This window comes from Gobius niger (genome assembly GCF_951799975.1).
Source record: "Gobius niger genome assembly, contig: SCAFFOLD_94, whole genome shotgun sequence".
Lineage (NCBI taxonomy): Eukaryota > Metazoa > Chordata > Actinopteri > Gobiiformes > Gobiidae > Gobius > Gobius niger.
The window spans coordinates 26,579-98,667 of record NW_027639274.1 but is presented as its reverse complement, the minus strand read 5'-3'; the positions used below and the strand labels follow the sequence as shown (position 1 = coordinate 98,667).

General features: G+C 41.9%; 1 protein-coding gene across 1 annotated transcript; it reads left to right on the top strand.

Annotated features, from left to right (window-relative positions):
* Positions 1-46,537: 46,537 nt before the first annotated feature.
* LOC306982650 (NACHT, LRR and PYD domains-containing protein 12-like) lies at positions 46,538-60,129 on the top strand. Its single transcript, XM_079583119.1, has 11 exons — positions 46,538-46,663; positions 48,783-48,849; positions 48,931-49,129; positions 49,196-51,281; positions 56,419-56,592; positions 57,391-57,558; positions 57,975-58,148; positions 58,512-58,679; positions 58,766-58,936; positions 59,378-59,424; positions 59,522-60,129. Exons 1-11 carry the CDS (start codon positions 46,566-46,568, stop codon positions 60,058-60,060), a joined length of 3,891 nt encoding a protein of 1,296 aa, XP_079439245.1. The 5' UTR covers positions 46,538-46,565; the 3' UTR covers positions 60,061-60,129.
* The last annotated feature ends 11,960 nt before the right edge of the window (positions 60,130-72,089 follow it).

Here is a 72,089-nt window from a genome sequence, read left to right as displayed (position 1 = left end):
AAAGCTGCAGACTCTCAGACTCACATTTGGCCCTCCAGCTTTTCAATGTCAAAAGAGCTGGATTCAAATTCAAAGCCCACCCACCACACCACACCCCCACCTGCCCTGCACCTATTTAATGTATCTGTAGTCTGTTCATCACTATTCACATGGTGTCTCCTGCCCCCCCGATGGAGAGAGTGCCTGTCTCGATCGAACGGAGGAACCTGCATTCTGGAATCTGAGGCCTGGACGGTCTGTGATCTTGACCCGTCTGCTGAGGGATCCTTCGGCCCTGGGTCTCTATAGCCTGTCCGTCCATGGGAGTGGATCTCTCCTTCTGTGGTTCTCCCCAAGGTTTCTCTTTTTTCTCCTGCCAGGTTTTTGAGTTTTTCCTTGCCGTGCTGGAGAGTCTAAGGACGGGGGACGCCCACGCCGCTCGTCGCTGCCTCCTATTGGACATTATATTTGCCTGGATTCACCTGAACTTTTAATTGTCATATTTATTGCTCTGTTTTATTGCCTTGATGTTCGGTGCAGCTGTGAGGCGACTTCTGTGGTGATATTGGGCTGTACAAAACCAATAAACTAAACTTAAACTGAAAGTGCAACTAAACGGGCGTGGCAGAGCCTTTCCCCACCCACAAACAAAAGTCAAAAATTGCTGAGAAAGGGGTGGTCTCGGAGGTCGGCCTAACGCGAAGTCACACACAGTCGCACATACGGTGGAAAACAGGAGACATGAGCTCCACAAAAGCGTTCTCTGGATCACAAGCTGCAAAACGCTGCTTGTTTTATTAAAAATCCAACGTATATTTATGCCAAAAACCTGCTGTAAAGACGACGGTGGAACCCGCAACCCGCGCATCACTAGTAGCAACTATCCTACGGAAAAAAAAAAAAAGATGGCCGCCGGTACACGACTCGCTCGCTGTCAGTGACTGCGAACAGAGAGAGAGCATCGCACAGTAGCTTTTCTAAGGGATTTATTCCTCTACACCACCTCGGCCGAAGTGTGAGCATCGCAGGGGCGCCATCTACTGGTTTGACTGCGCGACGCGTGTCCTGGTTGCTACGTGACGGAGGCGGAGGCGTGTGTGGGCGGGGCCACAGAGGCAGAACTGATGACGTTTTGTGGACGCCGTGGACACACTCTCCTCCAACCGCAAAATATCAAATGTAGTTGCTGCGTGAAACCAGTAGGGGCGCTAACCCTGCGGTTTTAGACACAAAAGTGAGATTTTGAACAAGTTTGCACCAAATGTCAACATATTGACTGGGACATGTAGCTAACTCTATTCAACAACCATTTAGACCGTTTATCAGCAAAAAAAAGTGGATTTGGTGTTTAGTTACTCTTTAATCACCACCGAGTCCAAGTTAAGCATTAGCAGCTAACACAGAGTTTTCCATTGATTTAACACTCAATGTGTCACAATCTCAGACTGAGTTGCTCCCTTTAAATCCAGTAACGTGTTATTAGACACAACGTAAATAGTGTCACAATAAAAACTTGTGTCCAATGACCTTCCTGCTACCACTGGGCCTTGTATAGCAAATAGCAATGACTTGTTTATGATCTTTTCAAGAGAGATGTTCATCTACATTAAAAGGTGAAATCCCAGCACCCTCCTCCTGCTGTAGCCCAGCCAAACCGCCCCACAAATCTGGACGGTGTTTAAGCCAGTGTCCTTGGATGACGTCGCTGCACTTACAGCTAACATGAGTCCCACCTGTGGCTTGTTCTCCCTTCTAAGCTCCTCCTGCTCTGCCTGCCTTCATCCAGTGGAGCGATGACGACTTTCTTGACTTAAATGTGACAAAAACTAAAGAGCTTGTTGTTGACTTTAGGAGGAATCCAGAGAGCCCCAAACCGAGCTTCATCCAGGGGGAGGAGGTGGAAAAGGTAGACTCTTTTAAGCACTTGGGGACTGTTTTTGATTCCTCTACGATTTGATAAAAACACAGAGCAAAGTGTCAAACGTGGACATCAGCGAGTTCACCTGACGAGGAAACTGAACTCTTTTAATGCATCAGCAAATATTTTAAGTAACTTTTATCATTGTTTTATTGAAAGTGTCTGAACCTTTTCCTTTATTTGCTGGTTTGACGCCGGTCTGTGGAAAACAAGAACCGTCTGAACCACATTGTCAAAGTGTCAGATTCCTGGTGTGCGTTTTGAAGACCTCGCCTCACTCTGGAAGAAAAGAGTCGTCCAAAAGACTCCATCGATTTTGGGTCAACAAAACCATGTCTTGCGGTCGCACTTTACTCTGATGCCTCCGGGGGGCGATATGTCGTCCCCCAACAGAAAAGAAACGCTATTCAAAATCCTTCATTCCGATGCTGTCAGAAACTTAAATGACAACATCTAGGAAGGCAGAGTTTATCTTGTTCTTTTTTCCCCTCATTTTTCCTGGTCCCTTTAAGTCCTGATGCTCTTGCAGTTCATGACGTCTGTATGTGGTCGTATGTGTCTCCATTTACTGTTTTTTTATGACCAGAGAGCACATTTTTGTTGAATTTGTGTCACATTTTTGTTGAATTTTTGCCACATTTTTGTCACATTTTTGCCACATTTTTGTTGAATTTTTGCCACATTTTTGGTTAATTTTTGTTGAATTTGTGTCACATTTTTGTTGAATTTTTGTCACATTTTTGTTGAATTTTTATCACATTTTTGTTGAATTTTTGCCACATTTTTGTTGAATTTTTGCCACATTTTTGTTGAATTTTTGTCACATTTTTGTTGAATTTTTGCCACATTTTTGTTGAATTTTTGTTGAATTTTTGCCACATTTTTGTTGAATTTTTGCCACATTTTTGTCACATTTTTGCCACATTTTTTTTCAATTTTTGCCACATTTTTGTCACATTTTTGTCGAATTTTGATCAGACTCACCTTTAGTCGTGCAGTAGGTGTTGGGCTCGATCAGACTCACCTTTAGTCGTACAGTAGATGTTGGGCTTGATCAGACTCACCAGAGAGCAGTGAACAGAACTGCCCATTGGGATGAATAAAGTCGTTTTGATTTGATTTGTAGACGTTTTAGATTTGGTTGGACAATGGGTCACTAAAATGTCTACAAGCTTTTTCTCTGGGTGCGTTTCCCAGCTCCTTCAAACATGCAGTGGCAAAACCAAGGCTAAAGAAGCCCGGTTTGGACAGCTCAGAACTTAAGGCCAATATCTAAGCTCCCTTTTTTGGCAAAAACTCTGGAGAACTGACATCCTTCCTTGAACAACACAACAACCATCTTTGTCCAGTCAGGGTTTCGGAGCCACCACTCACCTGTGCCTTATCACCTGTTTGCAGATGACATACAACTGTACAGCTCGTTAAAGACGTCTGAAGTCCACAAACTTCCCTCTTTAATACCCTGCCTGTACCATGTAAAGCTCTCTGGGATTCTGGATCTCTGGTATTCAACACCTGGGAGACCGTGTAAGTCAAGACTAGTTTACGAAACCTCTGAGTTATCTATGATGAAGGAGAGAGCAGGAGAGACTATTACTCATGCCTTTGCGTCGTCACAGTCGGACTATAGCAACAGCCTGTTCACCTGCCTAAATAAGGAGCTGACCCGCCCACAGCAGAGGCTCCTGACCCGACCCCACAGGAGAGCCCACACTACTCCTGTTCTGAAGTCTCTCCACTGGCTTCCTGTTGCCTTCAGGGTGAACTTTAACATTCTAGTTCTGACCTTCAGGCGCTTCGGGGACAGGCTCCGGTTGAAATCACTGACCCGGTCCTGGTGCACTTCAGCTCAGAGTCTGAGGTCTTCAAGGTCAAAACCTGCTTATGGTTCCTTGGACCTTTTACAAAGCCCCAGGAGACGGGTCTTTTAAAGAGGAGGTATTCTGCTTTAAAGAGGGGGTGTTCTGCTTTTGTCAGTCCCATAGCACCAGTCTATATCACACTGCACTGATGACAAACCTTCTGTTGGTCTGTAAATGCAGTAAATTAGAATAACTGCCTTGTATAAAATGAGACGAAAACAATGATGGAAATGTGACAAAAAAGTGACGAAAAATTGATGAAAAATGGAGGAAAAAATGACAAAATGTGAGAAAAATGTGACAAAAAATTAATGAAAAATGGACAAAAAATGGACGAACAAATTACAAAAAAATTGACAAAATTGACAAAAAATGACGAAAAATTGACAAAAAATGACAAAAACTGACAAAGAAAATGAAAAAAATTTGATAAAAAATTTGACAAAAAATTGATAAAAAATTTACGAAAAATTGAAAAAAATGGTGACAAAGAAAGTTACAAAAATGTGTTGAATACCCAACAAAAAATTATGAAAAAAAAAATATCTGATGACGTGAGGAAAAAGATCCTCTCGGTTCAGGTGGGAGTTAAGAGGTTAAAGAGGGGGTGTTCTGCTTTAAAGAGGGGGTGTTCTGCTTTAAAGAGGGGGTGTTCTGCTTTAAAGAGGGGGTGTTCTGCTTTAAAGAGGGGGTGTTCTGCTTTCTTCAGTCCCATAGCACCAGTCTATATCTCACTACAATGATGACAAACCTTCTGTTGGTCTGTAAATGCAGTAAATTAGAATAACTGCCTTGTATAAAATGTCTCTCTCAAAATGGCTGTAGTGAATGTCTTGAAATAGGCCTCTGTCTCTTTAAGAACCTCTGAGCCTTTAGACACGCCCCCTCCACACGCTGTCTGTGGCATCAGTGGGGAGGGGGTTCTGCTGAGGAGCAGTGGTTGGTTACTCGGCTCGGAGGCGTCTCCAGGAGGTGGGGGCGTTCCTAGGAGGACTCAGGCAAACCTATCCCTAAAATGGCCGCCATCAGAGTTTTTACAGATTACTCAGAAATACGTGAATGTGCCAAGGCAACACTTCAGCCATGTTTTTAATGAGGGAGTGACAGAATAACAGGATGGAAAGCTGGAAAAAGTACATTTTGCAGAATACCCCCTCTTTAAAGCCTCTGCGCCGCGTCTCTGGAATGAACTTCCTGTGTCCTTGTGCTGGAAAGATAACTTACATACATACAGGCTAACAGAGTTTAGCATTAACGCCTAACAGAGATTAGCATTAACGGCTAACACAGAGTTTAGCATTAGCAGCTAGCACAGAGTTTAGCATTAGCAGCTAACACAGAGTTTAGCATTAGCAGCTAACAATGAGTTTAGCATTAGCAGCTAACACAGAGTTTAGCATAAGCAGCTAACACAGAGTTTAACATTAACGCCTAACACAGAGATTAGCATAAGCAGCTAACACAGAGATTAGCATTAACAGCTAACACAGATAATAGCATTAACGGCTAACACAGAGATTAGCATTAACAGCTAACACAGAGATTAGCATAAGAAGCTAACACAGAGATTAGCATTAACGGCTAACACAGAGATTAGCATAAGCAGCTAACAGAGTTTAGCATTAACGGCTAACACAGAGTTTAGCATTAGCAGCTAACACAGAGTTTAGCATTAACAGCTAACAGAGAGATTAGCATTAGCAGCTAACACAATCAGAGTTTAGCATAGCAGCTAACACAATCAGAGTTTAGCATAGCAGCTAACACAATCAGAGTTTAGCATTAGCTGCTAACACAGAGTTTAACATGTATGACAGAAGTTGACAAACATGTGACCGACCTGCTCTGGTGCAGCTGAAATCCTCGAAAAAAACAAAGATCCGGAGGCTGTGAGGCGTTTAAGGGTCGCACGAAACAAAGCTTAAACCTCGCTCTTATGGAAGCACCGGCACATCTGCTGGTCTATGTCAAACAGTTTTTTATCATCGTTTAAATTTAATCTTCGTACGCATGCCCTTATAGTTTAAAGTCTTTACAGTTTAGTATTTATCTTAAGTTACGGTGAGGGAAACATGGAGAACATGTCCTGCATCTTCATGTTCCTGAACCTTCATTGTACAGAACACTCTTTGGAAGAACATGGCACAGTGAGTTCTTCCTTTTTGTGGCACAACAAGGCCAGGCTTTTACATGTAAAACTGCACCGTGATAAAGTAATGAGGCTTTCTGATTCCAGTTTGCTGGTTCATTCAGGTGAGTTTCTTTAGCCAGTCAAAGGTTTCTTGTATGTTTACCCGTGTAAGTGATGAAGGCTCCGGGTTTATCCAAAGAGCAGACAGAACCATTTTAATAAGACTGTGTGCTACCATTTATTCTCTAAATAAATCAAACTATGACACCGGCCCTAAAGTTCAACAACTTCAGGGGCAACACTTTCCCTCAACACCACAGCAAACATGAACACTAGCAACTCAACGCCACAATCAGCCAATTAACGCGAGCATCAGTCAATCATGGAGGAATGTCGGGCTGCACTATGTATTCCAAAAATCACATAATATCTCAAAAAGCCACACTCACTAAAGGACGACAGACGGACATTTACTTCCCCAGTGTCATTTCCTCATATTTGCCTCATCGATTTGCTGAAAAACGAATGACTAAGTGTTTAAATGACACATATTGTGCTACAACAGTTTAGTAAAATCTTTTTTCTCATATTGTGCAGCTCTACATAGACTGAAATGGAGGAGGTCAATGTGATGATGATGGATGTTGAAGAGAGAAGGAGCAAAGTGAGACAGAGACAAAGGTATATGGATGTGTAACACAGCTAGTTTTAAAGAGGGGGTGTTCTGCTTTAAAGAGGGGGTGTTCTGCTTTAAAGAGGGGGTGTTCTGCTTTAAAGAGGGGGTGTTCTGCTTTAAAGAGGGGGTGTTCTGCTTTTGTCAGTCCCATAGCACCAGTCTATATCACACTACAATGATGACAAACCTTCTGTTGGTCTGTAAATGCAGTAAATTAGAATAACTGCCTTGTATAAAATGTCTCTCTCAAAATGGCTGTAGTGAATGTCTTGAAATAGGCCTCTGTCTCTTTAAGAACCTCTGAGCCTTTAGACACGCCCCCTCCACACGCTGTCTGTGGCATCAGTGGGGAGGGGGTTCTGCTGAGGAGCAGTGGTTGGTTACTCGGCTGGTGACCAAAGCTCGGAGGCGTCTCCAGGAGGTGGGGGCGTTACTAGGAGGACTCAGGCAAACCTATCCCTAAAATGGCCGCCATCAGAGTTTTTACAGATTACTCAGAAATACGTGAATGTGCCAAGGCAACACTTCAGCCATGTTTTTAATGAGGGAGTGACAGAATAACAGGATGGAAAGCTGGAAAAAGTCCATTTTGCATAATACCCCCCCTTTAAGGAAAGCACTTGCATTATTTTCCATATCACAAGTGTTACAGATGTGTTTGCAGAGGATGTATAATATTAACGTAGTGACTCACCGGTGACGTCTTCATCAGACGCTCGTCCAGCACAGTTTATACATCCATGATGGGGGGGAGGAGAGGTTAAAGGGGGAGGGTGGAAAGTGACAGTGTGTTAGAGAGTATGGATGTGTGTAAGTCTGCAGAGCACGAGCGAACCCTGGCCCTGACCCTGAACCATCAGCAAAACCAGCAAAAAAAACAACAAAACCAGCAAAAAAAAAAACTAAACCAGCAAAAAAAACAACAAAACCAGCAAATCAACAACAAAACCCGCAGCCACTCACCGGTGACGTCTTCATCAGATGTTTACCTCCAGCAGAGTTTACTCACCCGTCCTCAGTCCCTGATCCAGCGCTGGATTCTCTGAAAGAAAATCATTTCAAATCACATGAGTCCAGACCTCACCGATGAAGACACAAATCTGGACGGTCAGTATTTCTCTACAGGTCAGATTAACCTCTTCACCTCCACCTGAGCCGAGCACATTTTCTCCACTTTGGCTTTACAGAAATCTAAAAACGTAACTTAAAAAAGGCTTCAAAATAATGGCCCTGGGGCGACTTTTAACCTCTTAACTCCCGCCTGAACCGAGAGGATCTTTTTCCTCACGTCATCAGATTTGTTTTCCATCATTTTTTTGTCGAGTATTCAGCTTATTTTTGTAACTTTTTTGTCACATTTTGTCATTTTTTTGGTCACATTTTTTGTCAATTTCATGTGACATTTTTGCCACTTTTTCATCAATTTTTCATCACTTTTTTGTCAATGTTTATCTCACATTTCCATCATTGTTTTCGTCTCAGTTTTGTTGCTATTTTCACAGCTTTTTTCCAGAAGCTTTTGGATTGGGGTAAAGCCAAACTGGAGAAAACGAGCTCGGTTCAGGTGGGAGTTAAGGGGTTAAACACGAGTGGCTTTCCCTGCAGTCAGAAAGATGAATCTAAAATCTGAGTTTGTGACAGTGGTTCCCCTGTCCTGCCCCGGCCCCCGTGGACTCGGATCCGCCCCTGCTCTGTGAAAACACATGAATCAGCTCCTCGTTCTTCTGGAGGCTGGCGTCTGCGCTGGAGTTCTCCTGTCCTTAATAAATGTCTCTGAATCGTCACCTCTTCACTCAAGGCTTTAAACTTTTAACCTGTGAAGGACCACCTCCTCTCGCCTGGCTAAACTAAACAGTCACCGCTCCATATTAAAACTACTGTCAAAACTACAGACTTTGTCCAAATTGCTGATGTGAACCATCATAGGAATCAGGACAAGAAGAGTGTGACGAAGGACTGGATGCATGCGGATCTTGTACTTTGATGGACAGTTCGCGTGGCCAATCACGGTTAGGATGTAGCATGTTTGGTTGTAAGCGCTACGTCTGCTGAGGTGTGGAGCGGACCTCGTGGTTGTGTCCGTGTGCGTTAATGACAAAACCGTGAGTATTGGTTATAAAACAAGAGCACACCCCCTGCAAGTTCGTCATATACTTATTTGATATTGTGTATATTGTGCTTGCCGGATAATACCTTGCTTTGGGCCAATTTAGCCCTGATCACAATACGAGGGCTAGCAGCTAACGAGGCTAAGGCGAGGGCTAGCAGCTAACGAGGCTAAGGCGAGGGCTAGCAGCTAACTATGCTAAGGCGAGTGCTAACAGCCTTGCGGCCCGTCTATAGTAGCCCGTCTATAGTCTATATTAGCATATGTTGGTAAATATATCTCGCTTGTTTGATTGTTATGTTTGTGTTTATATTTTCAGCTGAGAATTTATACATATATTTATCTGTGTTACAGAACCACACACAAAAGGACACCCTGTAAATAGTTAATAAAGAAAAACTCTGAATCATCTCCTTGCATTCTTGCTGATGCCCCCTGGCGGTCACAACATAATAAAACCAGCCGAAATTAGCTCTCCCCAAAACAAAGAGGGTTCTTTGTACATTTAGAAGGACATTGTGACAAAAACTAAAATATAGCTTTTTTTATATATCGAAAATTACACATAAACTGAAATGTCTTTACTGAAAATATACTTCATAGCACACACTCCAAACTGAGTACAGTGTTAACCCTACTGGTGCTCAGCATGTGTGCAAAATTTCAGAAGTCTAGGTCCAAGTATGTTGGATTTGTAAACTTTTCAGTGTTTTGGTGCTATATCTCATTAGCATCGTGCACAAACCAAAGTGCCAAATGTTATAAAAGCAAAAATATTTTCCCAAATGTGTCAAACAAAGTGAAGCAGCAACAACGAACCTCCCAAAAATGGACTAAATCACAGCAAAATGAAGTGTTTATCTCAGTGCACAAAGGTGAGTCAGTCACACCTTCCCCCAAAACAAAATGGCCGCCTTGTTTACTCAGAAAACAGCTTTTACACGTCTTCATTCACTGTGGATCTGGACTATGGACGTCTACACAGATGCACCACTGTCACCTGGGAAATCAACAGGTTTGTGCCTAAATGCTAATGTGGCTAACAGGTGGCAGACAGGTGGTAGACAGGGGGCTGACAGGTGGCAGACAGGGGGCTGACAGGGGGCTGACAGGGGGCTGACAGGGGGCTGACAGGGGGCTGACAGGGGGCTGACAGGGGGCTGACAGGGGGCTGACAGGTGGCTGACAGGTGGCTGACAGGTGGCTGACAGGGGGCTGACAGGTGGCTGACAGGGGGCTGACAGGTGGCTGAAAGGGGAGCTGACAGGGGGCTGACAGGTGGCTGACAGGGGGCTGACAGGTGGCAAACAGGTGGCAGACAGGTGGCTGACAGGGGGCTGACAGGGGGCTGACAGGTGGCTAACAGGTGGCAAACAGGTGGCTAACAGGTGGCAGACAGGGGGCTGACAGGTGGCTGACAGGGGGCTGACAGGGGGCTGACAGGTGGCTGACAGGTGGCTGACAGGGGGCTGACAGGTGGCTGACAGGTGGCTGACAGGGGGCTGACAGGGGGCTGACAGGTGGCTGACAGGTGGCTGACAGGGGGCTAACAGGTGGCTAACAGGGGGCTAACAGGTGGCTGACAGGTGGCTGACAGGTGGCTGACAGGGGGCTGACAGGTGGCTGACAGGGGGCTGACAGGTGGCTGACAGGTGGCTGACAGGGGGCTGACAGGTGGCTGACAGGTGGGTGACAGGTGGCTGACAGGGGGCTGACAGGGGGCTGACAGGTGGCTGACAGGTGGCTGACAGGTGGCTGACAGGTGGCTGACAGGTGGCTGACAGGGGGCTGACAGGGGGCTGACAGGTGGCTGACAGGTGGCTGACAGGGGGCTAACAGGTGGCTGACAGGTGGGTGACAGGTGGCTAACAGGTGGCTAACATGTGGCTGACAGGTGGCTGACAGGTGGCTGACAGGTGGCTGACAGGGGGCTAACAGGTGGCTAACAGGTGGCTAACAGGTGGCTGACAGGTGGCTGACAGGGGGCTGACAGGTGGCTAACAGGTGGGTGACAGGTGGCTAACAGGTGGCTAACATGTGGCTAGCATGTGCTTCTGGCCTGCACTGAGCACTGCCAGCACAAATATCAATGGATTTCTTTGGGAAATGGCTCATTTTGAAGAGAATAGTCATTAGGATTAAGGGAACAGAACTGGAATTACCTAAAAGTTTGTTCACAAGAAGATTTTCTCATGTGTGGAGTATTTTTTGGTAATTTCTGGCCGTGAAAATGGAAAATAATGAGCCAAATTTTCCAAAAAAAAAGAGTATTTTGTTGAAATTTTTGTTGAATTATATTTTACTTGAGTATTTTGGACCAAACACATCCATTCAACCTATGATTGGACCATAAATAATGTAATATGGATAAGAAATGCTTAATTTTAATGCTTGATTTTCATGTTTTTTTAATTTTTCTGTCCTTAATTAATGTTTTGATTGATGTGATGATGCTCCAGGACTGGAATAGATGTTTTGGGGAGAAGTGACTGTTTAAAAATCTGTGCCACATGTTTATATTGGTCGAAATATACTGTATGCAAGTCAATGGAACTGGAGTCCTGAACAGCATCCAGACAAACACACATGTGCTCCGGCCTTTTCAAATCACAGAGTCACGGAGAGTCACTGGCACAAGTCACAAACAGCAGGTCAGAAGTGTTTGTGGAGCTTTGGTCAGAAGTATCTTACCTGTGGTCATCTCCGAGGTCAGCTGCTGCAGCGCGCACAGGTGTCCTAATGAGCCTCACCTGTTTCCTTCAGCTCACCCCTGCCTTCAGAATAAAAGTCTGCTTCCTGTCTGACAAACTTTCACAACAAATGGCCAGTGTTGGGCAACTTCCTCTAAAGCCGGGGTGCCAAAAGTGGGGCAGAGAGTGACCTACTTTTGCGCTGTGTGTGGTTAATACTGACTCTCTCCCATTCGTTCTCAATGGTAAATATGGATGCAGTACACTGTTTGGCCACCAGCGTCAAAATGGGGGCGCTGTTTCACTCCTTTCTCAAAGCTAAGGAAACACTGTTGTGGAGTCTGGTTTTTGTCACAGAGCCTTGACGTCATCAAAGGTTCATGTTAAAAAGTGACTTATGAAAGAATGTGCTGAACTGACACTTTCAAAATGATCTAATGTCACATTTTCATCGAGTTCATGAATGAATGAGGTAAAGTCTCTGAAGCAGCTGCAGGTACAGATGTTGTTTTTTTATATTTTGCACTATATTGCTGTAATTGTTGATTTTGTTCAACTAAAATGTCCATAGTTAACATGAGTTTTAATAGAATCAAATGCCCCATAACAACACATCTTCACAATAACCTTAACCAAGCACATTGTCTTCAGTTCAGCTTTACCCAAATCTAGAAGCTTCTTGACTCGTTTGAAAGCTCAGACCTGCAAACCTGATCCAAACTGTTTTGTTGTTTTTTATTGTGTTATTGTTGCTTTTCCGGTGCATTTTCAGATCTAGTTTTGACGCTTTTTTAAAGAAGCTTTTAGATTTGGGTAAAGCCAGACTGGAGAGAAAGTGCTCGGTTCAGTCTGTCAATAGTTTACACTGTTGTTCGTGTAGCCGGGCTTCATTTTAGCATTTACCTCTGAATATAGCAACTCTTAATGATGTAGCATAGCATAGCATAGCATAGCATAGCATAGCATAGCATAGCATAGCATAGCATAGCATAGCATAGCATTTATTAAAATCAGTTTTGAAAGTTGAGTTTGAAAAGTCCGTATCTATATGTTTTTATTTTCCTTCGTTGTTACAGTCGTCGTGTTGCCGTGGCGACAGTAATGAAGGAAAGTCTTCCTTAAATCTTCTTCTTGTGTTTACTGAGTGTTTTAAAGCGGGGTATTCTGCAAAATGTACTTTTTCCAGCTTTCCATCATGTTATTCTGTCACTCCCTCATTAAAAACATGGCTGAAGTGTTGCCTTGGCACATTCACGTATTTCTGAGTAATCTGTAAAAACTCTGATGGCGGCCATTTTGAGTAATCTGTAAAAACTCTGATGGCGGCCATTTTGGGTAATCTGTAAAAACTCTGATGGCGGCCATTTTGGGTAATCTGTAAAAACTCTGATGGCGGCCATTTTGAGTAATCTGTAAAAACTCTGATGGCGGCCATTTTGAGTAATCTGTAAAAACTCTGATGGCGGCCATTTTGGGTAATCTGTAAAAACTCTGATGGCGGCCATTTTAGGGACAGGTTTGCCTGAGTCCTCCTAGGAACGCCCCCACCTCCTGGAGACGCCTCCGAGCTTTGGTCACCAGCCGAGTAACCAACCACTGCTCCTCAGCAGAACCCCCTCCCCACTGATGCCACAGACAGCGTGTGGAGGGGGCGTGTCTAAAGGCTCAGAGGTTCTTAAAGAGACAGAGGCCTATTTCAAGACATTCACTACAGCCATTTTGAGAGAGACATTTTATACAAGGCAGTTATTCTAATTTACTGCATTTACAGACCAACAGAAGGTTTGTCATTATTGTAGTGTGATATAGACTGGTGCTATGGGGCTGACAAAAGCAGAACACCCCCTCTTTAAAGCAGAACACCCCCTCTTTAAAGCAGAACACCCCCTCTTTAAAGCAGAACACCCCCTCTTTAAAGCAGAACACCCCCTCTTTAAAGCAGAACACCCCCTCTTTAAAGCAGAACACCCCCTCTTTAAAGCAGAACACCCCCTCTTTAACCTCTTAACTCCCGCCTGAACCGAGAGGATCTTTTTCCTCACGTCAGATTTTTTTTCCATCATTTTTTTGTTGGGTATTCAACTCATTATTGTAACTTTCTTGTCATTTTTTTGCCACATTTTTGTCATTTTTTTGTCAATTTTTGTCAAATTTTTTGTCATTTTTTCGTAAATTTTTTGTCCATTTTTCATCAATTTTTCGTCACTTTTTTGTCACATTTCCATCATTGTTTTCGTCTCATTTTATACAAGGCAGTTTTTCTAATTTACTGCATTTACAGACCAACAGAAGGTTTGTCATCATTGTAGTGAGATATAGACTGGTGCTGTGGGGCTGACAAAAGCAGAACACCCCCTCTTTAAAGCAGAACACCCCCTCTTTAAAGCAGAACACCCCCTCTTTAAAGCAGAACACCCCCTCTTTAAAGCAGAACCCCCCCTCTTTAAAGCAGAACACCCCCTCTTTAAAGCAGAACACCCCCTCTTTAAAGCAGAACACCCCCTCTTTAATGCAGAACACCCCCTCTTTAAAGCAGAACACCCCCTCTTTAAAGCAGAACACCCCCTCTTTAAAGCAGAACACCCCCTCTTTAAAGCAGAACACCCCCTCTTTAAAGCAGAACACCCCCTCTTTAAAGCAGAACACCCCCTCTTTAAAGCAGAACACCCCCTCTTTAAAGCAGAACACCCCCTCTTTAAGGTGATCTGTTTCCTGGTTTCCTTTATTAGTAACAAGAGTGCGGTCCCCGTACCCCTGGTTGGGACACACTGTTATAACTGCACTGGTTTGAAACAGACGGAGACGGAACGACAGCTTTAAAGGAATCTTTATTTTGCAGGTGTAACAGTCACATGATGTCCACCACCTCCTCGCCGCAGAGCCACCTCCTCGCCACCTCCTCGCCGCAGAGCCACCTCCTCGCCGCCTCCTCGCCGCCACAGAGCCACCTCCTCGCCGCCTCCTCGCCGCCACAGAGCCACCTCCTCGCCGCCTCCTCGCCGCCACAGAGCCACCTCCTCGCCACCTCCTCGCCACCACAGAGCCACCTCCTCGCCGCCACAGAGCCGCCTCCTCGCCGCCACAGAGCCACCTCCTCGCCGCCTCCTCGCCGCCACAGAGCCACCTCCTCGCCACCTCCTCGCCGCCACAGAGCCACCTCCTCGCCACCACAGAGCCACCTCCTCGCCGCCACAGAGCCGCCTCCTCGCCGCCACAGACCTGAAGCTCAGCTGAAGGGCCTGGTCACCCGGGGCGAATGAGTGAGTGTGAGTGGTGGCAGGGGCCGATGGCGCAGACTGGTCGCCTCGCTTCCGTCAGTCTACCCCAGGGCAGCTGTGGCTACAATAGCTTACCACCACCGAGTATGGAGTGAACGAATAGTGCAATGTAAAGTATCTTTGAGTGTCCAGAAAAAAACACACACACACACACACACACACACACACACACACACACACACACACACACACACACACACACACACACACACACACACACACACACACACACACACACACACACACACACACACACACACACACACACACACAGCATTATGTGTGTGTGACTCTGAGGCTCTAAACCAGGGGGAGGCTCTGGCCCTCGCGATGATTTTGAGAAACATAATCACACAAATCAAGAGTACTTTTAACATTATTAGAGTTAAATGGGAGAAAAAAAGGCAGAAATACTGTCGAATGAGGTCATATATTATGAACAACACTGACATTTGAAAGAAATGCACTGGAAAAAGAATAATCGTTATAAGGAGTAAATGACATAAATCTACTTGAATTCAGAGATTAAATCTAAGGTTTGAGTATTTGTTCTGGTTTTAGACGAGACAAAACCTCTAGTATTAGTTATTCTCTTAATTCAGATAATTTTGTGTCATTTCAAGTGAAAAAACAATTATTTGTCTGATTACAAGTGGGTTTTATTCTTGTTCCGTCGGCGCTACAGCGTTTGTATCTTGGATTAGTTCAAACCGACTCAAATTCAACAGAAGAAATAGAAGAACTTTAATCCAAGCAAGCATTTATCTCCTTTAAGATGGTAGTTTTTCCAGTGTTGGTCTCCCTGATGTTGATGCTGTTCCTCCGAGTCACCACTAGATGGGGATGGCGCTCCTGTAAAGACACGGCTCAAATGTGTGACTGAAGTGTCTTTATAAGAAACAGAGAAACATCCAGGCACGTCCCCTTCCTCCAGCTCCACCTCCGCTGCGTTTCATCCACGATTAAACCCGAATAAACCCGAATAAACCTGAATAAACCAGAGTAAACCAGAGTAAACCAGAGTAAACCTGCACAAACCTGACCCCGTTTCCCGGAGCGTCTGTTTTCAGTTTCCTTCAGGCCTGAGTCACCGGCACAAATAAACCCGTACGTTTGTTGCTAAATGTTGACAGGAACGTAATGAAAATTATGTAAATGAGGAGAAACGGGGGTTTGTTTGTGCGAAGCGAGAGAAATGAAAGAGGCGTCTGGAGTTCGCTGAAGCAACGCCATAAAAGCAACGCCACAAACACAGGCCTGAATGTAAAACAATCAGAGGCAGAAGGTCAGGGAGTTTGGAGACGCACGAGCCTCGAAAGCGGAAAGAAAACAACGTTTGGAGAAAACGCATCGTCTCCGACAACAGGAAATGCCGATCGAAAAATCATCTTTAAGAAGGAAACTCTCGGTAGGTCAAAGGTTATTTATAAATCACATTTTAACCTCTTACCGCCCGCCTAAACCACATGCATTCTGTCCTCTTTGGCTGTTATATAGGGCTGTGTAACACCTCATTTGAAAGCTAAGACCCACAAAACTCTTTTTCCTCGCGTTGTTGCTGTGTTGTGCCACCGTTTATTTTTTCGTTTTTTTTCTCATTTTTGTCACATTTTTGTTGAATTTTTGTCATTTTTTTGTTGAATTTTTGTCATTTTTTTGTTGAATTTTTGTCATTTTTTTGTTGAATTTTTGTCATTTTTTTGTTGAATATTTGTCATTTTTTTGTTGAATCTTTGTCATTTTTTTGTCTTTTTTTTTTTTTGAATCTTCGTCATTTTTTTGTCTTTTTTTGTTGAATCTTTGTCATTTCTTTGTTGAATCTTTGTCATTTTTTTGTTGAATTTTTGTCATTTTTTTGTCATTTTTTTGTTGAATCTTTGTCATTTTTTTGTCATTTTTTTGTTGAATTTTTGTCATTTTTTTGTCATTTTTTTGTTGAATCTTTGTCATTTTTTTGTTGAATTTTTGTCATTTTTTTGTCATTTTTTTGTTGAATCTTTTTTTTGTTGAATTTTTGTCATTTTTTTTGTTGATTTTTTTTTTATTTTTTTTGTCATTTTTTTGTTGAATTTTTGTTGAATTTTTGTCTTCTTTTTTTTTGAGTTTTTGAGTTTTTGTCACATCTTTGTTGCGTTTACATCCTGGTTTTCTTCTCATTTTTGTGCCTGTTTTGGTGCTTTTTCCCAGAAGCTTTTGGATTGGGGTAAAGCCAAACTGGAGAAAATGTGCTCGGTTCAGGCGGGAGTTCAGGGGTTTTAAATGGTAAATGGTCTCAACTTATAAAGCGCTTTTCCACCTACATTAGGCCCTCAAAGCGCTTTACAGCAAGGATCCACTCACCCATTCATGCTCTCATTCATACACCAGTGTACGCAGACACTGGGGGCAATGTGGGTGAAGTGTCTTGCCCGAGGACACAACGACAGTGTGCACTTTCAGGAGGTGGGATTTTGAGATTCGTTTTCCGCCTGAACTTTAATTTATTTCAAACAGAGACTTATAAATAACGTCTTACTCGCGTTTCCGTCTCAGGAACTAAACGCTGGCCCCGTTTCTCCCGCGGCTTCATAAATAAAGCAGTGGCCTTTGCGTCTGGTGTCAGCGGCGCGTCAGCGTCATGGCGGCGGCGGCGGCGGCGGCGGCGGCGGCGCTGGCGCTGGCGCTCTGACTCTGACTGGTTCTGTCATTAGCGGAGCAGAAACAGCCGCGAGACACAGGAAAGGACACGGTAAAAATAGGCCAATTAGAGACGAGACGAGCGCGAAGAGCAGAGAGAGAGAGAGGACACAACATGTACAACAGGAGACACAACATGTACAACAGGAGACACAACATGTACAACAGGAGGCACAACATGTACAACAGGAGACTCAACATGTACAACAGGAGACACAACAGGAGACACAACATGTACAACAGGAGACACAACAGGAGACACAACATGTACAACAGGAGACACAACAGGAGACACAACAGGAGACACAACATGTACAACAGAAGACACAACAGGAGACACAACAGGAGACACAACATGTACAACAGGAGACACAACAGGAGACACAACATGTACAACAGGAGACACAACAGGAGACACAACATGTACAACAGAAGACACAACAGGAGACACAACAGGAGACACAACATGTACAACAGGAGACACAACAGGAGACACAACATGTACAACAGGAGACACAACATGTACAACAGGAGGCACAACATGTACAACAGGAGACACAACAGGAGACACAACATGTACAACAGGAGACACAACAGGAGACACAACATGTACAACAGGAGACACAACATGTACAACAGGAGACACAACATGTACAACAGGAGACACAACATGTACAACAGGAGACACAACATGTACAACAGGAGACACAACATGTACAACAGGAGACACAACATGTACAACAGGAGACACAACAGGAGACACAACATGTACAACAGGAGACACAACATGTACAACAGGAGACACAACATGTACAACAGGAGACACAACATGTACAACAGGAGACACAACATGTACAACAGGAGACACAACATGTACAACAGGAGACACAACAGGAGACACAACATGTACAACAGGAGACACAACATGTACAACAGGAGACACAACATGTACAACAGGAGACACAACATGTACAACAGGAGACACAACATGTACAACAGGAGACACAACATGTACAACAGGAGACACAACATGTACAACAGGAGACACAACATGTACAACAGGAGACACAACATGTACAACAGGAGGCACAACATGTACAACAGGAGGCACAACATGTACAACAGGAGACACAACATGTACAACAGGAGACACAACATGTACAACAGGAGGCACAACATGTACAACAGGAGACACAACATGTACAACAGGAGACACAACATGTACAACAGGAGACACAACATGTACAACAGGAGACACAACATGTACAACAGGAGACACAACATGTACAACAGGAGACACAACATATACAACAGGAGACACAACAGGAGACACAACATGTACAACAGGAGACACAACATGTACAACAGGAGACACAACAGGAGACACAACATGTACAACAGGAGACACAACATGTACAACAGGAGACACAACAGGAGACACAACATGTACAACAGGAGACACAACATGTACAACAGGAGACACAACATGTACAACAGGAGACACAACATGTACAACAGGAGACACAACATGTACAACAGGAGACACAACAGGTACAACAGGAGACACAACATGTACAACAGGAGACTCAACAGGAGACACAACAGGAGACACAACATGTACAACAGGAGACACAACATGTACAACAGGAGACACAACATGTACAACAGGAGACACAACATGTACAACAGGAGACACAACATGTACAACAGGAGACTCAACAGGAGACACAACATGCACAACAGGAGACACAACATGTACAACAGGAGACACAACATGTACAACAGGAGACACAACATGTACAACAGGAGACACAACATGTACAACAGGAGACACAACATGTACAACAGGAGACACAACATGTACAACAGGAGACACAACATGTACAACAGGAGACACAACAGGAGACACAACATGTACAACAGGAGACACAACATATACAACAGGAGACACAACAGGAGACACAACATGTACAACAGGAGACACAACATGTACAACAGGAGACACAACATGTACAACAGGAGACACAACATGTACAACAGGAGACACAACATGTACAACAGGAGACACAACATGTACAACAGGAGGCACAACATGTACAACAGGAGACACAACAGGTACAACAGGAGACACAACAGGAGACACAACATGTACAACAGGAGACACAACAGGTACAACAGGAGACACAACAGGAGACACAACATGTACAACAGGAGACACAACATGTACAACAGGAGGCACAACATGTACAACAGGAGACACAACATGTACAACAGGAGGCACAACATGTACAACAGGAGGCACAACATGTACAACATGAGACACAACATGTACAACAGGAGACACAACATGTACAACAGGAGACACAACAGGAGACACAACATATACAACAGGAGACAAAACATGTACAACAGGAGACACAACATGTACAACAGGAGACACAACATGTACAACAGGAGACACAACAGGTACAACAGGAGACACAACATGTACAACAGGAGACACAACATGTACAACAGGAGACACAACATGTACAACAGGAGACACAACATATACAACAGGAGACACAACATGTACAACAGGAGACACAACATGTACAACAGGAGACACAACATGTACAACAGGAGACACAACATATACAACAGGAGACACAACATGTACAACAGGAGACACAACATGTACAACAGGAGACACAACATGTACAACAGGAGACACAACAGGAGACACAACATGTACAACAGGAGACACAACATGTACAACAGGAGACACAACATGTACAACAGGAGACACAACATGTACAACAGGAGACACAACAGGAGACACAACATGTACAACAGGAGACACAACATGTACAACAGGAGACACAACATGTACAACAGGAGACACAACATGTACAACAGGAGACACAACATGTACAACAGGAGACACAACATATACAACAGGAGACACAACATGTACAACAGGAGACACAACATATACAACAGGAGACACAACATGTACAACAGGAGACACAACATGTACAACAGGAGACACAACATGTACAACAGGAGACACAACAGGAGACACAACATGTACAACAGGAGACACAACATGTACAACAGGAGACACAACATGTACAACAGGAGACACAACATGTACAACAGGAGACACAACATGTACAACAGGAGAAACAACAGGAGACACAACATGTACAACAGGAGACACAACATGTACAACAGGAGACACAACATGTACAACAGGAGACACAACAGGAGACACAACATGTACAACAGGAGACACAACATGTACAACAGGAGACACAACATGTACAACAGGAGACACAACATGTACAACAGGAGACACAACATGTACAACAGGAGACACAACAGGAGACACAACATGTACAACAGGAGGCACAACATGTACAACAGGAGACACAACATGTACAACAGGAGACACAACATGTACAACAGGAGACACAACATGTACAACAGGAGACACAACATGTACAACAGGAAACACAACATATACAACAGGAGGCACAACATGTACAACAGGAGACACAACATGTACAACAGGAGACACAACATGTACAACAGGAGACACAACATGTACAACAGGAGACACAACATGTACAACAGGAGACACAACATGTACAACAGGAGACACAACAGGAGACACAACATGTACAACAGGAGACACAACATGTACAACAGGAGACACAACAGGAGACACAACATGTACAACAGGAGGCACAACATGTACAACAGGAGACACAACATGTACAACAGGAGACACAACATGTACAACAGGAGACACAACATGTACAACAGGAGACACAACAGGAGACACAACATGAACAACAGGAGGCACAACATGTACAACAGGAGACACAACATGTACAACAGGAGACACAACATGTACAACAGGAGACACAACATGTACAACAGGAGGCACAACATGTACAACAGGAGACACAACATGTACAACAGGAGGCACAACATGTACAACAGGAGACACAACATGTACAACAGGAGGCACAACATGTACAACAGGAGACACAACATGTACAACAGGAGACACAACAGGAGACACAACAGGAGACACAACATGTACAACAGGAGACACAACATGTACAACAGGAGACAAAACAGGTACAACAGGAGACACAACAGGAGACACAACATGTACAACAGGAGACACAACAGGTACAACAGGAGACACAACATGTACAACAGGAGACACAACAGGAGACACAACATGTACAACAGGAGACACAACAGGTACAACAGGAGACACAACAGGTACAACAGGAGACACAACATGTACAACAGGAGACACAACATGTACAACAGGAGACACAACAGGAGACACAACATGTACAACAGGAGACACAACATGTACAACAGGAGACACAACAGGAGACACAACATGTACAACAGGAGACACAACATGTACAACAGGAGACACAACATGTACAACAGGAGACACAACATGTACAACAGGAGTCACAACATGTACAACAGGAGACACAACATGTACAACAGGAGGCACAACAGGTACAACAGGAGACACAACAGGAGACACAACATGTACAACAGGAGACACAACAGGTACAACAGGAGACACAACAGGAGACACAACATGTACAACAGGAGACACAACAGGAGACACAACATGTACAACAGGAGACACAACAGGTACAACAGGAGACACAACAGGAGACACAACATGTACAACAGGAGACACAACAGGTACAACAGGAGACACAACAGGAGACACAACATGTACAACAGGAGACACAACAGGTACAACAGGAGACACAACATGTACAACAGGAGACACAACAGGAGACACAACATGTACAACAGGAGACACAACATGTACAACAGGAGACACAACATGTACAACAGGAGACACAACATATACAACAGGAGACACAACATGTACAACAGGAGACACAACAGGAGACACAACATATACAACAGGAGACACAACAGGAGACACAACATATACAACAGGAGACACAACAGGAGACACAACATGTACAACAGGAGACACAACAGGAGACACAACATGTACAACAGGAGACACAACATGTACAACAGGAGACACAACAGGAGACACAACATGAACAACAGGAGGCACAACATGTACAACAGGAGACACAACATGTACAACAGGAGACACAACATGTACAACAGGAGACACAACATGTACAACAGGAGACACAACATGTACAACAGGAGACACAACATGTACAACAGGAGACACAACATGTACAACATGAGACACAACATGTACAACAGGAGGCACAACATGTACAACAGGAGACACAACATGTACAACAGGAGACACAACATGTACAACAGGAGACACAACATGTACAACAGGAGACACAACATGTACAACAGGAGGCACAACATGTACAACAGGAGGCACAACATGTACAACAGGAGGCACAACATGTACAACAGGAGACACAACATGTACAACAGGAGACACAACATGTACAACAGGAGACACAACATGTACAACAGGAGACACAACATGTACAACATGAGACACAACATGTACAACAGGAGGCACAACATGTACAACAGGAGACACAACAGGAGACACAACAGGAGGCACAACATGTACAACAGGAGACACAACATGTACAACAGGAGACACAACAGGAGACACAACAGGAGACACAACATGTACAACAGGAGACACAACATGTACAACAGGAGACAAAACAGGAGACACAACAGGAGACACAACATGTACAACAGGAGACACAACAGGTACAACAGGAGACACAACATGTACAACAGGAGGCACAACAGGAGACACAACAGGAGACACAACAGGAGACACAACATGTACAACAGGAGTCACAACATGTACAACAGGAGACACAACATGTACAACAGGAGACACAACATGTACAACAGGAGACACAACATGTACAACAGGAGACACAACATGTACAACAGGAGACACAACAGGAGACACAACATGTACAACAGGAGACACAACATGTACAACAGGAGACACAACATGTACAACAGGAGACACAACATGTACAACAGGAGACACAACATGTACAACAGGAGACACAACAGGAGACACAACAGGTACAACAGGAGACACAACAGGAGACACAACATGTACAACAGGAGTCACAACATGTACAACAGGAGACACAACATGTACAACAGGAGGCACAACAGGTACAACAGGAGACACAACAGGAGACACAACAGGTACAACAGGAGGCACAACATGTACAACAGGAGACACAACATGTACAACAGGAGGCACAACAGGTACAACAGGAGACACAACAGGAGACACAACAGGAGACACAACATGTACAACAGGAGACACAACAGGAGACACAACATGTACAACAGGAGACACAACAGGTACAACAGGAGACACAACAGGAGACACAACATGTACAACAGGAGACACAACAGGTACAACAGGAGACACAACAGGAGACACAACATGTACAACAGGAGACACAACATGTACAACAGGAGACACAACATGTACAACAGGAGACACAACATATACAACAGGAGACACAACATGTACAACAGGAGACACAACAGGAGACACAACATATACAACAGGAGACACAACAGGAGACACAACATATACAACAGGAGACACAACAGGAGACACAACATGTACAACAGGAGACACAACAGGAGACACAACATGTACAACAGGAGACACAACAGGAGACACAACATGTACAACAGGAGACACAACATGTACAACAGGAGACACAACAGGAGACACAACATGAACAACAGGAGGCACAACATGTACAACAGGAGACACAACATGTACAACAGGAGACACAACATGTACAACAGGAGACACAACATGTACAACAGGAGACACAACATGTACAACAGGAGACACAACATGTACAACAGGAGACACAACATGTACAACATGAGACACAACATGTACAACAGGAGGCACAACATGTACAACAGGAGACACAACATGTACAACAGGAGACACAACATGTACAACAGGAGACACAACATGTACAACAGGAGGCACAACATGTACAACAGGAGGCACAACATGTACAACAGGAGGCACAACATGTACAACAGGAGACACAACATGTACAACAGGAGACACAACATGTACAACAGGAGACACAACATGTACAACAGGAGACACAACATGTACAACATGAGACACAACATGTACAACAGGAGGCACAACATGTACAACAGGAGACACAACATGTACAACAGGAGGCACAACATGTACAACAGGAGGCACAACATGTACAACATGAGACACAACATGTACAACAGGAGGCACAACATGTACAACAGGAGGCACAACATGTACAACAGGAGACACAACATGTACAACAGGAGACACAACAGGAGACACAACATGTACAACAGGAGACACAACAGGAGACACAACAGGAGACACAACATGTACAACAGGAGACACAACAGGTACAACAGGAGACACAACAGGTACAACAGGAGACACAACATGTACAACAGGAGACACAACAGGAGACACAACATGTACAACAGGAGACACAACAGGAGACACAACATGTACAACAGGAGACACAACAGGAGACACAACATGTACAACAGGAGACACAACACATACAACAGGAGACACAACATGTACAACAGGAGACACAACAGGAGACACAACATGTACAACAGGAGACACAACATGTACAACAGGAGACACAACATGTACAACAGGAGACACAACATGTACAACAGGAGACACAACAGGAGACACAACATGTACAACAGGAGACACAACATGTACAACAGGAGACACAACATGTACAACAGGAGACACAACATGTACAACAGGAGACACAACAGGAGACACAACATGTACAACAGGAGACACAACATGTACAACAGGAGACACAACATGTACAACAGGAGACACAACAGGAGAAACAACATGTACAACAGGAGACACAACATGTACAACAGGAGACACAACATGTACAACAGGAGACACAACATGTACAACAGGAGACACAACAGGAGACACAACATGTACAACAGGAGACACAACATGTACAACAGGAGACACAACATGTACAACAGGAGACACAACATGTACAACAGGAGACACAACAGGAGACACAACATGTACAACAGGAGACACAACATGTACAACAGGAGTCACAACATGTACAACAGGAGACACAACATGTACAACAGGAGGCACAACAGGTACAACAGGAGACACAACAGGTACAACAGGAGACACAACAGGAGACACAACATGTACAACAGGAGACACAACAGGTACAACAGGAGACACAACAGGAGACACAACATGTACAACAGGAGACACAACAGGTACAACAGGAGACACAACAGGAGACACAACATGTACAACAGGAGACACAACATGTACAACAGGAGACACAACATGTACAACAGGAGACACAACATATACAACAGGAGACACAACATGTACAACAGGAGACACAACAGGAGACACAACATATACAACAGGAGACACAACAGGAGACACAACATATACAACAGGAGACACAACAGGAGACACAACATGTACAACAGGAGACACAACAGGAGACACAACATGTACAACAGGAGACACAACATGTACAACAGGAGACACAACAGGAGACACAACATGTACAACAGGAGACACAACATGTACAACAGGAGACACAACAGGAGACACAACATGAACAACAGGAGGCACAACATGTACAACAGGAGACACAACATGTACAACAGGAGACACAACATGTACAACAGGAGACACAACAGGAGACACAACATGTACAACAGGAGACACAACAGGAGACACAACATGTACAACAGGAGACACAACATGTACAACAGGAGACACAACATGTACAACAGGAGACACAACATGTACAACAGGAGACACAACAGGAGACACAACATGTACAACAGGAGACACAACATGTACAACAGGAGACACAACATGTACAACAGGAGACACAACAGGAGAAACAACATGTACAACAGGAGACACAACATGTACAACAGGAGACACAACATGTACAACAGGAGACACAACATGTACAACAGGAGACACAACAGGAGACACAACATGTACAACAGGAGACACAACATGTACAACAGGAGACACAACATGTACAACAGGAGACACAACATGTACAACAGGAGACACAACAGGAGACACAACATGTACAACAGGAGACACAACATGTACAACAGGAGTCACAACATGTACAACAGGAGACACAACATGTACAACAGGAGGCACAACAGGTACAACAGGAGACACAACAGGTACAACAGGAGACACAACAGGAGACACAACATGTACAACAGGAGACACAACAGGTACAACAGGAGACACAACAGGAGACACAACATGTACAACAGGAGACACAACAGGTACAACAGGAGACACAACAGGAGACACAACATGTACAACAGGAGACACAACATGTACAACAGGAGACACAACATGTACAACAGGAGACACAACATATACAACAGGAGACACAACATGTACAACAGGAGACACAACAGGAGACACAACATATACAACAGGAGACACAACAGGAGACACAACATATACAACAGGAGACACAACAGGAGACACAACATGTACAACAGGAGACACAACAGGAGACACAACATGTACAACAGGAGACACAACATGTACAACAGGAGACACAACAGGAGACACAACATGTACAACAGGAGACACAACATGTACAACAGGAGACACAACAGGAGACACAACATGAACAACAGGAGGCACAACATGTACAACAGGAGACACAACATGTACAACAGGAGACACAACATGTACAACAGGAGACACAACATGTACAACAGGAGACACAACATGTACAACAGGAGACACAACATGTACAACAGGAGACACAACATGTACAACATGAGACACAACATGTACAACAGGAGGCACAACATGTACAACAGGAGACACAACATGTACAACAGGAGACACAACATGTACAACAGGAGACACAACAGGAGACTCAACATGTACAACAGGAGACACAACATGTACAACAGGAGGCACAACATGTACAACAGGAGGCACAACATGTACAACAGGAGGCACAACATGTACAACAGGAGACACAACAGGAGACACAACATGTACAACAGGAGGCACAACATGTACAACAGGAGACACAACAGGAGACACAACATGTACAACAGGAGGCACAACATGTACAACAGGAGACACAACATATACAACAGGAGACACAACATGTACAACAGGAGACACAACATGTACAACAGGAGACACAACATGTACAACAGGAGACCCAACATATACAACAGGAGACACAACATGTACAACAGGAGGCACAACATGTACAACAGGAGACACAACATGTACAACAGGAGACACAACATGTACAACAGGAGACACAACATGTACAACAGGAGGCACAACATGTACAACAGGAGACACAACATGTACAACAGGAGACACAACATGTACAACAGGAGACACAACATGTACAACAGGAGACACAACATGTACAACAGGAGACACAACATGTACAACAGGAGACACAACATGTACAACAGGAGACACAACAGCAGACACAACATGTACAACAGGAGACACAACATGTACAACAGGAGACACAACAGGAGACACAACATGTACAACAGGAGACTCAACATGTACAACAGGAGACACAACAGCAGACACAACATGTACAACAGGAGACACAACATGTACAACAGGAGACACAACAGGAGACACAACATGTACAACAGGAGACACAACATGTACAACAGGAGACACAACATGTACAACAGGAGACACAACATGTACAACAGGAGACACAACAGGAGACACAACATGTACAACAGGAGACACAACATGTACAACAGGAGACACAACATGTACAACAGGAGACACAACATGTACAACAGGAGACACAACATGTACAACAGGAGACACAACATGTACAACAGGAGACACAACATGTACAACAGGAGACACAACATGTACAACAGGAGACACAACATATACAACAGGAGACACAACATGTACAACGGGAGACACAACATGTACAACAGGAGACACAACATGTACAACAGGAGACACAACATGTACAACAGGAGACACAACATGTACAACAGGAGACACAACAGGAGACACAACAGGAGACACAACATGTACAACAGGAGACACAACATGTACAACAGGAGACACAACAGGAGACACAACAGGAGACACAACATGTACAACAGGAGACACAACATGTACAACAGGAGACACAACATGTACAACGGGAGACACAACATGTACAACAGGAGACACAACATGTACAACGGGAGACACAACATGTACAACAGGAGACACAACATGTACAACAGGAGACACAACAGGAGGCACAACATATACGACAGGAGACACAACATGTACAACTGGAGGCACAACATGTACAACAGGAGACACAACATGTACAACAGGAGACACAACATGTACAACAGGAGACACAACATGTACAACAGGAGACACAACAGGAGACACAACAGGAGACACAACATGTACAACGGGAGACACAACATATACAACAGGAGACACAACATGTACAACGGGAGACACAACATGTACAACAGGAGACACAACATGTACAACGGGAGACACAACATGTACAACAGGAGACACAACATGTACGACAGGAGACACAACATGTACGACAGGAGACACAACATGTACAACTGGAGGCACAACATGTACAACAGGAGACACAACATGTACAACAGGAGACACAACATGTACAACTGGAGGCACAACATGTACAACAGGAGACACAACATGTACAACAGGAGACACAACATGTACAACAGGAGACACAACATGTACAACAGGAGACACAACATGTACGACAGGAGACACAACATGTACAACAGGAGACACAACAGGAGACACAACATGTACAACAGGAGACACAACATGTACGACAGGAGACACAACATGTACAACAGGAGACACAACAGGAGACACAACATGTACAAAAGGAGACACAACATGTACAACAGGAGACACAACATGTACGACAGGAGACACAACATGTACAACAGGAGACACAACATGTACAACAGGAGACACAACATGTACAACAGGAGACACAACATGTACAACAGGAGACACAACAGGAGACACAACATGTACAACAGGAGACACAACATGTACAACAGGAGACACAACATGTACAACAGGAGACTCAACATGTACAACAGGAGACACAACAGGAGACACAACATGTACAACAGGAGACACAACATGTACAACAGGAGACACAACATGTACAACAGGAGACACAACATGTACAACAGGAGACACAACATGTACGACAGGAGACACAACATGTACGACAGGAGACACAACATGTACAACTGGAGGCACAACATGTACAACAGGAGACACAACATGTACAACAGGAGACACAACATGTACAACAGGAGACACAACATGTACAACAGGAGACACAACATGTACAACAGGAGACACAACATGTACAACAGGAGACACAACATGTACAACAGGAGACACAACAGGAGACACAACATGTACGACAGGAGACACAACATGTACAACAGGAGACACAACATGTACAACAGGAGACACAACATGTACAACAGGAGACACAACATGTACGACAGGAGACACAACATGTACGACAGGAGACACAACATGTACAACTGGAGGCACAACATGTACAACAGGAGACACAACATGTACAACAGGAGACACAACAGGAGACACAACATGTACAACAGGAGACACAACAGGAGACACAACATGTACAACTGGAGGCACAACATGTACAACAGGAGACACAACATGTACAACAGGAGGCACAACATGTACAACAGGAGACACAACATGTACAACAGGAGACACAACATGTACAACAGGAGACACAACATGTACAACAGGAGACACAACATGTACAACAGGAGACACAACAGGAGACACAACATGTACAACAGGAGACACAACAGGAGACACAACATATACAACAGGAGACACAACATGTACAACAGGAGACACAACATGTACAACAGGAGACACAACATGTACAACAGGAGGCACAACATGTACAACAGGAGACACAACATATACAACAGGAGACACAACATGTACAACAGGAGACACAACAGGAGACACAACATGTACAACAGGAGACACAACATGTACAACAGGAGACACAACATGTACAACAGGAGACACAACATGTACAACAGGAGACACAACAGGAGACACAACATGTACAACAGGAGACACAACAGGTACAACAGGAGACACAACATGTACAACAGGAGACACAACATGTACAACAGGAGACACAACAGGAGACACAACATGTACAACAGGAGACACAACATGTACAACAGGAGACACAACAGGAGACACAACATGTACAACTGGAGGCACAACATGTACAACAGGAGACACAACATGTACAACAGGAGACACAACATGTACAACAGGAGACACAACATGTACAACAGGAGACACAACATGTACAACAGGAGACACAACATGTACAACAGGAGACACAACATGTACAACAGGAAACACAACAGGAGACACAACAGGAGACACAACATGTACAACAGGAGACACAACATGTACAACAGGAGACACAACATGTACAACAGGAGACACAACATGTACAACAGGAGGCACAACATGTACAACAGGAGACACAACATGTACAACAGGAGACACAACATGTACAACAGGAGAGAATATTCTGTGTCTTTATAAAGACGTCAAAGTCACATCATGAAACATTTCAACAATAAATAATCGACCTAATTGTGAAAAATGACCAAAATAAAAAATGGGACAAACCCACTTCACCGACGCCCAGGCCTTAAACACTTGTTCCAGTGTCTCCTGCCTTCAGGGGAGGCCCGGCCCAGAGGGGAATCTATTGTACATGTTTTTAAAATCACCAAAACATCCATAACTCTAACCCAAACCACCAAGTCATCCATAACCTACCCTTCCATACTAACCTACCCATCCATACTAACCTACCCATCCATACTATCCATACTAACCTACCCATCCATACTAACCTACCCATCCATACTAACCTACCCATCCATACTAACCTACCCATCCATACTAACCTACCCATCCATACTAACCTACCCATCCATACTAACCTACCCATCCATACTAACCTACCCATCCATACTAACCTACCCATACTAACCTACCCATCCATACTAACCTACCCATCCATACTAACCTACCCATCCATACTAACCTACCCATCCATACTAACCTACCCATCCATACTAACCTACCCATCCATACTAACCTATCACTAACCTACCCATCCATACTAACCTACCCTTCCATACTAACCTATCACTAACCTACCCATCCATACTAACTTACCCATCCATACTAACCTATCACTAACCTACCCTTCCATACTAACCTACCCATCCATACTAACCTACCCATCCATACTAACCTATCACTAACCTACCCATCCATACTAACCTACCCATCCATACTAACCTATCACTAACCTACCCTTCCATACTAACCAACCCATCCATACTAACCTACCCATCCATACTAACCTATCACTAACCTACCCTTCCATACTAACCTACCCATCCATACTAACCTACCCATCCATACTAACCTACCCATCCATACTAACCTACCCATCCATACTAACCTATCACTAACCTACCCTTCCATACTAACCTACCCTTCCATACTAACCTACCCATCCATACTAATCTATCCATCCATACTAACCTACCCATCCATACTAACCTACCCTTCCATACTAACCTACCCATCCATACTAACCTACCCATCCATACTAACCTACCCTTCCATACTAACCTACCCATCCATACTAACCTACCCTTCCATACTAACCTACCCTTCCATACTAACCTACCCTTCCATACTAACCTACCCATCCATACTAATCTATCCATCCATACTAACCTACCCATCCATACTAACCTACCCTTCCATACTAACCTACCCATCCATACTAACCTACCCATCCATACTAACCTACCCTTCCATACTAACCTACCCATCCATACTAACCTACCCTTCCATACTAACCTACCCTTCCATACTAACCTACCCTTCCATACTAACCTACCCATCCATACTAACCTACCCATCCATACTAACCTACCCTTCCATACTAACCTACCCTTCCATACTAACCTACCCTTCCATACTAACCTACCCTTCCATACTAACCTACCCATCCATACTAACCTACCCATCCATACTAACCTACCCTTCCATACTAACCTACCCTTCCATACTAACCTACCCATCCATACTAACCTACCCTTCCATACTAACCTACCCTTCCATACTAACCTACCCTTCCATACTAACCTACCCATCCATACTAACCTACCCTTCCATACTAACCTACCCTTCCATACTAACCTACCCTTCCATACTAACCTACCCGTCCATACTAACCTACCCATCCATACTAACCATACTAACCAACCCATCCATACTAACCTACCCATCCATACTAACCATACTAACCTACCCTTCCATACTAACCTACCCATCCATACTAACCTACCCATCCATACTAACCTACCCTTCCATACTAACCTACCCATCCATACTAACCTACCCTTCCATGCTAACCTACCCTTCCATACTAACCTACCCATCCACACTAACCTACCCATCCATACTAACCTACCCTTTCATACTAACCTACCCTTCCATACTAACCTACCCTTTCATACTAACCTACCCATACTAACCTACCCATCCACACTAACCTACCCATCCATACTAACCTACCCTTTCATACTAACCTACCCTTCCATACTAACCTACCCTTTCATACTAACCTACCCATACTAACCTACCCATCCACACTAACCTACCCATCCATACTAACCTACCCATCCACACTAACCTACCCATCCATACTAACCTACCCTTCCATACTAACCTACCCATCCATACTAACCTACCCATCCATACTAACCTACCCATCCATACTAACCTACCCTTCCATACTAACCTACCCATCCATACTAACCTACCCATCCATACTAACCTACCCATCCATACTAACCTACCCTTCCATACTAACCTACCCATCCATACTAACCTACCCTTCCATACTAACCTACCCTTCCATACTAACCTACCCTTCCATACTAACCTACCCTTCCATACTAACCTATCACTAACCTACCCATCCATACTAACCTATCACTAACCTACCCATCCATACTAACCTACCCATCCATACTAACCTACCCTTCCATACTAACCTACCCTTCCATACTAACCTACCCTTCCATACTAACCTATCACTAACCTACCCATCCATACTAACCTATCACTAACCTACCCATCCATACTAACCTACCCATCCATACTAACCTACCCTTCCATACTAACCTACCCTTCCATACTAACCTACCCTTCCATACTAACCTACCCATCCATACTAACCTACCCATCCATACTAACCTACCCATCCATACTAACCTACCCATCCATACTAACCTACCCTTCCATACTAACCTACCCATCCATACTAACCTACCCTTCCATACTAACCTATCCATCCAAACTAACCTACCCATCCATACTAACCTATCCATCCATACTAACCTACCCGTCCATACTAACCTACCCTTCCATACTAACCTACCCATCCATACTAACCTATCCATCCATACTAACCTACCCATCCATACTAACCTATCCATCCATACTAACCTATCACTAACCTACCCATCCATACTAACCTACCCATCCATACTAACCTATCCATCCATACTAACCTACCCATCCATACTAACCTATCCATCCATACTAACCTACCCATCCATACTAACCTACCCATCCATACTAACCTATCACTAACCTACCCATCCATACTAACCTACCCATCCATACTAACCTATCCATCCATACTAACCTACCCTTCCATACTAACCTACCCATCCATACTAACCTACCCTTCCATACTAACCTACCCATCCATACTAACCTACCCATCCATACTAACCTACCCATCCATACTAACCTACCCTTCCATACTAACCTACCCATCCATACTAACCTACCCTTCCATACTAACCTACCCATCCATACTAACCTACCCATCCATACTAACCTACCCATCCATACTAACCTACCCATCCATACTAACCTACCTATCCATACTAACCTACCCATCCACACTAACCTACCCATCCATACTAACCTACCCATACTAACCTACCCATCCATACTAACCTACCCATCCACACTAACCTACCCATACTAACCTACCCATCCATACTAACCTACCCATACTAACCTACCCATCCATACTAACCTACCCATACTAACCTACCCATCCATACTAACCTACCCATCCATACTAACCTATCCATCCATACTAACCTACCCATACTAACCTACCCATCCATACTAACCTACCCATCCATACTAACCTATCCATCCATACTAACCTACCCATACTAACCTACCCATCCATACTAACCTACCCATCCATACTAACCTACCCATCCATACTAACCCACCTGTCCATCCTAACCTAGAAGAAGAAGATCTTTATTTCTACAGCTCCTTTCACAGACATGGTCACAAAGCACTTTACATGAGACAGTTGTACATTCACTCCACACTCGGTGTAAACTCTGTTTGTAGCTTCAGCGCCCCCTGGGGGAGACTGACAGAAGCGCTGTCGCAACACACGTCTGACACCACCATACATTCACTCACACATCATTCATCCTGGCCTATTGTACATGTTTTTAGTGGTAGGGGAAACCGGAGAACCCGGAGGAAACCTACGCAGACACGGGGAGAACATGCAAACTCCACACAGAAAGGCCCCGTGCAGGTGGGAATCGAACCCGGACCTTCTAGCTGTGAAGCGAGAGCCCTAACCACTGTGCCACCGTGCAGATAGATAGATAGATAGATAGATAGATAGATAGATAGATAGATAGATAGATAGATAGATAGATAGATAGATAGATAGATAGATAGATAGATAGATAGATAGATAGATAGATAGATAGATAGATAGATAGATAGATAGCAACACCAAGACTTCAACATCAGGAAAAAGGAACAGGAGAAACTAGAGAAACACCAGGGGCTCAGAGAAGAGCTGGAGAAAACCTGGAGGGTGAAGCATCAGTGGTGCCCGTGGTCGTTGGGGCACTCGGGGCAGTGACCCCCAAACTGGAGGAGTGGCTCCAGCAGATCCCAGGAAATACATCAGACATCTCGGTTCAGAAAAGATACTGCAGAACCCTCAAGCTCCCAGGCGGATGGGAGAGGACCCGAGCAGGAGAAAGAGACGCCCGCGGAGGAGGAGGAAGAGTTTATTTTTATTTTTATATATATATACTGTGTTTATATAGAGAGATACTATACCTCTCAAAAGTTTGGGGCCTTAAAATGTCCTTATTTTTGAAAGAAAAGCCTCTTCAATAAATCCTAAAACATGTTCCAGATGTTCATGTGGTGAAGCCTGTTGTAGTTTTTATGGAGCACCTACATCTGTGCAGAGGCCCTGTTTCACATTTCAAACTTCACCCTGAACATCTCCCCTGTTTCACTCGTTCAGATGTAAAACGTTCCCTCATCATCACAGCCAAACACTGATCTCACAGACCTGAACCCGGCTCCTGTGGATCCTCCAAAGTCCAGCTTCATCTTCAGACAAAGCGGCGGCTCCGGAGCAGGACGAGGCTTTAATTATTAAAATGGCGCTGACTAATAACCAGCGCCGCGGTAATGACGGCGCTCCCGAAATATCTCCAACACAAAGATCTGCGTCTGAGGCCGAGCCAGATCTAACGAGCTAATGTGGTTTCATATCAGGAGATTATTTATACCAATGTGCTGGAAAATATACAACGCTTCAGGCCAGATGTTCTGCACTTTCACCAGATGTTCACGATACTTCAATAAATGTGCTTTTAACACGACGAAAACGCGGCAAAAACACTTCAGAAATGTGACAAAAACACGGCAAAAAGCTGCACTCAGGTTCCTATCCATCCAACCTACCCGTCCATACAGGCGATTTGGGTAAAGCTGACGGGGTGTGAGGTTTATCAGATGAACATGGCAGCCAGAGAGTGAAGTCCAGCGGCGCCGGGTGAAGGTCATCAGTCTGCTCTTGGTTCCCGCTCTGACCGGTGACTTCTCTCTCGCCACAGCGAACACAGCGAGCCGTGGGCGAGCGAGCGACCGCCGGCGCCAACGCTATGTTTAACTCATGCAATTTCACACGGCGGCTCCACGCGCTTCGGGCCGTGGGCGGGAGGAGGGGGCTGCAGGAGGAGGCGAGGGCTGGAGGAGGAGGCGAGGGCTGGAGGACACTTCAGAAACATGAAGACATTTTTCTCATTTTTTTGTCACATTTTTGTCAGTTTTTTAATCTTTTTTTTTTTGTCACATTTTTATCACATTTTGTCAAATTTTTGTCATTTTTCGTCACATTTTTTGTCACATTTTTTGTCACATTTTTGTCATTTTTTTAATCATTTTTTTGGTCAAATTTTTGTCATTTTTTGTCACATTTTTATCACATTTTGTCAAATTTTTGTCATTTTTTGTCAAATTTTTTGTCACATTTTTGTCATTTTTTTAATCATTTTTTTTGTCAAATATTTGTCATTTTTTGTCACATTTTTATCACATTTTGTCAAATTTTTGTCATTTTTCGTCACATTTTTTGTCACATTTTTTGTCACATTTTTGTCATTTTTTTAATCATTTTTTTGGTCAAATTTTTGTCATTTTTTGTCACATTTTTATCACATTTTGTCAAATTTTTGTCATTTTTTGTCAAATTTTTTGTCACATTTTTGTCATTTTTTTAATCATTTTTTTTGTCAAATATTTGTCATTTTTTGTCACATTTTTATCACATTTTGTCAAATTTTTGTCATTTTTCGTCACATTTTTTGTCACATTTTTTGTCACATTTTTGTCATTTTTTTTTATCATTTTTTTGGTCAAATTTTTGTCATTTTTTGTCACATTTTGTCAAATTTTTGTCATTTTTTGTCAAATTTTTTGTCACATTTTTGTCATTTTTTTAATCATTTTTTTTGTCAAATATTTGTCATTTTTTGTCACATTTTTATCACATATTGTCAACTTTTTGTCATTTTTTGTCACATTTTTTGTCACATTTTTGTCATTTTTTTAATCATTTTTTTTGTCACATTTTTGTCATTTTTTTAATCATTTTTTTTGTCAAATTTTTGTCATTTTTTGTCACATTTTTTGTCACATTTTTGTCATTTTTTTAATCATTTTTTTGTCAAATTTTTGTCATTTTTTTAATCATTTTTTGTCACATTTTTGTCATTTTTTTAATCATTTTTTTTGTCAAATTTTTGTCATTTTTTGTCACATTTTTATCACATTTTGTCAAATTTTTGTCATTTTTTGTCACATTTTTTGTCACATTTTTGTCATTTTTTTAATCATTTTTTTTGTCACATTTTTGTCATTTTTTTAATCATTTTTTTTGTCACATTTTTGTCATTTTTTGTCACATTTTTGTCATTTTTTTAATCATTTTTTTTGTCAAATATTTGTCATTTTTTGTCACATTATTGTCATTTTTTTAATCATTTTTTTTGTCAACTTTTTGTCATTTTTTGTCACATTTTTTGTCACATTTTTGTCATTTTTTTAATCATTTTTTTTGTCACATTTTTGTCATTTTTTGTCACATTTTTGTCATTTTTTTAATCATTTTTTTTGTCAAATTTTTGTCATTTTTTGTCACATTTTTTGTCACATTTTTGTCATTTTTTTAATCATTTTTTTTGTCAAATATTTGTCACATTTGTCACATTTTTGGGTCATTTTTTTAATCCAATCTTTGTCATTTTTTTTGTCACATTTTTGTCATTTGTTTAACTCATGCAATTTCACACGGCGGCTCCACGCGCTTCGGGCCGTGGGCGGGAGGAGGGGGCTGCAGGAGGAGGCGAGGGCTGGAGGAGGAGGCGAGGGCTGGAGGACACTTCAGAAACATGAAGACATTTTTCTCATTTTTTTGTCACATTTTTGTCAGTTTTTTAATCTTTTTTTTTTTGTCACATTTTTATCACATTTTGTCAAATTTTTGTCATTTTTCGTCACATTTTTTGTCACATTTTTTGTCACATTTTTGTCATTTTTTTAATCATTTTTTTGGTCAAATTTTTGTCATTTTTTGTCACATTTTTATCACATTTTGTCAAATTTTTGTCATTTTTTGTCAAATTTTTTGTCACATTTTTGTCATTTTTTTAATCATTTTTTTTGTCAAATATTTGTCATTTTTTGTCACATTTTTATCACATTTTGTCAAATTTTTGTCATTTTTCGTCACATTTTTTGTCACATTTTTTGTCACATTTTTGTCATTTTTTTAATCATTTTTTTGGTCAAATTTTTGTCATTTTTTGTCACATTTTTATCACATTTTGTCAAATTTTTGTCATTTTTTGTCAAATTTTTTGTCACATTTTTGTCATTTTTTTAATCATTTTTTTTGTCAAATATTTGTCATTTTTTGTCACATTTTTATCACATTTTGTCAAATTTTTGTCATTTTTCGTCACATTTTTTGTCACATTTTTTGTCACATTTTTGTCATTTTTTTTTATCATTTTTTTGGTCAAATTTTTGTCATTTTTTGTCACATTTTGTCAAATTTTTGTCATTTTTTGTCAAATTTTTTGTCACATTTTTGTCATTTTTTTAATCATTTTTTTTGTCAAATATTTGTCATTTTTTGTCACATTTTTATCACATATTGTCAACTTTTTGTCATTTTTTGTCACATTTTTTGTCACATTTTTGTCATTTTTTTAATCATTTTTTTTGTCACATTTTTGTCATTTTTTTAATCATTTTTTTTGTCAAATTTTTGTCATTTTTTGTCACATTTTTTGTCACATTTTTGTCATTTTTGTAATCATTTTTTTGTCAAATTTTTGTCATTTTTTTAATCATTTTTTGTCACATTTTTGTCATTTTTTTAATCATTTTTTTTGTCAAATTTTTGTCATTTTTTGTCACATTTTTATCACATTTTGTCAAATTTTTGTCATTTTTTGTCACATTTTTTGTCACATTTTTGTCATTTTTTTAATCATTTTTTTTGTCACATTTTTGTCATTTTTTTAATCATTTTTTTTGTCACATTTTTGTCATTTTTTGTCACATTTTTGTCATTTTTTTAATCATTTTTTTTGTCAAATATTTGTCATTTTTTGTCACATTATTGTCATTTTTTTAATCATTTTTTTTGTCAACTTTTTGTCATTTTTTGTCACATTTTTTGTCACATTTTTGTCATTTTTTTAATCATTTTTTTTGTCACATTTTTGTCATTTTTTGTCACATTTTTGTCATTTTTTTAATCATTTTTTTTGTCAAATTTTTGTCATTTTTTGTCACATTTTTTGTCACATTTTTGTCATTTTTTTAATCATTTTTTTGTCAAATTTTTGTCATTTTTTTAATCATTTTTTGTCACATTTTTGTCATTTTTTTAATCATTTTTTTTGTCAAATTTTTGTCATTTTTTGTCACATTTTTATCACATTTTGTCAAATTTTTGTCATTTTTTGTCACATTTTTTGTCACATTTTTGTCATTTTTTTAATCATTTTTTTTGTCACATTTTTGTCATTTTTTTAATCATTTTTTTTGTCACATTTTTGTCATTTTTTGTCACATTTTTGTCATTTTTTTAATCATTTTTTTTGTCAAATTTTTGTCATTTTTTGTCACATTTTTTGTCACATTTTTGTCATTTTTTTAATCATTTTTTGTCACATTTTTGTCATTTTTTTAATCATTTTTTGTCACATTTTTGTCATTTTTTTAATCATTTTTTTTGTCAAATTTTTGTCATTTTTTGTCACATTTTTTGTCACATTTTTGTCATTTTTTTAATCATTTTTTTTGTCAAATTTTTGTCATTTTTTTAATCATTTTTTTTGTCAAATTTTTGTCATTTTTTGTCACATTTTTATCACATTTTGTCAAATTTTTGTCATTTTTTGTCACATTTTTATCACATTTTGTCAAATTTTTGTCATTTTTTGTCACATTTTTTGTCACATTTTTGTCATTTTTTTAATCATTTTTTTTGTCAAATTTTTGTCATTTTTTAAATCATTTTTTGTCACATTTTTGTCATTTTTTTAATCATTTTTTTTTGTCAAATATTTGTCACATTTGTCACATTTTTGGGTTATTTTTTTAATCCAATCTTTGTCATTTTTTTTGTCACATTTTTGTCATTTGTTTAACTCATGCAATTTCACACGGCGGCTCCACGCGCTTCGGGCCGTGGGCGGGAGGAGGGGGCTGCAGGAGGAGGCGAGGGCTGGAGGAGGAGGCGAGGGCTGGAGGAGGAGGCGAGGGCTGGAGGAGGAGGCTGGAGGAGGAGGAGGCGAGGGCTGGAGGACACTTCAGAAACATGTGACGCTGGAGAAGGACCAGGGTCTTCAGGACAGTGACAGTAGACTGAACATGACCGATCTGCACATGTTTAAAGCAGCACTAAGTAACTTATTTACCGTAATAAACCTCCCCGTCGTCCCTGTGGGGGTGATACAAGTGTTTATGGGATGATTGGAGGGTCTTTCATCGCCCCCTGGTGTCTCTGGACAGAAAAACATGTTTGCAACTTGACTGCCACCGGACCGGAGCCACCAATACACACTGATGGCATCACGAAGAAGAAGCTAACATGCTAACGGGCAAAGCTAACTGCGGGCTAGTGTCACTTTAAACAGTATTTACAGCCAAGTTTGAGTGAAAAAAAATATTTCTATTGTATAATTGGATGCACAGTAACCCTCTCTCCCTTCACCTTTCCTGTCAGTGTAGTATTTACTCTCCAAGACAATGAATAAGTTAAAAAATCGTAACTTGCTACGACACCTGCAGTTGCGCTCATGGCCTCTAGGGGGAGAGTTACTTAGTACTGCTTTAAGCTTCCAGAGGTTTCCTAACATCTGCTGAGCTTCTACATTTGAAATCACAGACTTAGACTTATTAGTTTTTTTGTGATTAATCCCAGTTTGGTTCAGCATCAGTGATGTTTCAGTCAGGTCCAGTTTCTGTCTGAGCCTGTTACAGAAATGCAAAATGTACAAATGTCATTTTAGTTTAATGCAGAAAAGCCCGACAGGAGCTGGAGCTGATCATGAGCTCCAGCAAAACATCAGCTTCAAACTGTTTTGTTCTGTGTTTATTTTCAATGACCCGTCAGAAAATAAATACATCAGTGAATGAGTCGACTCGGACACTTGTCCAGACTCTGGAGTGTCTGAGATCAGCTCAGATTCAGCTCATGTAAGTCTCTGACCTCTGACCTCAGGCCTGTTTCTGACCCACAGTTAGAACTGATGTGGTTTATATTTAATACTGTCAGTGTTGCTGTGATTATTTGCAGTATTTAATACATTTCCATATTCTGTATTTTTAATGTAACTGTGGCTCACGTGTCGCACATGTTCCTTAATAAAGATTAAATCATGGACCTGATGATGTGGCTCTGAGAGAAAAGGCTCCTCACTTTACTGCTGTTTGAACACTAATACATGTGTTCACTTTGCAAAGTCCTAAAGGTAAATATGTGAAGGTGCTTTTTGTGTTTCTGCTGCTGTAACTTTTCCTGCTCATGTTTAGCTGAACTGAAGTTTCTCCTCATGTTCTGAGTCTCCTCCTGGTTCAGAAGCTCCTCCCTCTCAGTCGCTGCTTTAGTTTCTCTATTGAATAAGGAAGGATTTGTGAGAAACAGATTCTCCTCGGTTACATAAGCGTTTGGCTTCAGTGGGAGTGTTGATCTGGGCCTGGGGGGCTCGGACGCTTCAATATTTAACCAGTTCTCGCTGTGGAAAGTTTGAGATGAACTGAACCTATGGAAGAGCATAAAACCAGAGATGATCTGCACAACGGAGAGGGTTAGCAAACGTCAGAGAGGCACAAGTCTGAGAGAAACATTTACATTTACAGACGACGGAAGAGCAGAGAAAACACTTCTCATTTAAAGTTAGTGTCAGTGTTTGTTCTAACGTCAGTACAGGAGGTTCTTGTTCCGTGTTCCAGCTGTGGTCAGACGTGGTCAGACTGTGCTTTCCGAGCGGGTCAGGGTCTGGATAAACACACCATAAAAGACGGCGAGGCCTCGTCAAGGCCTCGTCCCTGAGAGCGTCAGAGCGAGGAGGGAGAGAGTTCAGCTGAGATTTATGACCCGGGACACGGCGGCTCGTTTGGAGGCGAGACGTCGCTCTGATGTTTCTGAGTCACTGATGAGCTTATTCAGCAGCGTTTACACACACGGCAAAGATCAGTCAATAAAACATGAACCTCTGAACTCCCGCCTGGACCGAGAGGAGCTTTTTCCTCACGTCATCACATTTTTTTTTCCATCATTTTTTGGTTGGGTATTCAACTCTTTTTTGTAGCTTTTTGGTAATTTTTTTGGTAATTTTTTGTCACATTTTTGTCATTTTTTGTCACATTTTTGTCATTTTTTGTCATTTTTTAATCACATTTTTTGTCATTTTTTAATCACATTTTTTGTCATTTTTTAATCACATTTTTTAATCACATTTTTTAATCACATTTTTTGTCACATTTTTATCACATTTTTGTCATTTTTTAATCACATTTTTTAATCACATTTTTTGTCACATTTTTATCACATTTTTGTCATTTTTTAATCACATTTTTTGTCATTTTTTAATCACATTTTTTGTCATTTTTTAATCACATTTTTTAATCACATTTTTTGTCACATTTATATCACTTTTGTCATTTTTTTATCACATTTTTGTAATTTTTTTGTCACATTTTTGTCATTTTTTTTATCACATTTTTGTTACATTTTTGTCAGATTTTTGTCAGATTTTTGGTCATTTTTTTGGTCATTTTTTGGTCATTTTTTTGAATAGAACTAAAAATGGAGCTGCCAACTGTAATAAAGAAACAACTTGAGTCTGAGGCCTTTACCCACACTCATCAAATACAGCAGAGCATCTTCTCCCTCACGGCTTCAGCTGGTCAGGGGACACTTTATAAGTTCTAATTTGTATTACTCAAATATGCATGAATGAAATCACGCATCCTGGCATGTGTTTTTTAATGCATCACAGTGTAACTTTACAGTGTAGCTTTAAGGTGTGGCACAACCTTGGGGACAAAGGTGACTCTTCAGGGCCGAGCAAAGGTTTTCTGAGATAAGCAGCTCCATTACAGTGAAGAGACCTGACAGTAGATCCATTTCCATTTCAGTCTGTTATGAAGTCACTGTTGCCCAAATGTTTCCATAATCGTCCCGCCCTGTGGTCTTTGCTCAGGTGAACTGCAGGGAAATCACACGCATTTGAAGACAGAAGAGACGACTTGGTGAGTCACATGTTTCTGTAGTTGTTCATTATCACCGTTTTTATCAGTCGTGTGGAAAATAATAATAAAAAAATACAGGATCTTAACCAAATGTGCCTCTTCCTGTTCTAATATGTTAAAGGAACAGCTAAGTCTGGTCTGTAAATACGGTATATCCATTAATCAAAATGTAGCATGAATATGTGTGGGGCGGGGTGTGTGTGTGTGTGTGTGTGTGTTTTGTTGTACTGTTGTGTTCTTTATTATTTGATTCTGTGTATTTGCTCTGCTGTTTTGTTCTTGATCCCGAGGACCCTCTTAAAAACGAGACGCTGCCTCTCATGGGGCTGATCCTCCAATAAAAATATGTCCCTAAATATACAAATAAAATACCAAAGAAGCACAATGTAAAATAATTCACACATACTTTTGTTCTTCTTTAAGTTCTATTTACACTTACAGACAATTTCTTTTCTATATTCATTGTGGATATATTTGATTGTTCGTTACATACTTATATTTGTGCACCTTTATCTCCTATCGCTGTGGTTTTATTGCTTTATTTGTCAAGTGTGATTTGTAGTTCAAAGTCCTCCCATAAAAGTCCAAGTGTAGAGACTTCTGACCTACACTTTTATTACTTTAAGTGTTTATTAACCAAACAGTTTAAATCAAACATGATAAAAGAACCTACACTTTTTTTATCACTTTTTCCAGAAGCTTCTAGATTTGAGTAAAGCCAAACTGGATTGGTTCAGGCGGGGGGTCAGAGGTTAAACGTACGGGCAGGGCCGTAGCACCTAATTCTGGACCCCCGCTCATATTTTATGTTCTTTAACCACATAACAGTGACAATTTTACAGTGCAGTTCATTTAATTTCTATTATGACATAATTATATAAAGCCTAACTAGGTGAAAAAATTGTTTTTTATTCTTTTTTTCTTTGTCACATTTTGGTTGAGTTTTTTGTCACTTTTTGTTGAATTCTTGTCATTTTTTTTTTGATTTTTTGTTGTATTTTTATCACATTTTTGTTGAATTTTTGTTGAATTTTTTGTCACTTTTTGTTGAATTTTTATTTATATTTTTGTCACATTTTTGTTGAATTCTTGTCATTTTTTTGTTGAATTTTTATCAAATTTTTGTTGAATTTTTGTTGAATTTTTGTTGAATTTTTGTTGAATTTTTGTTGAATTTTTATTTATATTTTTGTTGAATTTTTGTTGAATTTTTATTTATATTTTTGTTGAATTTTTGTCAAATTTTTGTCAAATTTTTGTCAATTTTTTGTCAAATTTTTGTCAATTTTTTGTCAAATTTTTGTCACATTTTTGTTGAATTTTTATCACATTTTTGTTGAGTTTTTGTCACGTTTGTCGCGTTTACATCCTTGTTTTCTTCCCATTTTTTGTGGCTGTTTTGGTGCTTTTTCCCCAAGCAGCTTTTTGATTCGGGTAAAGCCAAACTGGAGAAAATGGGATCCGTTCAGGTGGGAGTTAAGGGGTTAAAGTTAAAGTGTCAGGGCCCGAAACTTCATCCATCATTATTGTTTGTGCAAAATTCTGTGTAGCAGCCGTTGTATTTCAGCCCGGCTGTGTTTGATTCTTATAGCATCCATTATGAGGAAACTTAGAAAGTACAATATAGAACGCTTTTTGCAGCACTTTTGAGGGGCCCCCACCCTGCACTGGGCCCTGGGTACTCAGCACCCTTTACCCCCCCAGTCCGACGCCCCTGTGTACAGGTACAGTGGCTTAGATCAGGCCAGAGTTGTTCCTGTGAAATGTGCCTCGTCTAGTTAAATTATGTGTTTTATCTAAAAAGCCCCCCATGGACAGGTGTCGAGAATTAGCAGCTTAACCCCTTAACTCCCACCTGAACCGAGCACATTCTCTCCAGTTTGGCTTTACCCCAATCCAAAAGCTTCTGGAAAAAAGCTGTGGAAATAGAGACAGAACTGAGATGAAAAGAATGATGATGTGACAAAAAAGTGACAAAAATGTGACAAAAATGTGACAAAAAAATGACAAAAATGTGACAAAAATGTGACAAAAAAATGACAAAAAAATGACAAAAAAATGACAACAAATGACAAAAAAATGACAAAAATGTGACAAAAAATGTGACAAAAAAATGACAAAAATGTGACAAAAAAATGACAAAAATGTGATAAAAATGTGATAAAAATGTGACAAAAAAATGACAAAAAAATGTCAAAAATGTGACAAAAAATGACCAAAAAATGACTAAAATGTGATAAAAATTTGACAAAAAAATGACAAAATGTGACAAAAAAATGTGACAAAAATGTGACAAAAAAATGTAAAAAATGTGACAAAAAAATGAAAAAAAATGACAAAAATGACAAAAATGTGACAAAAATGTGATAAAAATGTGACAAAAAAATGTGACAAAAAAAGGACAAAAAAAAACAAACAACAAAAAAATGCTGGAAAAATCTGACGTGAGGAAAAAGATCCTCTCGGTTCAGGCGGGAGTTAAGAGGTTAAACAAAGCATCGGGTTCGTCCAAATTAAATAAGTAAATACAAATAAAAAAATTAATCACACTCTAATTTGTTTTGGCGCCAATTTAGCCCGACAACTTGTGTACCATGTATTAAAACAAAATAACTCATGTTGTTTTGATGATGATATTATTGCACATACATGATCATATTATTGGTAAAAAAGTTGTAGTATAAGTTATAATATGGTAAATGTTTGTTTTGTTTATTAATTCACAGGCCTGACTCGTTTTCTTTCCTCGAGAGGAAGATGGAGGAGGGTCCTGGTCCCAGCTGTGAGTCCATCAAGAGTGACCGCTCCAAGGGTCTTCCTATGGCCTTCAAAAATAAACGTTCTTCCTATGATTTGTGAGTCCATCAACATTATTTTCAGGTGTATTTTTTTATATATACTTGACTAACTGTACCATGCATTATAGTGTGCCAAAAACACCCCCCACTGGTCCCAGATGTGAGTCCATCAAGAGTGACCACTCCATGGGTCTGCCTGTGGCCTTCAATAATGAACCTTCTGAGCCTCGGTGAGTTTCTGGTTCTGAAGTCCTGGAGGAATAAATACGTACATTTATTGATCCACAAGAGAAATGTCTTAATCACAAAAGCTCAGTGATACAATAATCAAAACATTCTTGCAAAACAACATCAGCAGAATTGCACCAATGGTAAATCGACCTGGTGGTTCCATCTACATTAGACACTCAAACCAATGTGATTAGTTTAGTTTCACAATTTCACTCATACAATCAGGAAATCACCTTATCATCATGTACATCATGTAAAGCCTCATTATGGAAACATGGACACTTAAAAACTTAAAGCTTCTCAACAGGGGTCCATCACCCACCGCCCTGATCAAACATAACACTGCACAGCTTAAATCATGCAATCATGGCTCTTGTGGAAGACGTGGCCACAGCAATAGATAACAGTGAATATGCAGTGGGTGTTTTTATCGATCAGAGCAAGGCCTGTGACACCATAGACCACACAAGGCTTCTAAAAAAGATTGAAAGGTTCGGTGTCAGGGGACCTGCTTATGCCTGCCTGGAAAGTTATCTCAGCAACAGATACCAATATGTACATATACACAATGTCAACTCTGAAAATTACACATGGGGTCCCACAAGGCTCTATTTTGGGTCCTAAATTGTTTTTAATGTATATCGATGTTTGTGAAGCTTTGGAAAAGGTAAAATGTGTATTATATGCGGATGATCCGAGCCTGTACTGCTCTGGAAGGGACCTGAAACAGCTCCTTTCTACAGTAGAAGACGAGCTCACAGTCCTGAAACTATGGTTTGATCTAAGCAAACTCTCAATGAATCTAAGTAAAACAAAATATATTATCTTTGGAAGTAGAAAAATTAGTGATCATACAACTCTAAAAATGAATGATACAGAAATTGAACGAGTTCATGCAAATACATGTTTAGGAGTGACCATTGATGGTAAACTTGAATGGAAATCGCATATAAGTATATTAAAAACAAAATTAGCAAAAAGCATTGCTGTAATTGGCAAATTGAAAACTGTACTCGATAAAAAATCTCTTCTATTACTGTATAACTCCCTCATACTTCCTTACCTAAATTATGGCCTGGAAATATAGGGAAACAATTATAAATCTAATACTCGTCCTATTTTCCTACTCCAAAAAAAGACAATAAGAATCATCACTAAAGCAGATTTCTATCACCAACGAACCCCGTCTTTGTAGAGCTGAGCCGACTGAAAATCCATGATCTTGTTGATCTAAATACATTAGTAATAGTGTACAAAGCAAATAATAATCTTCTCCCTCCTCCAGGAGCTTTTTGAACACAGGAAAAGTCAGTAAAACCTCAGAGGAACTGCTATTTTCAAAAAAGCAAAAGCTAAAAAGAATAAAAAGAGTCGATGTATTTCTGTAAGAGGTGTTAATCTGTATCCATATAGTCACTATATAGTCAGAACATTACAAGAAAAGCATAAAACATCAAAATAAAAATGTATCAAATACAGTAGATCCGATACCTGGTTGAAAGTCGCGTTCGACTTTCTTCAGGTGGAACGCGACTTTCAACCAGGTGTCGGACTGCCTCGGATTTTTGTCTTTTTTGCCTTTACTTAAGTTTCAGCGTCTGACCTCCTTTACAGACCATTCTACCAACTGAAAAATTAATATAATAGAATTGCGACCATTTTCCTTCCCAGCACCAACCAATATCTCATCCTACCCACAGAATCAGTGGAGCTGTACAGGATGGCTTTCAACAGGCCAACTTACAGTGTGTATCAGCAATAGCAAAAAACAATCTATCATCTATATTCAAATGAATTGGATCTGTTTCAAGACACAAAAGTTTGTACAAATCATCATTTTTTGTGTGTGGATTTACAACATTCTGAACAGAACACAGGCCTACAGAGGAGCAGGTACATAACGATTTTGACTGAATATGAACTTCATTTCACTGTGTATCTTCAGTCAAACAGAACATCAGGATTCAGGACTTGAACCGTCGACTCAGACTGAGCTGGACGCCATATTTAAGGTCTGCACTTCACCAAATGTGTCTCGCTTCTTTTCTCTCAGGTTTGTCCTTTGATTTTGTGACTGTTTATTCTCATTTTAGCGGCTGGAGGAAACACTTGTGGCATTTGTCAAAGATGAACTGAAGCGGTTCCATAAAGTTCTGTGTTTAAATGACCCAGAATGCTTTGATAAAGAGGAGGAGGAGGAAGAGCAGAATAACCGAGAGGCTTTTCTTAAGATAACACTGGATTTCCTGAGAAGGATGAACCAGGAGTCACTGGCTGAGCGTTTACACAGCAGTAAGTCCACAGTCAGGCTCACTGTGTCAGGCCGAGTGATGACGATCACAATGTTTTGTGTTTCAGAAAGTCCTTCAGGCGTTTGTCAGAGCAAACTGAAGAGTCTCCTGAAGCAGAGGTTCAGCTGTGTGTCTGAGGGCATCAGTAAAGAAGGAAAACAAACCCTCCTGAACCAGATCTACACAGAGCTCTACATCACAGAGGGAGGGGCCTCAGAGGTCAACCAGGAACATGAGGTTAGGCACATCCAGGCTGCTTCCAGGAAGAGATTCACATCTGAAGCTACTGTCTTATGTGAAGACCTCTTTAAAGGCCCCGCCCCAAAACTGGGACCAATCAGAGAGGAGCCAACAATGGGACATGAGCAAATCAGAGCAAAGGAAACTAGGAGGCAGTCACCACCAGTCACGGAACAGGTGATGAAGAAACAACGTCCGGTAAAAAACATGTTTAAAAAGATGACTTCTGGACTCTGGTCAGGCAAAACAGGAAAGACAAAAAAGCAAGAACCAAATGGAAGAGAAGAGACAGAGGAACCAATCAGAGCAGAGCTGACAGAGGAACTAATCAGAGCAGAGCTGACAGAGGAACCAATCAGAGCAGAGCAGACAGAGGAACCAATCAGAGCAGAGCAGACAGAGAGGCGGGGGCCAGTCAGGACGGTGCTGACGAAGGGCGTGGCTGGCATCGGGAAAACGCTGCTGACTCAGAAGTTCAGTCTGGACTGGGCTGAAGGCAAAGCCAACCAGGACATCCAGCTGCTGTTCCCCTTCACTTTCAGAGAGCTCAATGTGCTCAGAGACAGACAGTTCAGTCTGATGGAGCTGCTGCACCACTTCTTCAGTGAAGCTAAAGGACTGGGCAGTTTAGAACATCTAAAGGTGCTCTTCATCTTGGACGGTCTGGACGAGTGCAGACTTCCTCTGGACTTCAGCCGGACCCGGGTCCTGACTGAGACCACAGAGAGCGCCTCAGTGGAGGAGCTGCTGGTGAACCTCATCAGGGGGAGCCTGCTTCCCTCCGCTCGCCTCTGGATAACCACACGCCCTGCGGCGGCCAATCAGATCCCAGCAGAGTGCGTCTCCATGGTGACAGAGGTGCAAGGGTTCACCGACCCACAGAAGGAAGAGTACTTCAGAAAGAGGTTCAGAGACGAGGCCACAGCCGTCATCTCCCACATTCATAAATCTCTAAGTCTTTACATCATGTGCCACATGCCAGTTTTCTGCTGGATCCTCTCCTCAGTCCTGGAGCATGTGCTGAAAGAGAAAGAGGGAGAAGAGCTGCCTCACACCTTCACACAGATGTACATCCACTTCCTCGTGGTCCAGGCCAAAGTCAAGGGCCTCAAGTACGATGGACGCTCTGCAACAGACTCTCCCTGGAGTCCAGAGACCAGGGAGATGGTGCAGGCTCTGGGAAAACTGGCCTTTGAGCAGCTGCTGAAAGGAAACCTGATCTTCTACGAGTCAGACCTGAGCGAGTGTGGGCTGGACGCTGCAGATATCGCTCGTTACTCTGGAGTCTTCACACAGGTCTTTAAAGAGGAGCCAGGCCTGTACCAGGACAAGGTCTACTGCTTCATCCATCTGAGTGTGCAGGAGTTTCTGGCTGCGCTTCACGTCCATCAGACCTTCTTCAGCTCTGGAGTTAACCTGCTGTCCACACAACAGACCTCTGAGAGCCCTGAGGATGAGTTTGTAGCCTTCTACCGCTCTGCTGTGGACCGTGCTTTAGAAAGTCCAAACGGACACCTGGACTTGTTCCTGCGCTTCCTCCTGGGGCTGTCTCTGCCGTCCAATCAGAGTCTGCTACCAGTTTTACTGACTCAGACAGAAAGTAGCCCTGAGGTGAATCAGAAAACTATTGAGTACATCAAAGAAAGGATTGGTGAGGGTTTGTCCACTGAGGGAAGTATCAACCTGTTCCACTGTCTGAATGAACTGAACGACCACACACTGGTTGAACAGATCCAGGAAAACATCTCAGAAGGACGTCTGTCTGACATGACTCCTGCTCTGTGGTCCGCTCTGGTCTTCACCCTTCTGTCCTCAGATGCTGAACTTGAGGTCTTTGATCTGAGGAAATACTCTGTTTCGACAACAGCTTTTTTGAAGCTGCTGCCAGTCATCAAAGCCAGCAAAACGGCCATGTGAGTGACATCATTTTATTCACAACTATTAAAACCCTTGGTGGTCAGTGAGGTCACGGACCTTAGAGGGTGTGGTCAGTGGTCACCACCTGTTGAAAAAAATAAATGTTGTTTTGCCTATCCCTCCAGAATGGAAAGAGACAGAGACTTACACATTTTAGTTTTGGAATCTACTCATTTCTGTCTTCCTACCAAACAATAAATGATCCACGTCGGGCCCCTGGAGGCTAAATAAAGTTTGACTTCTCCCCTTTATATTATTATATTAGTATGTCACAGGTGATATGAAGAAAAACTCCTGTTCTTTTGCTTTGGCATGTACTCATTCCTCGCTTTCAAATAAGCCTAACCTGATATTCCTCGGCCTTACGGAAACTGTGCAACAACAAATGAATAGTTCTATCCATGTCAAAGACACGTAAAGTGACATATTTATCCTTAAGGTTTGGGCTAAGGTAAGGTTAGCTTTAGTTCGTAGCTAACCTTACCTTAGCCCTGACCTTAAGGATAGTGGAATTTACGAGCTAAAGCTAGCCTTACCTTAGCCCTAAACTTAAAGATAGTGGAGTTTACGAACTAAAGCTAACCTTACCTTAGCCTTAACCTTAAGGATAGTGAAGTTTACGAACTAAAGCTAACCTTACCTTAGCCCTAACGTTAAGGATAGTGAAGTTTACGAACTAAAGCTAACCTTACCTTAGCCCTAACCTTAAGGATAGTGAAGTTTACGAACTAAAGCTAACCTTACCTTAGCCTTAACCTTAAGGATAGTGAAGTTTACGAACTAAAGCTAACCTTACCTTAGCCCTAACCTTAAGGATAGTGAAGTTTACGAACTAAAGCTAACCTTACCTTAGCCTTAACCTTAAGGATAGTGAAGTTTACGAACTAAAGCTAACCTTACCTTAGCCCTAACCTTAAGGATAGTGAAGTTTACGAACTAAAGCTAACCTTACCTTAGCCTTAACCTTAAGGATAGTGAAGTTTACGAACTAAAGCTAACCTTACCTTAGCCCTAACCTTAAGGATAGTGGAGTTTACGAACTAAAGCTAACCTTACCTTAGCCCTAACCTTAAGGATAGTGGAGTTTACGAACTAAAGCTAACCTTACCTTAGCCCTAACCTTAAGGATAGTGGAGTTTATGAACTAAAGCTAACCTTACCTTAGCCCTAACCTTAAGGATAGTGGAGTTTACGAACTAAAGCTAGCCTTACCTTAGCCCAAACCTTAAGGATAGTGGAGTTTACGAACTAAAGCTAACCTTACCTTAGCCCTAACCTTAAGGATAGTGGAGTTTACGAGCTAAAGCTAACCTTACCTTAGCCCTAACCTTAAGGATAGTGGAGTTCACGAACTAAAGCTAATCTTACCTTAGCCCTAACCTTAAGGATAGTGGAGTTTACGAACTAAAGCTAACCTTACCTTAGCCCTAACCTTAAAGATAGTGGAGTTTACGAACTAAAGCTAACCTTACCTTAGCCTTAACCTTAAGGATAGTGAAGTTTACGAACTAAAGCTAACCTTACCTTAGCCTTAACCTTAAGGATAGTGAAGTTTACGAACTAAAGCTAACCTTACCTTAGCCCTAACCTTAAGGATAGTGAAGTTTACGAACTAAAGCTAACCTTACCTTAGCCTTAACCTTAAGGATAGTGAAGTTTACGAACTAAAGCTAACCTTACCTTAGCCCTAACCTTAAGGATAGTGGAGTTTACGAACTAAAGCTAACCTTACCTTAGCCCTAAACTTAAGGATAGTGGAGTTTACGAGCTAAAGCTAACCTTACCTTAGCCCTAAACTTAAGGACAGTGGAGTTTACGAGCTAAAGCTAACCTTACCTTAGCCTTAACCTTAAGGATAGTGGAGTTTACGAACTAAAGCTAACCTTACCTTAGCCCTAACCTTAAGGATAGTGGAGTTTACGAACTAAAGCTAACCTTACCTTAGCCCTAACCTTAAGGATAGTGGAGTTTACGAACTAAAGCTAGCCTTACCTTAGCCCTAACCTTAAGGATAGTGGAGTTTACGAACTAAAGCTAACCTTACCTTAGCCCTAACCTTAAGGATAGTGGAGTTTACGAGCTAAAGCTAACCTTACCTTAGCCCTAACCTTAAGGATAGTGGAGTTTATGAACTAAAGCTAACCTTACCTTAGCCCTAACCTTAAGGATAGTGGAGTTTACGAACTAAAGCTAACCTTACCTTAGCCCTAAACTTAAGGATTGTGGAGTTTATGTTGTTTTTTGGGCGGCGGGGTTACCATTACCTTAATGCACAAAACTAGGATCTAAGTTTGGATTTTTGGAAAGTGCAGCTTGTTTAAAGGCAGCGGGCACAGCCTGACATCAGAGAGACATTTATCAAACGTGCAACGCAAGTCCCAACAGAATAAAGTAGCTTTTAGAAGTCCAGCTGGAATGCAATTTCGGGGACAAACTAAGGATTTTAAACTGTCAACAATTTCAGACAGATCAGACAGAAGAACACAATCAAAATCACAAAGGACTGCAGAGCACACAGGTGTAACACTGGGATCTGTGGCTGGAGTAGACAAAGTTAACCGCAAGTTTAACATTTGTCTGTGAAAAACTTACAGAAATCTTCACACAAAGATGCACACGGGACAACACCAGTGGGCTCCCATTCAAAACTTTAAAAAGAACCTGGGGTTTGTGACTGTTGTTAGACACAATGTTAGACAGAAGCTGAGCTTTTGCAGTCTTCACAGCACTCTGATGTTTAGAAAGGCAATCCCCCAGAATGCCAAGGGAGACATGAAGATTGTCTTTCTTGAATTGTCTCTCAGCTTTACGACAGTCACGTCTAAGCGCACGAGTGGTGTCATTCAGGTTTCCCACGCCTGCTTGTGGAGCAACAGAATCAAGAATGTCTGTGCACAAAGTGTCAAACATGATAACCAGTCCAGTAATATCCATATTTTCGGCCGAGAGGATTTTGTCGCTTATATCAAAAGCAGTGGAAAACATTGATGGTGTGGATGCGTTTAAAGCACGTCATTTATGCGCTGGGAGAAGCGGTTTGTTTGTGGAGCAGGACAACGAGAGAGTAAAAAGCACAGGGAAATGATCCGATATGTATGTCTCACAGATCTCTTTAAAGGAGCTATATCCTGCTATTTTAGCCATTCCAAAGTTAAGTATAGACATGTATATGATATATTGTACCTCTACCACTATGGAGCACTCATTGTGTGATAAATATAAGTGTTTTCTGGAGGTATTTTTCAAACCCGGAAGACACAACGGTTCAGTTAACTCCGCCCCCTCTCTCCGCACATACTTTACCGTAATATAAATAAACAGCAATAAGTGAAGTTACTTCACGATGCAGTTATATGGAGTTGACATCTGCAACACAGCTTCATAAATGGATAACACACATGCTAATATGCTAACACACAAGCTAATATGCTAACACACAAGCTAATATGCTAACACACAAGCTAACATGCTAACACACAAGCTAATATGCTAACACACACATGCTAATATGCTAACACACAAGCTAATATGCTAACACACATGCTAATATGCTAACACACATGCTAATATGCTAACACACATGCCAATATGCTAACACACATGCCAATATGCTAACACACATGCCAATATGCTAACACACATGCTAATATGCTAATATGCGTTTGGACTGACTCACCCTCTGCTCCATCGCTGTTTACATTATGGGACTCGCGTTGGTTATAAAAGTTAATCCACTTTGGTTCAGGTGAAGGTTCACAAACATCCATCAGAGACAGTCACAGAAAAACTATATTTTGGTGAAAGTCGCTGAATCCCGGAGAAAAAAAACAACTTCTGACGGGAGTGGCCTCTTCTTTTGTAAGGTTGAACCATAGACTGTATAAACTCCCGTCCTCGTAGCCAAACGCGCTTCTTTTTCTCCGTGACATGATCGTTAGGTAAGAATAAAGAACAGGTGTGTCCAGTTATAACGAGCTCCATCTTCAGCTGCAGCGCAAACATGACTGATCTGTTCAGACGCTCAAGGGTGTTTGTTTTGGCCTCAGCTGACCTGGAAGCACCTCGGGCACATCCTTTTTATTCTCTTTTTTTTCCTTTTCCTTTATTTATTTATTTCTTACGACAGAAATAATGAAAAAGCTGTTTTACAAATTAAAATCAGGCTGTGAGACATTACTTTACAGACGCCGAGCACTTCCGTTCCGCTGTGACGACACAACTGAACAGGTCAGTCGTTCACCAGGAGAGGGCGGAGCCTCAGAGAGCAGGAGGGCGGAGCCTCAGAGAGCAGGAGGGCGGAGCCTCAGAGAGCAGGATTCAGGAGGATTACTGAGAGCTGCGTGAATGAAGCCACAAACCACTCTGGGGGTGGTTTTGATAAGGAAATAGCAGAACAACATGGCTAAAAGCTCCAAAAAGTCGATTTTGCCTGATATAGGACCTGTAAGATTCACGTTCAAGCCACAATACAGTACAAGGTCCAATATATGACCCTTTTCATGGGTAGAGAAATTCACCAGCTGTGAAAGGCCAAACGAATCCAGAATGTTTAAGAAGTCATGGACCAAAGGTTTCGAGGGACAGCACACGTGTATATTAAAATCACTAGAAAGTTGCTGCATTTCCCGGCTATTTCAGCCACAAACTCTGAGAAATCACGAATAAAGTCCCTGTTGAATTTGGGAGGACGATATACAAGTGCACAGAGCACAGGCGGATCCAGCATGATTTCAAGACGTTGTAATTCAAAGCTCTCTTAAGTTTTTATCGGAACCGTACGGCACTTAAAGTTAGTTTTAAAAACAGTCGCTCGTCCTCCACCCTTGCCTGATTTCCACGGAGTGCTGAGGAAAGAGCAAGCAGGAGGAACAAGCTCTGAAAAGGCTCAAGACTCACCGAGAGGAATGTCTCAGTCAGCAGCATAAAATCCTGATATTTGGCCGTGAAAAAGTCATTTAGCACAAAAGTCTTATTTCCCACCGATCATGCATTTATCAGCGCCAAATGTAGTGTATAAGAAATTCTACTCACTTTTTCCTCCCACTAAGGAAGGATGGTCTGTATTATTATGTTTTAAGGCTGCATTGATACAGACTTCAGTTAATGTAGTTATTATTATGTCCTGTGTTTCAGTTTGAGTTACTGTTTCCTGTCCAAGAGCTCCTGGGGCCAACTGGCCTCAGTCCTCGGCTCAGAGTTCTCCAGTCTGAGGAACCTGGACCTCAGTAACAATGGCCTTTATGACTCGGGAGTGGAGGTGCTCTGCTCTGGACTGATGAGTGTCAACTGCAGACTGGAAACTCTCAGGTGAGGAAAAAATAGGTTGATTGGCCTTTTTAAAATCACATTTGTGTTAGATACAGGACTATCTACTGAAACAGCAAATAATATACAGAACCTTCAGAGGGTTTTCTGTTTTACTCACAGGCTTAGAAATGGTCATTTAGCATCTCTATTATAATGTACGTGCACATGAGAAGAATTATGAGAAACAGACTCAAATATTTCTATATCTTATTTCTGTGTAAACGTTAAATCATCTTTTGCTCCATTTTAGAAACATTTTCAAATATGAGTCATTTGGACTGAGATGTTTTGAATTGGAGACATTTGACGTCTGATCCAGGGGCATCTTCAGCCCTGACGTAAAACATCACCACATTTAAGATTTCGGGCTCATCTAAACAGAGTTCTGCACCTTTCACTTTTTTCCGATACTGGAACTTTAACGATTCTTAGTTTACGATACTGATCCCTGAACAATACTTCTTTACATGACAATGCTACAATATGTGTTATTTACAACCAGAAAACGGAACAATAATGAGAATTTATTCCATAAAAGACTGTTTCTTTTCAATTGGTTTCATTTATTTGAGCTGAAACAAGTCACTTCCTTTAATGTCGTCTCTGGACCAACAGGCGTCACAACTTGGATCTAAAGATTTCATTTTTTCAGTATCTGCTTTCGATACTTTTATTTTCTCGATATCAGACTAGTGTTGTTTAACGATACCCAGCCCTACATCTAAAGTGGTGCAACTACTGTATGTTCTGGTGCTGAAAACTCCCACAATCTGGAGCCTGATTATTTTTTTCTTTCAGTCTGAGAGACTGTGGCCTGTCCCAGACCGGCTGTGGTCCTCTGTCCTCTGTCCTGGAGACCTCCAGTTTGAGGCTCTTGGATCTCAGTTTAAACGGCCTGAAGGACTCAGCAGTGGAGCAGCTGTGTTCTGCACTGAAGAGCTCCACCTGCAGACTGGAAACCCTCAAGTAAGAACAAAGTGATAATCAAACATGACATCACATCAGGCCATATGTAGCTCCATTCTGGAGGTTTGGAGGAAACATGTAAACTCCACACAGAAAGCCCCGCCCAGGAATTTAATCTGGGACTTTCTAGCTCTGAGGCATAAGTGCTAACCACTGCACCACTGTTACAGAAAGTCCTTTATACTGATCAACATCATGGCCATGTTTTTGAATAATGTCCTTTATCCATAAACATAGACCTGTCAACTTTTACCCAGATGTAACAGATCAGTGATGATAAAGCAAACAAACTGCTCACTATTATTATGATTATGATTATGATTATGATTATTATTTCCAGTCAGTGACTAAAGGTAAGTGCCTCTTTAAAGGCACAGATTGTTACCGCCTGTGTTTATGTCCTTGTGTTTCTCCAGATTGGTCGCTTGTTTACTGTCCCAGAGCTGCTGTGGTCCTCTGGCCTCAGTGCTTTGCTCAGAGTCCTCCAGTCTGAGGAACCTGGATCTCAGTGATAACGACCTCCTGGACTCAGGAGTGGAGCTGCTGTGTGAGGGAATGAAGAGCGCCCCCTGCAGACTGGAGACACTCAGGTCAGGACAGTTTAATTAAGATGGTTTTGCTGCTGTTTAGTTTCTAAATCTGTTTGACAATTTTCAGGAAACAAAGACAAGAAAGTTTAATGTTATGTCATGTCTTTGAACGAACATCCAGCAAGTTTGTCAACCTTAAACATATTCACATAATGTGAAGAAGAACAAAAGGGCATGGATTGTTTTTTGTTCAGTTTTTTACTAAATATACAGTAAATGGTGTGAGGTGTCAGTCTGATAGATCATTAGAGCCGACCTGCCTGAAATAATCCTCTGTGGTTTGTTCTATTAAAATTTTACAAACTCTTATTAGTGATTTTTCCAGTCGGAATTTAAGAGGCTGATGTGACTCTGTCTCTCCAGATTAAGGAGCTGTCGCCTGTCAGAGAAGTGCTGTGGTCCTCTGTCCACGGTCCTCAGTTCAACAAGTCTAACTCTCCTGGATCTCAGTATCAACGACCTCCGGGACTCAGGAGTAGAGCTGCTGTGTTCTGGACTGAAGAGCGCCCCCTGCAGACTGCAGACCCTCAGGTGAGTCTGATCCTGTGACTTTCAGGTTTGAAGCCGTGCCTCGATGCCACTGAAATCGAACTCAAATCAAATGTGTGTGGTTTTAGTCTGTCTGGATGTCTGGTCTCTGAGACGGGCGGAGCTGCACTGGTCTCAGCTCTGAGCTTTCCCTCCTCCAGTCTGAGAGAGTTAGACATGAGCTACAACCATCCAGGACCCTCCGCTGAGCTCCTGAGCACTCTACAAAACCAGCCCCACTTCTGCCTGGACTCTCTCAGGTGAGAACCCGTGAGGTTCTGTCACATCAGCTTCACTTCAATGAGGGCAAATTGTTTTAAAATCAAAATTCAGTTTCCTGTGCACATCTATGCACACAAAAATATGAACTGTGATAAATATGGGATTTGAATTTTCAGCTTTCCAGGTATAAGACGACCCGCTCTACCATCTGAGCCGCTGTTACAAAGAATATTTTACTACTTGATTAAGTCTTTCATTCAAACATTCAAATTGTGATTTGATTTGAGCTCTGCTTTATCAGTAACTGTTTCCCAAATAAACAGCAGTAGGATCTGAATAACTGTTGCTATTTTTCTCATAAGTCGCCAAAATACTTGGTATTGTCAGTTCTGTGTTTATTCCTCACTGTGACATAAACTGTAGTAGTACAGGATACACTTTTGGACTTTGAGCCATGACCATGTTTCATTGTGTTTTAGGATGAAACCTTCCGGTGCCAAATACTTAACTCCAGGTCTGGACAAGTGTAAGTTTCTGGTTCACAGAACTTCTACCATTCAACAGGTCTAGTGATACGTGTCAACTATCATCCACTTGCTTCACTGTGTTTGTTTGTGCCTCAGATTCCTGTGACCTGGTCCTGGATGTGAACACAGCTCACAGAGCGCTCCGTCTGTCTGAGGACCTGAGAACAGTGAGTCATGTGGAGAAGGAGCAGCCGTACCCAGATCACCAGGACAGGTTCGACTGTCGGCCCCAGGTCCTGACCTCCACTGCTCTGGGGAGACGGTGCCTCTGGGAGGTGCAGTGGGACGGCTGTGGAAAGGATGACCCTGGGTGGGTGGACATTGCTGTGTGTTATAAAAAACTGAAGAGAAAAGGAGACGGTAAAGAATGTTTGTTTGGGCTCAATGGTGAATCCTGGACTCTGAGTGTGTTTAAGGGACGATACTCTGTTCGTCACAGAGGAAAGGAGTATCGACGCGGCTTTTCTGCATCACAGCGAGTGAGAATGTATTTGGATGTTGATGCTGGAATACTGTGGTTCTTTGAGTTGTCCTCTGATGGTAAATGGCGTGGCTTCTCTAGTTTCTGCACCACTTTCACAGAAACTCTGGTGGCTGGGTTTGCATCCTACTGCAGTTCTGTCAGACTGATTTGAACTCCTGTTTTCAGCTGAACTCAAGGCACAAAAGCATCAAGTGTGACGTACATTTATTGTAGCAGCGACAAAGGAAATGTAAGATCATAAAGTTAATAAACTAAGAGTCGTCATAAACTGAACAGATCAGTTGTTTTCAACATTAATTTCCGACAAATTGTAAATAATATAATTAAATAAATAAACAAACCATATGGTCATATATTGTGGAAACTGTAAAAACGTGTCATGAGTCGTTCTCCAGAAGCAGCGCATGGTTCTGTGCGTGGGGGAGTTTGCAGGCGCGAGAGCCCGGTGGTCGACTGGTGGGGGGGTTTGGCTGGTGGGGGGGTTTGGCTGGTGGGGGGGTTTGACTGGTGGGGGGGTTTGACTGGTGGGGGGGTTTGACTGGTGGGGGGGGTTTGACTGGTGGGGGGGCTGGTGAAAGCAGGCCTTTAATCATTGAAGTTTTCATTTTGGCTTCAGTCCCACAGCCTTATAGTCTGGCAACAGCCTTTGAATTTCAAGAACAATCATATAGGTCTGTTGCCTGTTATTTCAATAACATTTATATTCATTGTTTGGTTTATAATCTATTTAATTGTCTGTGATACATTTAACTTTATTAAAAGCATGTGACAGGCAATTTTTTTCAGCGCATATAGTTGGCTATCCCCCACGCCTGCGAAAAAATACAGTACACCCAGGGGCTTAAAGTCGGGAGCGGCGTTTCCCCACCTTGCACGGCCAAAAAAAAAAATTAATGATTCAACTGTTACGATTTGCAGAGGAGGAACCCCAAAGCGGAGACTGAGGCAGGTAAGGTTTACCAATTTATTTCCAAAAAAACAAAACAAAAACTGAAGAGGCTGAGGCGACGGGGGCAGGCAGGCAGCAAGTGGAACCAGGACGGAGCAGAGGTAACCCAGAGCGAGAACCAACCGACTGAGACGGAATTATCTGGCAGTGTGGAGAGGACTGAGCAGAGTGTTTGTAGGCTGGTTCCTAATCAAGTCCAGGTGTGCCTCATTGCTGCATGTGCCAGCCACGCCCCCTTTAACCACCAGCTCTGTACAGAAGGAAAGGAAAAACACAAAGAGGAGGGGAACAAAACACAAACCATAACATCAACTTTGTCATTTTCACGCACATACCATGCAATAAAAAACACTAGATAGGGCCTACTGAATATCCACCCGGGGCCAAACAATAATATCTGATCCGCGCCTCATTTTCAATAAAAATATATATTTTTGGCCGTTATCCGAGTTGGCGCCACATTGTGCAGCAGTGTGGCTGCAGCTCCGGTACCATCATCTCCTACAGCGCGGCTCAAATGGAAACATGTCTCTGAAAAACGGTAAACAGAGAAAACAGGAGCTTATTGTTGGACGGACTGACAAACACAAGGACAGTGTGCGTCGTGTTTTTGGACTTTTGCTGGGATTCTCCCGAGCAGAAGCAGGACTGTTGCAGATGCAGCGTGTGTTCCTGCCCTCACCGGTGCAAAGGGCTGGACCTGCTACTGTCAGGTAAAGAGACACCAGTTCAGTTGTGGATGTTTGTAAAGTGGACAATGAAGCTGATGGTGCGTGAGTTTTGGAAAACTGTTCCGCACCGGCAGTGCTCGTGTTCAACCGGTCAACACGCTAAACCTGCTCTAATTTAGCCAAATCTGAGTCATTCATCTGACAGGTGCATGTTTGCTTCCTTTCTGCTCTGACTTCATTCAGTACGTCTTTGAGGGACATGTACAAGTGCAGAGATGCTCTTTGTGAAGTTAACAGGTAAAAGAGAGGCTGGACATGAATGGGAGCTCGTCATCTCCAAGGAGCTTTTTTCCATGAAGTGCGAGGTCTGGACAGAACAGCGGCTCAGGTGTTTGGTCAGCCCTTAATATTATGTCTATGGTCATACTCTGTCCACTCAGCTGGAGGAGCAGTGGCTGAGCAGGAGCAGGTCATGTTTGAGACGTGGTCTTGGTTCAGTTGGTCCTCACATGTAATCACCTGGTGGCTTTCTCCGCTGCTTCTGTGATTGAGTGTATCGCTTTCTTCTTAGCTGCTCCAGTCATCCCGAGTCCAAGCAAAGCTTTACTCATGGAGCGTCCGGCAAATCCTCGGCAACCTACTTCCACTGGATCCCACTGTGCACGCCACCCTTTGCTCCTACATTGCTCCACCAGTTCAGAATACTTGGCCAGCTTTCTCTCGTGTGCATCCTCCATGTTCTCCTCCCACATTTTGACTTGTCTAGTGGAATCGGAAAACATCACCAGGTCCGGTCGTAGTTTGGTTTCTGTAATGTGGCCTGGGAACTTTAGCTGCTTTCCCAGGTCCACACGCAGCTGCCAATCTTGGGCGCTCGACAGCCGGACACTTCTTGAATGTTGTGGCTGTGGCCGCTCTCCAGCCTTTACGAACACGATGCTTTTCATAGGATGGAACTTTGATCCCTGTGTAGCTGTAGTGACTGCCTCAGCAACTGCCTTAAGCACTTGGTCACGGCACCACCGATACCGACCCTCACTGAGAGCTTTGGGACAACCACTGAGTAAATGCTGAAGGGATCCTTTTCCTGCACACAGGGGACAGGTAGGAGACTCTACTTTGCCCCAGGTGTGGAGATTGGCTGGACTCGGTAGGGTATCGTAGACCGCTTGGACCAGGAACTTAATGCGGTAGATGTCATTCCGCCACAGATCTGACCAAGTGATCTTCCTCTGGATGGTGTTCTCCCACCGTGTCCACGCTCCTTGCTGGCCAAGTCCCACTGCTTGGCTGACTCGCACTTCCTCTATGCCCAAGCCACCTCCGAAGATGGCTGCTGATTTTCTTCTCCATTCCCTCAACCACAGACATGGGGATGTCGTACAGCAGCAGAGGCCACAAGATCATGTTGGTACATCCAGGCCTTGAAACGCCCTGGCAACCCCGACCTGTCAATCTTGACCAGCCATGTTTCCAGGTCCTTGTAGGTCTTCCGGATGGCAACAGAAGCTCTTGACTGGGTTATCCTTCAGTGTTAGAATAACGGAGCCAGAAATGGAGAAGCGGAACTTATCCACAACTTTTCCCCTCTTCAACACCAGGGATCGTGACTTTGATGGTTTGAAGCACATTCTAGCCCAGGTGATGATTTTCTCTAGACCTTGTAGGATCCATCTGCACCCTGGGACTGAAGATGTTGTCACAGTCAAGTCATCCATGTAAGCTCTTATCGGAGGGACACGTATAGATACAGACGCATCTCGTCATAGAAGGGGGCGTGGCTTCGCCGAGGGGGAAAATAGAACACAATTTTCCCTCTTTTTAGCCATTTTCTGGTGGAATATGAAGTTATCACATACAAACACTGCAAAAGTGCCCGACTAAAAACAAGGAAAAAAATCTTAAAATAAGATGTTTTGTTTTGTTTTAAGGAAAAGCTTCTGCCAATGGGGTCAGTGTTTTTTTCTTGCTAAGAATTCTTATTTCTAGAATATTTTTCTCTTCATAAAACAAGAAAGAAACACTAAATTTAAGCAAATAAATAGCGAGAATTAAGCAAAATGTCCTCAGAAAATGGAATAATTTAAGGAAAACATTCTTATTTAGTGAAACATTGTGGATATTTGACTTAAATGTTGCTTGATTTAAGTCAAATGTTCTAAATTAAACACATTTTTGAGCAAAATGTTCTTAATAAATACTAATATTTAAAGAAAGTATTGCCGCGCCCGGAGACCCGTCTCCATGATGTGGAGCCAGGCTGATGGTCAGAATCACCTGCTGGAGGATTCACCTGTTGTACATGTTTTTAGTGGTAGACATGGGGAGAACATGCTCCACACTGAAAGGCCCCGTCCTGGTGGGAATCGAACCCAGGACCTTCGAGCTGTGAAGCTGAGGCTCTAACCGCTGTGCCACCGAGCCGCCCACTTTAAAGAATGGAATGTTTTATCTCTCTGTGAGAAGCAGTTCTTACATTAAGAGTTGTTGATCTTAGTTTTTCTTAAAATAAGAAAAAATATTCTTTGTCTAAAACTGAAGAAGATTCAAGAAGTTTTTCTTTCTTGTTACAAGAAAAATTATCATGTTTTTAGCAAATTTATCTGAACAAGAAATGGCCAGATTTTATTTCCTAAAAACAAGATTTTTTTTCTCAAGAAAACTTTGCTCAGTGAGACATTATTACTTATAGGGAAAAAATAAGAACTTATTTATTAAAGTAAGACATTTTTCTTGCTTAGAATCCACTTTTTGCAGTGAATAAAGTCAAGTGTAAATCAGGCCCATATGGATATTTTCTCACAGCAGATTGTTCAGTAGAAGTGAAAAAACAGCAGTTGTAGCAAGCGCTAGCTAACCGTTAGCATTAGCCCGATGCTAACATGTAGCATCATGTTAGCATTCTCTGTTATTTATGTATTTATGGGCTGTTGAACCACTTTGCTCCTCCCCATGTCTTTGTATCTTTATTTAGTAGAAACTATATTCATAATTCAGCATTTGTTAAAGTAGTTTTTGAATAATTAGAGAAAATTTTCATTTTTTCAAAATTGTTTTCCCCCTTAACTGTTATCAAACATGACCATATATGGGCGATTCCAGAGATGCCGTTTGTATCTATGCCAGACTTCATCATTGGTCCTCGACACTCTGCTTCTGCCGATTTGACTACCATGTTCATCGCGAGTGCAAAAAGGGGTGACTGAGATGGTGCAGCCAGTTATTATTCCCTTTTCAAGCCTGTGCCACTCAGATGTCAGGGCCCCGGAGGTGACTCTCAACCGGAAGTTGTTATCGTAGTCCAGGATCAACTCCGAGATCTTTGTTGGCACATGGTGTTTGCTTAGGGCTGCTTCCACAAGCTTGTGTTGTATGGAACCAAATGCGTTCGTGAGATCCAACCATAGGACTGAGAGGTACCCTTTTCCTTCCTTCGCCTCTCTCAAGAGCTGTGTCAATGCCCCTGTATGCTCCAGGCAGCCTGGCGTACCGGGGATTCCGCCTTTCTGAACTGATGTACCGATGTATTGGTTCTGTAGGAGGAACTTCATCAGCCTGCGGGACGAGATCTTGCCCTCAGTGCTGAGCAGAGAGATGACTCTGAACTGGTCTAGGTCTTTTGAATCTTCCTCTTTGGGAATCCAGAATCCCTCTGCACATCTCCATTGGTTGGCCACTTTTCCCCGGCGCCAGACTACTTTGAATGTTCTCCACAGCTGCTCCAACACAAACACCACACCAGACCAACACATGCACCACACCAGACCAACACAAGCACCACACCAGACCAACACAAGCACCACACCAGACCAACACAAGCACTAAACTAGACTAAAAGAAGCACCACACCAGATCAACACATGCACCACACCAGACAAAAAAAGCACTACATCAGACCAAAAAGCACTACAACAGACCAAAAAGCACTACACCAGACCAAAAAGCACTACACCAGACCAAAAAGCACTACACCAGACCAAAAAAAGCACTGCACAAGACCAAAAAGCACTACACCAGACCAAAAAGCACTACACCGGACCTAAAAAAGCACTGCACAAGACCAAAAAAGCACTACACCAGACCAAAAAAGCACTACACCAGACCAAAAAAGCACTACAACAGACCAAAAAGCACTACAACAGACCAAAAAGCACTACACCAGACCAAAAAGCACTACACCGGACCTAAAAAAGCACTGCACAAGACCAAAAAAGCACTACACCAGACCAAAAAAGCACTACACCAGACCAAAAAAGCACTACAACAGACCAAAAAGCACTACAACAGACCAAAAAAAGCACTACAACAGACCAAAAAAAGCACTACACCAGACCAAAAAAACACTAAACCAGACTAAAAAAAGGACCACACCAGACCAAAACCAGCACCAGACCAGACTACACCAGACCAAAAAAGCACTACATCAGACCAAAAAGCACTACAACAGACCAAAAAGCACTACACCAGACCAAAAAAGCACTAAACCAGACTAAAAAAAGGACCACACCAGACCAAAACCAGCACCAGACCAGACTACACCGGACCAAAAAAGGACAACACCAGACCAAAACCAGCACCAGACCAGACTACACCGGACCAAGAAAGCACTACACCAGACTAAAACAAGCACCAGACCAGAAGCAGAACACAACAGCAGCCCAAAACAGGCATTACACAAAACGAGCATTACATCAAGACTAGTCTAACCCTGATCAAATCAAACATAATCCTCATCATAATAAAAAATTAAAAATAATTGACAAAATCTAGATAACTTCACCTTCAAAGCACAAATCTCCAAAGCCATTCACATGTTAATGTATGAACATGATAATTATAAACATAATAACGTAATCACTATATACTACTCAAAGATGATCATGCATGATAATATAAAAGCATGATAATGTAATAAGGCTCATTCATATTTCACAAGATGCAAGAACTTCTTGTTCTTGCACCCTGAGCTGCAGAACAAAATGGAGTCATTATTGCCTTGTTGCCCTGGAACTGTCCTCAGTTAGAAAACATTTCCATGGTTGCAAGGCAAAAGTGACTTCATTTTGTTCTGCAGCTCAGAGCGCAAGAACAAGAAGTTCATGTGTCTTGTGAAGTATGAATGAGCCCTTAGACATGATAATGTATCAGTATCTACTAATCAAACATGATCATGCATGACAATGTATAAACATGATTATGAATAAACATGATATTGTAATCAGTATCTACTAATCAAACATGATCATGCATGACAATGTATAAACATGATTATGAATAAACATGATAATGAAATCAGTATCTACTAATCAAACATGATCATGCATGACAATGTATAAACATGATTATGTACTAAGGCTCATTCATACTTCACAAGATGCAAGAACTTCTTGTTCTTGCACCCTGAGCTGCAGAACAAAATGGAGTCATTATTGCCTTGTTGCCCTGGAACTGTCCTCAGTTAGAAAACATTTCCATGGTTGCAAGGCAAAAGTGACTTCATTTTGTTCTGCAGCTCAGAGCGCAAGAACAAGAAGTTCATGTGTCTTGTGAAGTATGAATGAGCCCTTAGACATGATAATGTATCAGTATCTACTAATCAAACATGATCACGCATGATAATGTATGAACATGATTATGAATAAACATGATTATGTATAACCATGATAATGTCTAAACATGATAATGTAATCATTACATACTACTCAAAGATGATCATGCATAAAAATATATAAACAAGATAATGTATTAAGGCTCATTCATATTTCACAAGATGCAAGAACTTCTTGTTCTTGCACCCTGAGCTGCAGAACAAAATGGAGTCATTATTGCCTTAACCATGGAACTGTCCTCAGTTAAAAAACGCTTCCATGGTTAAAAGGCAAAAGTGACTTCACTTAGTTCTGCAGCTCAGAGTGCAAGAAAAAGTTATTGCGTCTTATGAAGTATGAATGAGCTTTTAGACATGATAATGTAATCAGCCCATACTACTCAAACATGATCATGCATGATAATGTATAAACATGATAATGAATAAATATGATAATGTATTAACATGATTATGTAATCAATATCTACAACTTAAACATGATCTTGCATGACCAACAGCAACACATAATCTAGTCAGTCAAATACTTAAAAGAACATGCAATCCCTTCGTGATCAGAGAAATATGTTGGCACCACCACAGAGTGAACTTCAAACTGTGTTGTTTTGACATATATATGGTCAATCAGGGTCCCTCTCTCGGTTGTAGGAGAGTCAACATACTGAATATAGCCTCTATCAAGCATCAATTTGGACAATTTGGAAGATTTCAGTATGTCCTCATTAAAGTCTCCTACAATAACAATGGTTCCGCTCTTAGACTGTAGCCAATTAAATAGCCTCTTAAGGTTTTTGATGAACAAAGACATGGCATAAGATGGGGGACGATAAATCACAACAACTAAACTATTGAAAGCCTGATTATTATATGCTATACATTCCAAATCAAAATGAGGTACTGTGACATCATAAGCCCCATTTACATCACAGTACACGCCAACTCCCCCATTTTGTTGGCCACATAACTCTACAAGTGCTGGATTGGTGCTACTATTGTAACTATCACTACGGGACCGACTATGAAATAGGAAATTATCAATTTGCACCGTGTCTAAACACGAGTCAGCACTTAGCCATGTCTCTGTCACAGCAATGCAGTTAGGCCGCCAAAGCTGTGTGCACCGTGTCAAATCAGACACATGCCTACTTAAACCTTGAACATTCATCAAAAACAACACAAAAAAGGGTTCATTGTAGATGGGCCGAGACACACTTTCTGTCAAGAAGGGAGGCATAAAATGTAGAGCAAATTTAACCTGATCATTGCAATAAATGGCTTTTTCTTTGAAGTCTTGGATGGTGAGACCAGACAGGGTTCTTACTCTACTCAGAGCTACATACGCTTGACCAGCAGAATCTACTTGATCAAGGGACACAACTGCGTTATCAACAGAAATGCCTTGGACCTTATGAACAGTACAGGCCCACGCAAGTCTAAGTGGAAACTGACGCCGAATGCCACCTTGATTGTTTGCACGTTCCTCCTCCGGTTCAATACGTGTACATCCAGCTAGATCAGGGGACGGGTGTCTATAACGTTGCCTTTTTTGAGAACCAGCAACGCTATCATCAAATAAAATGTAAACTGCTACTGGGAATGTTCTACCTGACCAAATAATGTCTGTAATTGTACCGCATATGCCATTAACAAGGCCATCATTAACATCTATATTTTTACATAGCATAATGCGTGCTCCGTTACCCAAAAATACCTCCTCTGGCAAGCATGTATGCTCGGTATTTAACAGAGGAGTCATTCTTTCCTCCAATTTCCCTGTTTTCTTATTTCGACTATAATCCTTCGCAACTATCTTTACAAAATCCGGGCAGGTTTCACAAAGTTTATGGTGATTAAAGTCGTCAACTTGCCTATTTCTGGAATAAATATGCAAAGCATCAGACTCTTCCCCTGTTTCACAAAGTCTTAATAATTCAATATCTGAATTTAGCAGGGATGTAGTCCTGGATCGCGTTCTCAAACGGTTCAGCAATTGGGCAAAATCCTCATCTTTCTGACGCATGATCGTCGTCAATTCCACAAATGAGAATTTTGCCCACAAGTCTGAACTGTCTCCATCTCTATACAGGGCTGTATCTTTAATTGGCCTTAACTGATAAAAATCCCCTACGGCTATTACACAAATATTACCAAACCGGGAAGAGTCACCTGATTGTTTGATTTGTGTCAGTCTACTGTCAATATATAGCATTGAATTATGGCCGACCATGGAAATCTCATCAATAATCAAAATCTGTAAATCCCTAAATCTGACACGGACAGTATTTGCCTTGTCTTCTAATAAAGTTTTGACTGGCTTTGTTGGGGGGACTGGAATGTGAAAAGTATTATGGATAGTAGCTGCTCTTAAATTGTACGCTGCTACCCCTGTTGGTGCAGTAAGGAGGACGCTGATGCCATCAGGATCCCGGCACAAAGGTGCCAGCAACCTGGTAGCTTCATACTGTATTGCTCTAATCAGGTGACTCTTCCCGGTTCCCGCCCCACCCGTAATAAATACATGAAATGGCTCTGGTTTGGTACCCGCTACTTTGTTCAAACACCATGCCCGGATTTTGTAAAAAATGGCCAATTGCTGTTCATTTAATGAACGGACTAAAGCTAAACCTTCTTGCCTACTAAGGATATTATTTTGCCTTTCTATATGGGCTATTTCCTCGTGGCGTACGGCCAACTCAGGAATGGGAAGAGGCTCCTCTTCTTCAGGGTATTGGGCTCGTTGCTGTTCTATTTCCTCGATGCAGTCTAAACATTCAGATTCCTGCTCGGGACACAACGAAGCCCATCCGCTCTCCAGGACTTCGTCACAGACGATTTCCTCCTGGAGCTTTTCGATGTCTTCTTTTATGACATCAAATTTACTTCTATTTAATTTAACTATTGAACGTACACTATGTATTGAACCGTCGGAGAACTCAATCCTGCCATTTTTATAAAACAGCAAAAACGTCTCGCAATTATCCGGTTTCAATTCTGTACGATAGGGCACAAACAGTTCAATCAGGACCCTATAGTACAGTTCGGGATTTTTGGTTTTTGAAGGACGCATATGATCGATTACGGCAGCTTCAGATCTCGTTCGTTTTACAATATATCCGCAATCATTTTGAAGTTGAATGGACTTCTTAGATTTTTGGCTGCTTGAAAGGACGCGATACTCTGACGCAAACGTCGCAATACACATATCATTAAACACGTCATCGTCGGGACGGTTCTTATACCGGTCCACAATGTTTAGCATCCATATGTCCTCCTCTCGATCTGTTTCCTCAATGGTGCTTAATGGTCTGCTCATTCTAACTATGTTTTCTCCCGTTGGAATAAAAACGAGCTTCCTAGAAGACTCCATCAAATGCATCCCCGTTAATAAATAAATGGCCTCCTGAGCAGATACTTCTCTATTATGGAGGAAAACTGTACCCACTTTTTTCAATGCCTCCTTGGCGTCTAGATTCCCTTTCTGTGCTTCCTTTTGAGAGTTAGCCAATAATAATCCTATCTCCCGTTCAGATTTGCCCATATATGATATTACGTACACAATGCAAGCATAGGGATTGCAAACTTATTGAATATCAAAATTTGCATTCCACAATTTGGCGATCCCCCTACTAAAATTATTAATCCAAATCGCGTTGACTTTCCTCATCAAAACAATATGTGTACGACCACCCAAAGAACAATAAGCTATTTCAAAAACTTCCTGATTAAACCCCAGAGAATCAAACAGATCTTCGGGGAGGACATATGCGCAATCTTTGGCAGAACTAGCTTTTTTGACGGCAGCTACAAGCGCTGCAGCTCGTTCAGCATTTATGGTCCTATGGCATATACATGGCACTTCTCGGGCTTCATCCTGGGGGTTATCTTTATTGTCTTTGTGACACTTGGGGCATTTAGGTTTACTAGATCGTTTTATAAAAGTGCGCGCAGACGGGGGACGGGGGAAATTAAAACGACAAACAGTTTTGTTTTTCCTACATGATTTGGAGTGGTTCTCTGAATGTTTCTGCACAGAGGTGACGATTTCGTGTAACGCATCGTCCTCTGGTGGCAGCTCACAGGTGACGTATTTATCTATAAATGCGATCACCTCTTCATCTGTGTTAACATCTGATTTAGGTGCTCCTAGAAGCCACAGAAGTACATGGACATGTGGAGAGCCTCGCTGTTGGAACTCAACGCGGTAAAAATAGTCATCTATTTCTCCTACAGGATGTGCTGGGGACATTAAAACTTCCTTGAGAAATATACGCCAGCGATAATCAAACATCCTAGCCGCGGTAGCCGGATTACGCTGCAAGAGTTCACAACGCTCTGCCCACTCTAAGTCCTCTAAAGTTTGATCACGGCCATCCTGTCTAAGAACGGTGTTAATTAAGTTTTTCCAGCGCATATCTGCGCTGGAAAAAGAACAGAACCAGGTCGGGTTTTCGCGCTTGTGCAGCAATGCCATCATGTATCTCTTACCACCGCCCCAATATGGTGGAGAGCCTCTAATCGGCCTAAGAAAACGATAGCCACAATCGCGCTCTACCATCTTCTTAAGTGATTCTTTTAGATCCGAATCATTGCTGCCGCGATCGTGAGGTCGGTTAGGATTAGTATCACCCTTCCGAAGTGCGATGGATACACTAGAGACCACTTGCTGAAGAACCGATAAATAATATGCATAAAAAATGAACGATAAACACTGCGCAAATCGGCCATCGGCATGCATTATACGATTGTTTAAATAACGATATAAAGTTATACGAATTAGTCTTTTGTCAAGAAATGTACCGCGGCCTTGTGGAAACAAACAAGGAAAGCATTTGGCTTCATTTCCCTTATCTGAAAGTAATTTGATCGGGTTGTTACCTTCAGTAGGAGCTAGATTTAAAACACCGTCCAAGTACTGATCTAAAATGTGTTGGCCTAAATTCACGGGCAAAGAACAA

Coding starts and splice junctions, on each gene's coding strand:
- LOC306982650 (XM_079583119.1), top strand. CDS start 46,566: ATGGAGGAGGGTCCTGGTCCCAGCTGTGAGTCCATCAAGAGTGACCGC. Junction 48,850..48,930: donor AGCTGGACGCCATATTTAAG/GTCTGCACTTCA, acceptor TTCTCATTTTAG/CGGCTGGAGGAAACACTTGT. Junction 57,559..57,974: donor TGCAGACTGGAAACCCTCAA/GTAAGAACAAAG, acceptor GTGTTTCTCCAG/ATTGGTCGCTTGTTTACTGT.